The sequence below is a fragment of the Coptis chinensis genome, chromosome 1 (genome assembly GCF_015680905.1).
Source record: "Coptis chinensis isolate HL-2020 chromosome 1, ASM1568090v1, whole genome shotgun sequence".
Taxonomy (NCBI): domain Eukaryota; kingdom Viridiplantae; phylum Streptophyta; class Magnoliopsida; order Ranunculales; family Ranunculaceae; genus Coptis; species Coptis chinensis.
The window spans coordinates 37,728,078-37,799,596 of NC_141456.1; the positions used below are offsets into that span (position 1 = coordinate 37,728,078).

Genomic DNA, 71,519 nt, shown 5'->3' on the forward strand with positions numbered 1-71,519 from the left:
ATCCACTCCCTTTAAACTAAACTGTAAGATCTTCTCAGTGTAATTAAGTTCGGGAGGATATTAATATATCGAGATGGCCATATATATTAATCCTTTGAGCCATCACTGTTTCTGCCTCTTGTTACAAGAGGGTTTGTTAATGACTTCGGTGCAAAGACTAGCAGGCAGCAAAGAAGACAAGTAGCTGATGTCTCAAACAATCTTGCTAAGATCAAAGATGTGGTATGTTACCTCTTCACTTGTAATTCTAGCTCTTTAGCATTTGTCATAGTCTTGTATTGTCATCAGATACTCAGACAGTAGCTTGGTAGTATAAGTTTTGTTGGAGTGAACTACTGGTTTAGGTAGATCAATTTGGAGCACCTCAAGGTCATAACTATATAACTGCCTCTCCTTTTTAAGTCGTTATTTGTTTATTTAGTTTTCTCATTTATTTACTTTTTCTTTTACAGTACTTATAACTTCTAGTACTATATAACTACATAGTTTTTATTCCCTACATCTCATTATAATACCATGATGCTACAGGTGTTATGCTACCATGTGCTATTGGTAATTATAACACCATGATGCTACATGTAATTATAACACCATATGATGGTACAGGTCATATGTGCCCTAGGAGTAAGCTTTTTAAAGATATAATACTACTGGTAGAGGTCTTCCTAACTCCAACTAGCATGTGGAGATACAGAAAAGTTAAAAGTAAATTAGGTCTCCGTATTTGTAATTAAGATTTTGCAAGCAGGGCAAGATTTGGGATTAATTTAACACTGTCATACTTTTTTGCTTGTAATCACATACGTTGGTTCTGTTTATGCAAGCATATAATTACTTTGGACAATGTTAGCTAAGTCTTGCATTTAAAAATCTTGTATGGATCTAGTATGGATTTAAAAAATCTTGTTTCTATCTACTTTGGAATTCTTTTAGGAACTTTAAATATATGAAATGTTAGACAAATATGGAGTGATTTTGCCTCTCTAATACTGTACCTTTTCAACTATTGTAGCCTTCTGGTGCCACTCCAAAGGCTATTGTTGATTCAGAGAAGGTCATTTGGATTTCCATTTGTTGATATTCTAATATGATGAAATGACTTTTAAGACTTGACAATGGTGTATCTGTTATTTGTTTTCAGGTTCCTTGTGATACGTACAGCTAGTGAATATCCATCGAGGACAAGGGCTGATAGTTTCGGGGCATGTATCTTGGTCCTAAACTCTTATTTACATTTTGTTAGAAAAAAGACTAAAGTCACATCCGGAGAGCCGTGGATCTAAGTCTAGTGTCTTGTGCAGGCTTGGGTGTATTTGTAATTAGATAAAATTGGCATGGGCTTTTTTGTCATTGTAGGATTTCTATAAGGATTTATTTGAGGAGCTGAGTAAGTATGGGGAGATTGAGAGTTTGAACATCTATGATAACTTGGCTGACCACATGGTAAGTTATCATTGATAGTATAGTGCACCCCAAGTTTGTATGTTTTGTTAATAATGAAAATTTGCTCATTTTGTTGGTAGGTGGGCAATGCGTATGTTCAGTTTAAAGAAGAAGAACATGTTGTTGCAGCTGCTGTTCAATGTCTGACTAGAAGGTTTTATGCAGGTTAGTTATCATATCTCATTTACGGTTTAACAAACAAGGCTTGTAGTCACCGTGGTATACGTATATAGTTAGGTAACAAATTTAATAGTTTACGGATATCCTGTTTAGGTGTAGTGCATCTCATAACTACTTCGTCGTGGTTATAGTTGTGCTGGCTTACAAGTTTTAATGTTACATATATTTCTCCTGATTTTAAATATTGATCTAGTTATTTTGCATGATTTAAAATCGTGTACTAATATGTACTTGTATTAGTAGGTTAGTGGCCTTATGCTAGCTAGTCATACTAGTATAAGGCACCTGTTTAGCAAGTGTATTGTATTCATATTGATATATCTGACTACTTAGCTAGAAAGTTTTTGAGGTACTTGGGTAATACTTGAAATTAGCATCGACTCAATTCAGGTATGGATGTTTCTTTCATTTTGCCTATGTCTTATACATTTTAATTTTTGTTATCATTAGGATTAAAGATTCATGGATTGTCAAGGCGTAGATAGTTTAAGAAGATGAGGATGAGCTCCCTGACAAATCTTATTGGTTTTGAAGAAATGTTTATTTCCTTGTGGTGCATCAAATGTTTATGTATGACTTTTTTGTTGTGATTTGTAGTAATATAATGAATTACTTGATTGGATGTACTTGTGAGGTTTTTTGTCTAGTGACAACTTTTATGGAGTTCTCAAAAAAAAAAAAGGTGGGGCATTTTATGCAGGTGAAGGTGCTCAATGGGTGGTAGGAGAAAGTTTTTTTTTTTTAATACGCAACTGTTTCGTAACGGCAAAAAAGCGTTACTGATCTCTTCATTTACTTATACTTAAAAAGCTGAAAAAACGTTAGCAATGGATGAAAAAAACGTTAGTAAAGGATTCAATCAGTAACACATTCCACACAAAACAAACCGTTACTAACTTCTCACAACCGTTACTAATAGTTTACTTAAGTTATGCTGGAAAACCGTTAGAAACTAAAGGAAACCGTTACTGTTTTTGTAAATAATGACCGCAATTGAGGCTGAAAAACCGTTAGTAATAATTTCAGTCACATTGAAAAACCGTTACTAAAAATAATTTGTAACAGTAATAAAACGTAAGTAAATAACTTAACAAATTAATAACGCCTAAACAGTTACGGATAAAAAGCGTTACAAATATTTTTAGTAACGGTCCTACACTGTTAAGGATATCCTATTTTGGTATAGTGTTAAAAAGATTTCTCAGATACATCTTTCCCTCCTTATCCTACAATGTTTTGCAACTGGACAATCAATGGGGGATAGAAAGTAATTAATTCAATTGTCAGTTACAAGATGCTCTCTCGGTCAGTTCATGAGATCTAAGTTCGTTTGTGTTCAAGTGGGTATGTATAAGGTTTTAATTGGGTATTTGAGTATCATAGAGTGTAAACTAAGTGGTTTTGGTTTGATTCTATGAAAATAAAGAAATGTGTGATTAAGTTTATGATATATACCCACAATCTTAGATTGAGAAATGTGTTGGGTTTTAACTTTATTCATGGGATCAAAGTTGGGTAATGGGTACGCACATCCTACCTACATTAATATCGGTTCTTCCAAGATGCTCACAGTGAACCACGTCAGCAAAGTTTTTAGAATAGTTCTTACTTTAAAAGTAATTACTTGCATTCTTACCAAAATAACCCTGAATTTGGTGTCTTCTCTGATTTAATAAAAATCAAAATTGTCTTTTCATGTGTGTTGGAAAAAAATAAAATAAAACTACGTCCGTTATTTCAATTCCCATAGGCTATTTTAGTAATTATCAAATAAAAAAAAAAAAAACCCAACTCTTCGTTAACCATAACCTAACCGCCTTTTTTCTTCTTCACACAAACAAAACCCCACTCATCGTGAAACACCCCACTTCAAAAAAAAAAAAAAAAAAATCTCTCTCAGCTGACAGTTCTTATCTCTGCACCAGCTTTCTTCTTGGTGGTTATGATATTCTTTCAAGTGTTGACAACCAAATTTTTATGGTGGTGTTTGTGGTGCGTGTGGGAAAGCTGGGAGTAGTAAGAGGTGTTCTGGTTGCAAGGCTGTTATGTATTGGTAATTTTTCTTTTTCTTTTTTGTTAAATTTCATTTCTTGATGGTAGGAATTTAATGCACATTGTGTTGTTCATTGTAATATGTGTCCAACTTTACTGTTGGGGATTAGGAAGACTAATTTGATTGGGGGAAAATTAAGTTTGGTAGTCTGCTATAACCATTAATGGTTTAATAGTGTTACATAAATCTTTGTAATATGCTTCCGTTAACGTGGCGGCTATCGTTTTGTTTCTTCAGCTCTCATACTTGCCAATTGGAGCATTGGAGATCAAGTCACAGACAAAAATGTCAGGAGGTCAGAAAATTAGGAGGTCTGAGTGCAAAATCAGATGTCAGTAGCATTGGTGGAAAAGCTTCTTGCTGTGATGGTAAATCTACTAAAGAATTTCCACTGATAAAGAAGGTAAGTGTAACCAGCTGTTATTATATGAATTTGTAGTGGCAAGATATTCTCCTTCAACAAAGGAGAAACTCATTGCTTTGTGTAATTCACAGGTTCTATTTCCTTATGAAGAATTTGTGAAGCTCTTTAACTGGAACGACGTGAGATTCCCCCCTTGTGGCCTTTTAAATTGTGGGAACAGGTTAGTGCAAGGGTATGAGTGTATGACAACCTATACTCCTATGATTGGACGATGCTAACTTTTCTACTTTCATTGTGCAGCTGCTATGCCAATGTTGTTCTACAATGTCTACATTAAAAAAAAAAAACTCAGATTTCTTAAGGGAGATATATGGATATGTTATCTCTCTATCGCTCTAACTATTGGTTCTCAGTTCAATCTCGATTTCAATCATCCATACCCTCCAGGTACACTCTTATATGAATTTCATATTTTTAAATCTCTATTTGAATTGAATTCAATTTAAGAATTCATCAATTGCACATCATTTGTTTTCAGGGGGTAAGTAATGGACTTGGTTTGAGAAGGGGGAAATTCAGTTAATCTGAACTAACTATGAAAGCAATTAAGGACATGGATTTTGAGAGACTCGGGTAATTCTTGAAAACTTTTTTTTGCTGTTTTTTGTATCGGTGTGCTTACTTTATAATTAAAAAAATAAATTATATTTTTGAAGAGATTTATCTAGAATGAGCGTAGGATTTTGGGTTTGAGATTTTTTATGTTCGTTTATGTTTTGATCTATCTAATTCCAACTTCAAATATTATACTATAGTAGTTTTTTTCTCTATCACGCTATATATTAGATATAATTTATAGTTTGTTAAAGAATATAATTAAAAAAAATTCGCCAAGTCTGCCTAATTGCTCTTCTATGGAACTCAATAAGCTCAGGAAGTTTGAATATTGTTATGTATTTGGGGATATGTCTCATTGATACTGTACTTTAAGCATTGAGGAAAATAAGGATCCTATGTATCTAAACAAAAAACTGATTTCAGAAAATATTGCCTCGCAGTGAAGCGTTCGAAAGCTTATGAGCATACCTTGGTGAGGATTTTGACTCCCTCAATGCTTACTGGCAATTCATATATGTTAGTTCTCTCCCCCTACCTGTTATGAAAATTGGTCATAGATGTTTGTGGAATCCTTAGAGATATCAATAGAGAGATAGATAAGGGATCTCGAAGACTAGATGGGGCATTTTGATACTGCCAAACAAGAGGCATTGGAGAAATCAAGAATGGTTGGATCACTGACTACTGAGCTTGAGATTGTCAAAGTGGAGATGGTGCAAGCTTTGAATAATGAAATACTTGCAACTTCAAGTGTTCAGCAAGCTCCTGAATGACTTGGAATCATCTAGAAATGAAGAAGAGAAAAGTAAGAAGGCAATGGAGAGTTTCGCGTCAGCTTTACATGAAGTTTCCTCGGAAGCTATAGAAGTTAAGGAAGAACTTCTGTCCACTCACAACTTGAAGATCTTAAGCCTCACACTTATTCAATGCACAAATGTGCTTTTGCATTAAGTACATCAACCAAAATACTTTAGCCTAAAAATTAACAGGCCCAGACATAATAAGTTTAAAAATAGCTGGCCTGACCACAGGTCGGGCAGCATGGCTAGTAGTACAAAATATTGGGATATGACAATATATTGATATCTGATTTATGGATATGTATCGTGGATATATCATCCTATCCTATGTGGGGATATTTTATGTTGGGGCGTCTACAAATATCATGATATATCTACAAATATCCACAAATATCAACAAACTTTGTGTGGGTATTTTTTACTGTAATGTCGTGTTTTTATTAAATGTAAACGATATATCCACAAATATCATCAATACTTTCATTAAATGTGATGATAGTTTTAATATGGACAACTCTAGTGTTAAAAAATGCTAACTAATTTATTTGCACATATTTAGAATTGTTATATACCTCATGAAATCTGGTTTTAAGTTATGAATACAAGTTCAAATATAAGCTCGGGATTCATCGATGCTCTTAGAACTGGGAGAAAAAAGATTTAACGCATTTTTTTTGCAAAAATTTGAGTTTAGAACATTGGTGTTTCTCTCTGTAATGTAATTAGTCGTCCCAGTCCATACCTCAACTCGGCAAAGAGATAGGGTTACCGGACTTACCGGGTTGAAATGCACAAATTAATAGGTGTACAATAATAGATTGGTCTATGAATATTAATGTTGTTCATTCTCTAGTGGTTAGTGGGCCTGAGCTTTTCATTTTCAGAAGAAACCTAGGTTCAATCCCTCCAACAAAACTTAATTGTTATTAAAAATTCGATTTTGTTAAGTTTAATTTCCACACATTTTATGCATAATATAATTTGAGAGCCAACATTTATGTAACAAGTTGGTTGCACTAATGGTGGGCGTGTGAAGTGTGAACAAGGTTCGACTCCACAACTAAGCAAAATAATTTTATATTTAGAAAAATGTAAAATAGGTTCGGTCAATATTTCGTTGATATATTGTCAATATATTGCATAAACTCAACTGTTTGGTGATATATTGACATATATTTCATATATATCACGATATATCAACAAATATCACTGATATTTATAGTTGAATATATCGATGACTATATCAAGATATTTATATATCTGTACTTGATTTTTTTATATTTATCGTGAAATATCGTGATATTTTCTACTATGGGTATGCATAATTACAGTCTAAATTATGCATTAAAATTGTGGATATTTGTTGATATATTGTGACATGTCCACGATATTTGCAGTTCAAAATACCCACACATAGTCTGATGATATTTGGAAATATTTGTCGATAGATATCCATACATCAGGGTTCGATATATCACCCAATTCCGATATTTTATGCTATGCAACAGACAACAGAGTAATATTTCCATGTAGAAATGATCATATAAATCAGTTTACCAATTCCATGGCCCATGGGCTGATGGGCACCATATCATTTGGTTTGAATCGATCAGTACAAGTAGCTAGTCGAAAACGATAGTAAGACAACCTATTATTGATGATATGTATATCCATTGCTCAGCAGCACGGCAGATTATAAACTGCGGCAGTCTCTTCATCAATTCAAAGAACTAGCCATCCCATGCATAAGCATAACCTACCCCCTACCAACTAATTCACAAGCAAAGTGCATGTTTGTACGATTCCAGTAAGACACCAAACGCATGAGAAGTTAACAAAGAAATTAAGCCCAACTCCATGCATTTATCCACCAACCATCTCTATAATTTAGAAGCCGTGTAGAGCACTGGCATAAGACCGATTACAACCAAATGGGCGCTTCATACTTCATTTTCCTTGCACTCTTTTTACTGTTTGAATCACAACCTATAACTCCAGCCAACCAGAATGATCTACAGGCAGCACTGGATGACATGAGAACGAATTCTTATCATGGATTTGTCATCCTGCTGCAGATGCTTAACACCAATCCGACTTTACTGCAAGATGGAGATATGACCTTCTTGATGCCAAGTGATGCTGAACTATCAAATTATGTTATCAGTCCAGACTGCCTTCCCGAGTTCCTGCTTAGTCATTCTCTTCCAACAACTCTTCTACTTGATGACATTGTACATCTCCCTACTGGGACTGTCCTACCCTCTAGCTACCCAAACAGGACTATTAGCTTAACTGACCAAGGGAGAAGAGATTTCTTTGTAAATAATGCGAAAATTGTCAAACCAAATATTTGCTCAAGTTCTTCAATCAAATGCCATGGAGTCACTGGCATTATCCAGTTCGGAAATAACTCATTCTGCTCTCTTAAGGTGAAATCATTAGGTACTCGTGAAAAGTATCCATCATCACCATAGCCACTAACTCACGTTTTGTCAATGCCCAGCTGAAGAGGGTAATCTACTGTTTTCAGTTCTTTGATGGTCTTGTGGTATTGATAATAGTAAATTTTGAAAATGACCTAGTGGCTTAATCTTGCAATGCTCTTTCAGATATTTATCCTTAATACAGATGATTGACGATGTGACTGGAAACAAATGCTAGCAAACTTGATTTTCTGCGTTCAAACTTACCCATCCATATCTAAGATAAGTCCAGAAGATGGACTGAAAGGGCATATAGTCTGTTACCTATCTACAAAATCATCAATGAAGCAGCAAGAAACGAACTTTCGCAAGTACACCACTAACAGAGTAAGCTAAATAGATAAAAAGCTTGACGTATTAGATAGGATAATCACAATGATTAGAGATGGACCGAATTCCGATACTCCATGGCATATCTTTTGTACAGCTCCTAACAAATACTCCTTAATTTTTTCAATACATAAGTTTGATTCGAAAGAAACTATTACAGTTTACTGCTACCAATGATCATACTAAAGCCAACCTAAACATATCATCACCAATAAATCATGTAGACTATCAATGACACTTCTCCTGTTTGATAGACATCATATCTGTCAATAGGGAATGTCATTCTTCTTAAATCATTTCTGACCACCAGCTTCAACTGGCTCAACAACTTCTGCAACCTCAACTGCTTCTGTGCTCCGACTTCCTCCAATATGACTTACTGGTTCCTGAACTTCAACTGCAGGGGTTGCCCACTTGCCAGAAAGTGCCATGCCCATCATCTCATATATCTTCCCTCCAAGTTCTGCCGGATTCTCGGCCTGTGTGACAATAAGAGACAGTAAGAAAATAGACAACACCAAAATACAGGTACAATACCAAGTCAACTAAACATATACTGGTTTCTCTTTAAGGTATAGAGAAAGAGACAGGTGCACCCGAAATCTACAGCCTCTCATTCAAGGTCACAAGATACTGTTTTGTGGGTTTCAAGTTTGTTCTGATGCCATTTAAAATCCATTGCCAAAACCACATGTGCCAGATAGGCATTATTTAATAATTTCAACTTAAGAAAACACTCACAGTGAAGCCACTAGATATTAGGGCAGTGTTGAACAGAAGATCGATGGCTCTTAATGCCTCCTCATCGTTTGGGCTATTCCTATATGCAGCCTGAAAACCACATCAAAGTCACAAAATAAATAGAACGGTAGGACTAACAGACATCGAAAGAGGTGAAATTTGGATTATCACAAAGTTCCCCCTACATTCAAGTTTTTGATAATCTGGTGCTCTGGATTGATCTCAAACACCCGTCTACCTCGCATGAAGTCCATACTAGATGTGTCACCAAGTGATTGTGCCTTCATCAACCTGATAGAATTTACCAAAGCAAATCTTTTAAATGGCAAACAATTATAGATATACATTAAATTACAGATTGTCAAGCAAGAACACTTACCGTTCCATGTTGGCAGACCAACCAAACTTGCCAGACACAAGAACACAGGGGGAGGTGCTCAGACGGCTGGAAATTTGTACACTAGCAACTTTCTCACCCAATCGCTTCTTTATCCAATCGCAAGTCTGGCCAAACTCCTGTTTTATCTCCTTCTCTTTCTCCTCATTCTTACCACCTACCAGAACAGGTGGAACAAAAAGGATATAAGTCAAGTGTCAAGAGTGGAGAACGCATTTATCTCACGATCTACAAGGACAGAGATAAAAAAGCAGCCAACATAGTGCCAAGCAAGATGTTCAGATTATAACTGCCAATTAAGGCCCGCTTGAGGATTCAGGGTTCATTTAACTAGTCAGTTGAAACATCAAATTATCCAGCCAGGCAACTCTTAAGCAAGAGTCTTACTGAATTAGTTCAACAGATCCAGTCAGACTTCAATTACACAAAAGATGGCAGAGAAAGTGCCACCTATATATCCAAAGGTTTGTAATCTCCCGGGAAAAAGAAAAGAAAAATTAAAGGAAAGAAACATTCTTCTAAAACCAACCCAAATCCAAGTCTTCCTTGCTGATGTCAACAAAGTTCTTCTCTTGGTAAGTTTTCAGGTTTTGAATAGCAATTTCATCTATGGGATCCACCAAAAATAGAACCTACAAGCAACAGAGGAGAACGATCACCACAAAGTATCAATAAAATGTAAAAAATTTACAATGAAATCAATTATGTGAATAAGATATGTATATATACTTCGAGCTCTTTTTCACGTAGCTTCTCCAAGAAAGGTGTGTTCTTTGCGCTTGTCAAACTATCTGCTGCAATGTAATAAATATCCTTCTGCTCAGGCTTCATGTACTCCACATATTCATCTAAGCTGATCATCTCCCCTTCGCTTTGAGATGAAAAGAATCGAAGGAGTGGAGCAATGCGCTTGTGGTTTTCACGATCTTCAATACATCCCAATTTCAAATTTTTGCCAAAATTCTCAAAGAACCTCTCATAATCCTGTAGCAAAGGAGATGTACTACGTCAAAATAACTCAAATAGGAAACAAAATTAATGGGTTCGGTGGTTACAGATCAGAAGAGAAAGAGCCCCAAAAGAGAAAGTAACAGAATACACATTTCAGTGTTAAAAAAAAAAACGCGTCAAGGCTTATGCCTCGAGCCTTTTAAGATATCAGTCGCACTGATGCTTAAGCTTCAATGGGAGAGTAACCCAAGAGCCTAAAAAGTTTTTTCCCAAGTTTTTTTACTTCTCTCCTCACAACCACCCTCAATCTTGGTTCAAAGGACAAATAACCATATTCATATGAAAAAATAGTCAATTTCAAAAAATAAATAAATCATATTATTATTTATTTATTTTTGTCATTGCGGCATTCTTGAGGTTTCAAGCCTCACAGAGAAGCATGACTTAAGGCTAAAATGTTTCTAACACTGCATGTTTGAAATGAATTGAAATAATACTATATTAAGTACCTCTTTGTTTTCACTCTTTGATATGCCCAATATCATATCAAAGGCCTTCCTGACCAACCGCATCCTCATTATCCGTACCTACCATGAAAGAAAATTAGACTAGTTGAAATATTATAATGGATTATGTAAATAAGGAGAACTAAGTAAAATACTTACAATACGGCTTTCTTGAAGAATCTCACGTGAGACATTGAGTGGAAGATCATTAGAGTCAACCACACCTCTCACAAAACTCAAATACCTTGGGAACTAGTCCACAAAAAAAAAACCAAACCATTTGAAAAGAGTAAATTAGCATAATTTTCCATGATAAATAAAAAAATAAATAAATGAGGCATAAGATGCATCCCCTCCTACCAATTCTCCATCAAAGTCATCTGAAATGAACACCCTTTTGACATAGAGCCTGATGTTCTTTGTTTTTTGATTGAGAATATCCTCTTTCGCAGATGGGTTAATGGCTGCAACATAAAGGATGGACCTGAATTCTACCTCCCCCTGTCAAAAGTCAATATCAATAAGCTTAGTCATTTAGAAGTACCAACTACCCCTGTCCAGAAAACTATACATAAAATAAGCATGAAGGGGATCCATTTTCAAAGTACATAACTTCTCAATACCTCCGTAGTGAAGTGGGACGATGCCAAAGGCTCCAAATACTCATTGAAAGTCTGCTTGTAGAATTCGTTGTAATCCTCTGTTGTGACTTCCTTAGGGTTGCGAAGCTGCAAAAGCACAGAGTATGAGTCAATTCTGAAAAGCAAAAATGGCATTCTTATACACTAACCGACAAGAGCACATCAGGATAAAAGCTCACCCATAGAGGTTGTGTCTCGTTGGTGAGTTCCCAGTCCCAATACCGCTCAACAACCTTCTTTGTTTTCTTTTTCTTCTGTTTAAACAATGAAAACAGAACTATAGTCACCTCAAATAATAAGAGCTCATTAGAGGATATTGTAATTGATAAAATCGAAGACAGTGAAAAAATACATAAGGCCTACCTCCACATTTCCATCTTCACTGTCGTTTTTGGCTTCGGCAGGATCCTCATCAACCTCAACCTGTTTGAGTAATTCCAACAAGAATTAAAAGAAATAAAAATATACAGAAGCAAATTTGCATGGTTACGGTTACCCCAATTCCAAAAACATTAGCATAAAAATGGTGTATCAGGAAAGTAGCCCTACCTCTTTTGTAAATCCCTTCTCTTGCCAAGTGTATATTGGGAACGAGACAAACTGGGAATAGTTCTTCAGAAGCTTCTGAATCCTTTCTGGGTGTGCAAAATCTTTGCAATCACGCTGGAGGCAGCAATAAGAAAGAAACAAGTAGCTTAGAACGAGCTTGGGAACAGTTCAACCTAACAGTAATACGCAATTTTGCTTACTGACCTTCAGATGTAGAGTAAGACGTGTCCCTCTTGGAAGCATCTTTTCAGGGTCTGTCTCCTCTCTAAGCAAATAAGAGCTAGCGTTTGCCACTGCTTCCCAAACAAATTGTTTATCAGATTTTGGGCTCTTTGTTGTAACAACCACCTGTATTATTGGCAATATACTTGTAAGTTACTCAAATCCCCATTTCAAAAAACTGTAAGAAATCAGGCAATGAATAAGAAAGTACAAGGATGTATAATTCATGCCAGATTAAAACAGGTACCTTATCTGAAACTAGGAATGCTGAATAAAATCCCACACCAAATTGACCAATCAAATTGTTGTCTCCACCAGCATCCTTATCCTGTCAGTGAATTCATACTTGTAAGAACGTAGAACAAAACAGACTTTAAATGACTAAAATTAATAAACAATTCCACTTTAAGCAGCTGTAATTCTAGATTTCTGAGGAGTGAGGAGTATGATACCTTCAACGCCTTTGCGAATTTAGCAGTTCCACTTTGTGCAATGGTACCAAGACAGTCGACAAGTTCTTGTCTTGTCATACCAATTCCTGTGTCCCTGTACAAAAGCATAACTTTGTTAATCAGCTAGTGGCCTAGGGCAACTCATAGCATTATGCTTCAAACCAGCTGTAAAAGGATAAAAACAACACAATGAGGTTGAATAAACCTACGTTATGGTAATAGACCCATTGTCTTTGTCTGTCTGGACACGGATATCAAGATCAACTCCAGCATTCAGAAGCCCAGGCTCCGTAACACTCAGAAACCGCAGTTTGTCTAATGCATCACTTGCATTACTGTAGGCAGGGCACCCACAACCATAATTAGATCACAAACCTAATAACGTTCTACTATAAACTAATTTCTTTAATATTTCCGTACATCAACTAATAAACGACAAATGAAAATATGAATCTTCTATGCACTCTACTTTCAATTCATAATGACAGAAGTATTATCCCGGTATTAGTCTTAGAGATGTTTTTGAGACTTACAACCACAAGATGGGCTGGAATGACCCTAAGTCTAAATACCCAAAAAATTCAGAAATCAAGTCGAATAAAAAGAGGAAAATATTATCAGGGTTTTTCCTCCTTGAAAAGTAGTTTAGTACCATCTACTATAGCTTGAAGAATTCCCAAAGGACCTTCTTATTCAGGCCCAACACATTGTTGTACCCCCACATGACTTTGCCTACAGCCTAAAACACCCACTAGGTGAGGTTGTGAATTGATCCCCAAGACCTTGGGACCCAACCCCAGCAGGCCACTGGACAGTAGTGAGATACAAATTAACTAAAGATACTGAAAGAAATTTCATTATTTAGCTTTTATATTGTTTCATTACATATGTTCAGCTCACTAGGCGTCTTTGAGAAATTGCAAAAAAGACATGTGACACAATAAAGTTACACAAACAATTATTTAAAGTAACAAACAACAATAAATATTTAAAATTACACAAACAATTATTAAGTAACAAGAGAAATTGGTGCATTTAACCAGGATTCAACACAAACACAGGAAAAGACCATACCTAATCAGCTCTCGCAGAAACACCTCTTTGTTACTATACAAGCTGTGAACGATAAGGTCCATGAGTCGACTAACCTGGCATCACATTACCAAAAAAACACCGACATTGTTATTGATTGGTTAAGCCACAGCAAAGACAAAGATAAAACTAGGATCATCTGGGGAATATACCTCAGCCTGGTACTCATGCTTCTCAGCTGGTGGATCTGATGACTCAGATGCAGCTGCAGTTGATTCATAGCGGGTACCAAGAAACACACCATTCAAATTCAACTGGGTTGTTGATCCAGTGGTACTGTGTCTCCCTGTGGTCAATGCTGAATAACACCTGGTTGAAAACTGGGCCAGCTTCGAATCTTCTTGTCGATCCTGCAAAAAAAGAAATTGAAATCAGTTATTAATTATATCTATTTGTACTGGTAAAAGACAGCACCAAAATTATTCTTTTTCTATCATATAAAACTTAGCTAATTTCCCATAGTATCTACCACACAAACAGACCAAAATCCCTATCAATATAAAATGTACTTATATATAGACATAGTAACCCCAGGGCGGTTCCTTAACAGCTAAATCATGTTTTACGTAAAAAATGCATTAAACTCGTTACTTGTAACAAAGAATACATTTAAAAATTAAAACTTTAATGAAAGAGTATAGTCTCTTCAATAATTCCAACAAACTAACAAGTACTCCAACTTCAATATAAAAAAAATAAATCAACAAATATGTAAAAACAGAGAGTAAATATGACAAAAATTTGAACTTTTTTTACCGAATTAAGGAGAGGGACAGAAGATGAAATGGGAGCAGCCACGTTTCTACCATTGCGTGCGATAGCAGAGACGGAGTGCCTTGCTAACTTGTGCATCTTTTCTTGTTTTTTTTTCTGAAGATAGAAAGATGCTTGTGAGGATGAGAGTGGGAAATGGGGTTTAGGGTTTAAGGGGTTTATTAGAATGGAGAGTGGGAAGTTTCTGGACTCAGGATTTATATGAAGGTCATTTTAGTCATTTCTCAACAAGTGTGTGTGTGTGTGTGTGTGTGTGTGTGTTCCCGGGCCTTGCAAAAATTGTTTGTTTGCCTAGGCCCTAGGGGTAAAGATTTATTAGTCGGGAAAGGGGAAATGAAAAACATTGAAGCAGACTCATCATTAAAGCCAAGTGTAAAACCGATTCCCTAGACTAGAAGAAAAATGTTTCCAGGTGTCACCAGAGAAATTTCACAAGTCACAGTACCAAAGTGTCAAAAGTAAATTCGATTTTGTTAAGATCGGTTGTAGAGATCTCGAGTCCTTTTGTTAATCCAAATAGTTGACTTAGAGAATTTGGTAACGAATAAGCTCCTGCACCTTAAAAAACAACTATCCTTCTCATAGATTCTACAATTTACATTCAGAATAGCAAATAAAACCTCATGTGACAACAACAGTATGGGTAATTATCGAAAAACAAAGAGACACAACAACAGTGCCGAGAAAATGAACAAGGACTATACAGTTTTATCGCCTTTATGAAAGTGTGCATCTCCTTGACAAAGCAGGAGTGGAGGCCATCTTGGTATGTTGCCATCTGATGATCCCCCTTAAGTGTACATCTTCCTCTGCTGCAGTGACAATCTGTTGGATTAGCACATTATGCAAAAAGATAAACATCAGGCATTGCAAAATCTTCTCCACGAGATATTTCTTTATCATAGGGACATGCCCCTAGGACCTTTACATTCTTATCTTACAAACAATTTTGTATTAAATAATAATTTCTTGCAAAAAAACATCGGAGAACAATTGTGGGGGTGGAGAGCCCTATCTACGACCAAAAGTGTGTCAACTACACCAATTAAAGCATTTCGCAACCTAAGAGAATCAGCTTATTCATTGAGCATCACAGGATTCTGGAGAGACATCTTGATGATGGGGAAGTACAAAATCAGGTACCTCCTCTATATCCTCTGAAGGCTGATGGAAAACCAAGCAAGAAGATAACCAAGAAAGAGTGAGAAGAAAATGATCCGGCAGACAAAGAGAACAATGAAGATCAAAGGATGTGCTTGAATCCTTGCTACTTTGCAAAGTTTTCCTGGTTAGAGTTTGGGCTAGAACAGGCTGATTCAAGGACTTGGTAGGTGGTAGTTCCACCACCAGAATCCCTCCCAAAGAATATTCAGAATCCAGTCAAGATTTGCTACCATTTTCCAAATGCAAATCTTATTGGTATCTGCATCTTCTTTGCTAGGGATTTTGGTGGTGGAAGGGTGGAACCACCTACCAAGTCCTCCACCACCCTGTGCTAGTTCTAAATCTATCCAGGAAGATTTTCCAAATTAGCAAGATATCAAGAACAAGCTTGTTAATGATAATTACCTTCCATAGTTGCAATAAATGCCACCATAAGAAATTGATGATCATGACAACACAAAAAAGCTTGCCTGCCCAAGGACCACATGCAAGGTACCTGTAAAATATCTATGGTTTTAATCATCTTTGATTGCAGAGTTCTTATTGAAAACCATGATACCATAATATAAAGTAGACATAAGTATCGGCTTAACATTCCAATGGCCGATATGTACTTCATTCATATATATTTAAGGGTGTCAATGGGTACCCGTTTAACCAGAACCGGAATAGTAGAAAAAATCATAGTTCCGGTTCCTATTTTTAGGAACTGTTTAAAAATGGGTACTAAAAAAACCAAACCATATAGAACCAGAACCAAATAGTTATTAACCGGTGGGTACCCGGGACCGAAACCAGAACCGTAGAAATTATATAATTTTAACAAAATTATTAGAGCATTATGGTTTACAATATGCTATAAAAATGTAAATCAAAAGCCAAAACTGATTTACATTATGGTTTATCAAGTATTTCAAACTTTCAGTAACCATATAGTTCTAAGTCCTACCAAAATAGATGAGTCTTGCTCCAAATCAAAGTTGCTAGACATTTAATTCCATAAACTTGTGTGGTGCTCCTTCACCCACGTGACCAAGAAGGGGTGTTTCTATAGATATTTTCAACTACTCTTTGCCTCTTTAGTACTACCGAAAAAAGAAAAGAAAGAGATAGAACACTACTCAACTACTCACATAGTCTCACTCCATTACTACACGTACTCCTTCCGTCCTTTGTCCATCCTTGATCTGTAGCCATTTTATGTGAAGTAAGATTCTAACAATGTTATTAATTACAAAAAGCTCTTTCTTCCTTGATCATTTATTTCAAATTACAAAGAATCTTTCTTCTTCCTTGATCATTAAAGAAAGGACGACAGTTCGATAACGGTGAGTAATATTATTTTCTTTTTCTTAGTATTTTAACTCGTATACACTCCATACACTTGTTTTTTGTATTCCTTTCTATATCATTTTTCACTTTTAAATTTTGATGGAAGCAAAGATCCATCTTTTCAAAATAATTTATTTAAATCACTTCACTTAAGAGAAATCAATTGTTTTTTTTTTCTATATGTAGATATTTCTAGTGCTCAAAGTTTCAAAATGGCACAAGGAAATGATGAAGAGGTTGTTATTGCTATTTCTGAAGAAGATAAGGGCATCTCTAAGAAGCAACGAACTGGAACAAAAACTTCTAATGTTTGGGATCATTTTGACTAGATTGAAATAGGTGGGATAACTAAAGCTAAATGTAAATACTGTAATAGGAAACTTGCTGGTGGTAGTTCTAATGGGACTAGTACTCTGCATAAACATATTAACAAGGCATGTAAGGTTTTCAAGAAGAAGCAAAGGTTGATTAACCAAGCACATCTGAAGGTTGAAGAAAAGAATGGTCAAGGTTCTGTGGGTTTCCAGAATTTTAATTTTAATCCAGAAATTACGCGTGATGCAAATTACTGAGATGATAATTCTACATGAGTATCCTTTCTCAATGGTACAACATGTTGGGTTTAATAGGGTGTTACGTACGATGCAGCCAACATTTAAGACAGTATCGCGCAATATTGTGAGAGCTGATTGTTTGAAGATATATGAAAATGAAAAACTGGTTTTATATGGGAACATCGACAAACTCAAATGTCGTGTGAGCTTAACTACAGACCTATGGAGTTCTAACCTAAATGTTGGTTACATGGCAATCACGGTTCATTACATTGATGATATATGGAAGTTGCATATGAGAATCATATGTTTATGTACTGTCAAAGGTCGACACACGGGAGAGAACATTGCAAATCAGGTAATGGAGAAGTTGTATGCCCGGAATTTTGATAGGAAGCTGACAGCCATCACGTTAGATAATGCTTCTTCAAACGACGTTATGGTTCGTGAGCTTTCTAAAAAGCTCAAGTTAAAGGGATCTATTCTTCTTGATGGGAAGTTGTTTCAAGTTCGTTGTTGAACACACATTCTGAATTTGATTGTGCAAGATGGACTTAAAGCCATTGAATAAGAGATTGAGAAGATACGTGGTGCTGCAAATTTCTTCCAATGTTTGCCACTTTGACAATCGAGATTTGAAGCCGTTTGTATGCAAGTTAGAATCACCCCCAGAAAGTTGGTTAAAGATGTTGTCACAAGGTGGAACTCCACATGTGACATGATTAAGGTTACATTGGAGTTAAAAGACGCTATAAATCGTTTTGCTACAGTTGATCCTGACTTTACTTATGGTCCTACTGAGACCGAGTGGAGCAATGCAAGAATTGTAGGTAATTGTTTCAGCATTTTTAATAAAGCTACAAAAATCTTGTTTGGGACTAGGTATGTGATTGTCTCTCGGTACTTCGGTCTATCTTGTGGTATTTATGTTCATCTTCTGGAATGGTGTGCGAGTCCGAATTGTTTCATTGTATCTATGGCAACAAAAGTGATGGAGAAGTTTTTGAAGTATTGGAAAATCACTAACTTGATTTTGCCATTGCCTCAATATTAGACCCTCGGCAGAAAATGAAAACAATCAAGTTCTACTTTCCTAAAGTGTACAATGCAAAGTCAGAGACCGAGGTAACAAGGATTCAAACTGAATTGTCAAACCTTTATAACAGTTATGATGTGCCAAGTGAGGTTTGTCCATGGGATGTTGGTATTAATAGTAAACATTGGTGGAAATGTGTCAATGGACCGTTGTGAAGACACTAGTGCTGCTTCAAATCTTAGGAGTTTTGAATCATTTCTTGAAGAGACATCGGATAATGTACAATCTAAGAATGACTTGAGTCTTACTTGGAAGAAGCTACCCATCCTCTCAAAAGGGAAAAAGGTTGGATGATGAAACATTTGATTGGAAATATAATGCACCAAAATTCCCTATCTTGGCAAAAGTTGCTCGTGATATCTTGGCGATTCCTGCATCTAGTGTCGCTTCCGAGTCGGCCTTTAGCACTGGTGGTAGAGTAATAGGTAGATATCGATCTACGATGCTCCCAGAAACGGTTGAGGCGCTAGTGTCCGCACAAGATTGGATTAGAAAGAGAATAGAAGGTGAGTCAATAGACTTAGTTTTGATTGATTCTATTTTATATACTTCAATTGAAGCTCAATACTACCAATAATTTCAATATTTTTGTGTGTGTATTATGTTTAGATGAAGGAGTTGTTGCCAAAGGCAAAGTTGCACTTGAAACCGTGGCGAATGCAGTTGACGAGGTTAATGTGAATGAGGATTGGAGTCTAATTGAAGATTTTATTATGGAAGAAAGTGAAACAGTGGATAAGTGGAAGCATGAGATAATTTTTTTTTGAAAGGTGAAGATTTTATTTAACTATATGGGTCATGTTTGAATTGAAAGTGAAACAACGGGCTGTAAGTGATTAGTGTTTTTTTTTGGTAGTTCCTTATTTACTAAGCTATCAATTTATTTGTTGTGCAGCCTAAACGATTGTTATACTCTGATGAGGGCCAAATATGAATTGTCATTTATGGTGCTTTTTTACTATTATGTTGGGGATTAAGAGGGAACAAAGTAGCATATGTCATATGATGCAGGCATGGCAAAGACAATGAGAGTTATATATTCTTGAATTTTGTTCAAATTGGAAGTGAATCAGTACATGGATGACACTATACCTTGATCATGAAAAAAAAATACATGGATATACATATGTTTTGGTCTTTTGTTAAATATTTTATATTTCCCTGTATCAAAAACTATGACTTACGGTACTGGAAATGATAAGTAGCTTTATCTAAATGGTTTTATTTTTCGTCAGTCAGTTCTGCTGTTTTATTATCAACATAGTCTGATAAGCTATTGTTATAGATATTGACGGTCGAAGTTTATAAGAACTGAAAAGAAGAACCGGAACCAGTGGGTACCCGTGGTTATGGGTACGGTTCCACTAATTTAAGAACCGTGAAGAACCGGAACCGTAAAAATAAATGGTTCTTGGTTCTTATGCCACTAGGAACCGGACCGTTGACACCCCTATATATACTGACCAAAGACGTACAATTGGTGTGACTAACTTTGCAACGGCTGAACAGTCCAAATCATAACAATCATATAAACCCAAGTTCCTAACTATCCAAATAGTGTCTTGGCATTTCTATTGTCCATAGTCCAACCATCTATATAAGGTGAGAATGAATGTTAATTGTCACGAAAGGTAACCCTACCAAATCAACCACAGTTTTTAAGAGAAATGGTTAAATTATATACATATAGAGTATGAAACATCTGAAATGGTTAAATTGTAAACATAAAGCAATGATCTACTTAAAAGGGTAAAGGGAAACCCAAAAAAAAAGGAATACCGTGGCAGACGTTGTAGAAGATTCTCATTAGAGCATCTCAAGGCACGATCATATACAACCTCCGTCCTTCTGGCCACGTCATGCCAACTGTATAGACTTTTCATCTGGCAGTAAAAAAAGAAATATAGCAAATCTATACCAGAACACTTAATGATTGAAATATAAGTTGCCAATATTAAATGTGAACTCACACGAAGGTGCATCTCTTGTGGTTGAATATTTGGAAGTATGTGTATGGCCTTCCTGATTGCTTTTACCATATCACTGGGCACTGGTTCTGCAAGTACAATCATATCATCTGGTAGAACCTAACGGATTCCACCATTGGGGAAAAAAGGATTCAGAAAGCTGATATTCCCTTTAAGAATGATGCAGTCCATTCAACAGCATATAGTGATTAGTTTGCAGCAAAAAATGTCCAAACTGACCAAGCATATGACGCCTCATGATAACAAAATATAAGAATAACTCTATATGCATACCTCTGGGACACCTCCTACTCGTGTACTGACAGTAAGCAATCCGCAACTAGCAGCCTCCAGTATGGCGATACAAAAAGCTTCTGTCAGAGAACTGCAAATGATATAGGACCAATCAATATCTCAACAATTACATATAGGACAAATCAATATCTCAACAAGTAGGTACTAGTAAAAGTCTTTCGAGAGTGTAGACTAAAGTTAAAATACATATTGCAAGAAAATCTTCATTTGTACATGAATGTAAGCGTCAAGATTTAGATGTACGTATGTGAAGAAGAGAAGAACAGAGACAACTTCTGGGCACATACCCACAGAAGTGCCGACTTTGTTATCAGTCGGAGAAGAAAGGGAACTTCTGCACCCAAAAATCAAAGAGGAAATTCCAACATGAATCAAAAGAGTTAGTTGGTACCTGTTTAAGAATATATGCCCAGTTATTAGTACAGACCGTACTTGAGAATGTGGGACTACCCCCAACATTTCAACTCGGTCCTGGAGAGAGTGTTTTTCCCTCATCTCTTCCAGTCGCACTCTTTTTGGCCCATCTCCACCGACAATGAAACGAACCTGAACGGATAAGTTCACAGGTGTTAAAGTCAAAATTGTTGGAGATACAAAATAGGCCAGCACCCTTCCTCTTTGTTTAGTTCATATGTGCTCTAGCATAGATTCTCTCTTTCTAAAAAATGTATATAGGGACAATAAAATTCAAAGTGCACCTAACATAGCTAAAACAATACTAGAAGTAGGCCAAGTAACAAACATGACTAGGAAAGCTAGCTGGTTACTGCAGTAAATAGTTCAATTACCATTTGCATTTGGTTTTAAATGGACACTCAAAATTTGCAAGTGTAATGATTGTTATCTTAGTTAAAGGACTGGCATATTTTGGCTGTTCCTCAGTTCAAGTGATGCTGTACTAAGTGTGGTTGAGATGAGTTCCACGAAGAAGGTAAAGAAGTTTCACCTCACCATCCACTACTGAAGTGCTGACCTTTAAGACCAATATAGAAAACTGATTTTAATGGTACTTTGAGACAGGTGGAACATAATAATGCGTTGTGTTTCTTCCGCAAGCACTTATCTGGTATTGTGGCATGTAGTGAATAAGTTCTTTTAAACTTGTGCCCCAGTTAAATGATTGTGACTTGCCACTCTATTCAGCAAGCATTGCACAAGCCAAATCCTAAGCTGAATTTGGAAATTCAGGATATGATTTGGAGAGAAACAAGGAGCACTTGGGGAGTATTTCCTTCCCAAATACTTCTCAGGGTCAGCGAGGTTTGGAGATTTTCTTTCTCATAAACAATCCTACGAATTCTGCTTAACGCCAGCAAGACTGAAAATAAAAGGCATCCAAAACACGTGAATTACTTAACTTTGGGTACAAGCGGCATACTTCAGGAATGACCTCTACCAGCAAGTCGGCACCCTTCCGGTAGACCAATCTACTTATCACAACTATAATGATTTCATTACAGCTGAGTCTCTCTGGGGCAGGCTTAAACACAGCTGTATCCACAGCATTTGGTATTACAAAGACCTTTTCTGGGGGCAACCCTGATCGCAAGACAGTGTTTTCCTTGCTTGTATGAGAAACACATATGGTTTGATTAATATCTGCCAAAGTAAATTGCAGCACCTTATTCATGTGGACACTTCCGACATCAGCAAAACCATAGAGTGAATGATCAGTAAAGACAACTTTGTACCCCATAGTACGAGCATGCATTAGAGCTTCATGACAGAGAGTAGAGAAAGCTTGATGTCCATGCACCAAGGATATTTTTTCTCTAATAAGAATTGTTCTTATAATCGGAAGTGTCCCACAAAAGGTGGGCAATGTATTCTGCATAAGAAATGGTTTCCAAGGTATATAGTACACTTTCAAACCAGCTGTCATATATCGTACGCCAGAACGATTTCCATAAGCATGAGTCATCACCACTACCTGAGCATTTTAAACGAAACCAGATTAATAATATATATAAAAAAAAAAAAAATAAATACCCAAATATATGTCATTACTCAGAGAGGGATACTGTGTGTGTCTCATGGCACTTTCAAAGTTCATGCTCTCGCTTTTAACTCTACGCTTTGGTTACTTAGTTAAATGGATATAAGTCTAACCTTGTGACCAAGTTTGAGCAAGCATTGTGACAAATAATAGATATGATTCTCGACGCCACCAAAGTTGGGGTAGAAAAAATCAGATACCATCAATATTCTGTGCTTCTTTTTGCTCTCGTCCATTTCAACAATGTTTCTTTATACCAAATGTTTCTATAAATTACCTGATTATTACCTGAATTAGTTTTGAAAAGAGTGTATGAGGATTATGTGGTGGGTAGTCTCAAATTCAATTGGCCTGAAACTAAAAAGCTAGGAACCGGTAGAATTGGTTTACAGTTGATATAGTATGGATAGTGCGTGAAATGGAACCAAAAATAATACATGGAGAAGAAGGTGTTTGGTTCGACCTTAAAATACCCGGCCCAACTTGGCCCAATTATTTTGGGGTCTGTTGTTGGGCACAACCCACCAAATTCGTCTCCTACCCTTCGTCTACTTCAGTTTCTGCTGTTCTACGTCAAACCATGATCGTTTTCAGTTAACATTTTAACATCGACACTGACCAAATCATCCCTGCGTAATAACGAATATCAAAAACTTGGATCATATGCCTTAATTGGGACATACCAAACTCGCTTCGGTGAAGACAAAACTGGAGATGTTGTAACTGTAAAGGAATATAAGTTGAAACCTATTGATGATGCTGGACCTGTTATTGATGCTGGTGGGATTTTCTCTTATGCTAGGAAGACTGGGATGATTCCATCAGCTGCATCTTCTTAAGGTTTAATTTCAATGGTTGTTTAGTGCAATCAGAGTATGTCTAGTTGTTTTGGTGTTTCTTTGTTGCCGTTGGTTTTTTTAACTTTCCATAGACTCCAACTGTTCTCTGTAATACTGAGGTGCTGTTTAATTTGCATCATCAGCTAATCTTTTGTTTGAATTGTGATGTAGTTCCTGGGTTTGAACCTGCATATTATGTCTGAAAACCGGCTTCTATTTGTTTTTCATATATATGATTTGCTATCACCATCACCATATATAAGCATTCGCCAGTTCTATCATTCTATTAGAAACCCTTAAAATGTTGAGTTGCAATTTTAAGCTGGACATGGTTCTTCTGAAACAGGCCTTCATTTATTTAATTATCTGCATAGTTTGCTTGAAACAAAAGAGAAGGAAGGTGATTTGAAATGTTATTTGTGGAGGGGGTGGACAACAGGTTAACTTGATATGGGGGGGGGTTCCGGCCAACACAAAATGGAAAGTGTCCATAGCGAGTACCTTAATTAAGCATCAATTTTCCATACTAAGCGATGGAAAACCTTGATTTAGTATATTTTGCTACTTATATAGTAGTAAGTGTCAAAAGTGAAGTTAGAAAACCTGAAAACCTGAGTTTATAAGTAACAAGCACCATCCGATACGTTCATTCTATTCAAAGAATCCCCATTCCAGAACCGTACATGAGATTTTCACCTCATAGGGCTCCTCCTTTCTGTGCATAATGAATCTCCTTGTGGACCTGTGGCTGTACAAGTACAACTCGTTTCCAAACTGCCTCTGAGACTTCCTGTGTTTTGTCAGATTCACAACTATTTTACCCAATTTCTAAAACAAATTATGTCCACTGTTGTAATCAGATCTGATCCAAAGCAAGCAATTACATTAATCCACTTGTGATCACGCACAAGCACATTTATTTCGGTCCTATGTTTGTTTTATTGTAGGTTCAATTGTATCTCATAAAAGTTACAGAAACATAAGTGATAACCCTCACCATCACTCACATCTGTATGCTTATTTCAAAGAATGATAAACAAACTAACAGGCAAACAAAATAAGGTCAAAATAAAAGAATGTTCCAGAATGACAGTAACTTTTTGGGTAGATATTTGTAGTAAATGTTCTTCCTTCTTTTATTTAGCTGAGCTTGGGTTGCGAATTCTCTATTTTGTGTCTAAAAAGAATGTGGGAACATTCATTCATTGTAGTCGAGTCGAGGAGTCCATAATTCCACAGTTTGATCATAAATAGCCTCCAACACCTGGAATGTCAATATAGAATCGTTAGTGTTTCGAACTGGTTTTTTCCTACCTGTCAATTTCATGTCCTACAAAACTGAAAATGAGAGAATGTAAAGTTCTACCCCATAGTACGCTCAACCCATTTCTCATAGAAGATAATGTGCACAAGAAACAAGAATTCAATGGATGACAATGTTATCATTATGTTTGTATATGCAATGATACAAAACCAATCCTACTTGCTCTGGTGCAACAGTGGAAGATAATGCAATTTGTACAATGAGAGACCTGTCTATAGAGTACAACTACCATGAAATTCTACTAGATAACATTGATATTCAACCTATCTTTCGCTTGGAAGAATACTCCTTCATTGAAATGCTCCCAATAGCCTTCCATCATGTATTACCACAAGAACCTGTAGGAATATTTGGCTTCCACCCACTCTCACCCTAACAATACTTCCTCCACTGTCACCGTTCTTCATATATGCTCTCTCACCTCCTCATACCTCCGTAACCATTTTGATAAAGGTGCTTCACTCATGACAATTGAGTATTTACTCCCTAAACCCCTTCCACCTTAGTGAGACATAACCTATCCCGTCCCACCCAGTGTATTTGACATGCTTCTCCGCTACTTCTCCATATCAACCTTCCCAAACTCATTGAGAATAGGAAAAGGTGAAAGTAATTTCGCATTTGCTTCAGGGTTGAGTGCAGCAAGGAAAGCTTCCCCAAGTTGTTTAGGTTTCCATAAATGGATTTTTCTAGAGGCAAGAATACACTTTTGACTGTGGAATTAAACATAAAAACCGTCCAGGCCTTCATATATTCTCTAATCTTCACCTCAGCCGCTGGACAGTCATTCTGTCCAGGTTGTGTAAATCTAGTGTATAAGGATAACTTCTATTCTATCACTGGCATGATCTCCTAAATCCTCTTCATTACTCGCTCTGTTAATTTTGAAAGTATTAACACTGTTTTAAACACAGTTAACGCTGAAAAGATTAACTTTTTCTTCTTAGTTAAAGGTTATCCTAAGCTTAAATCTCTTAAAGCCTTTTCACACCCATTTTAAAGTGCAAAGGAGAAGAAACTGGCCATTACTTGAAAATTGCAAAAATATTGGATATGAGCACTGATGGCATGTGAGAATTAAAATTGGTCATCATAACGAGCATGCGATAATGAATGATCCATAAAGGGGGAACTATTTAACCTATGCAGAACCGAGTCTATGTGCATAATACATGCTTGCAATTCAGATAAGTACGCAAGAGAAGGTCTACCATAATAGTGCAGGGGCCTGGACAAGGTCTCGTCCATGCAGTCTTGAGAATGCTTCACACGCCCATGGAACATGACCATCAGCTAGCACTCTGCCAAAAGATAATAAATAGTCCATTTATCAACAAAAGAAGATTAAAGAGGGTAAGTATATATATATAGACTGTTTCAAAACCACAATGAAACATGACACACATCAGTCCCACCTTTTCCTTAGATTAGGGTGTACTCATCGAAAGAAATAATTTCTTTGCATACGATTTTCATGAAATAGGATATTGTTTTTGAGTTTTCACTTCTCCCATGCCCATCCCTATGTTAATAATCTCTTGAAAGCTCTTGAAAGTAGGAAATGTTTCTTTTGGAAAGTACTCAACTACAAAGTGAGATTTATTAGAATACTCACTCTCACGATGATGCATTAAACTATATCATATATTAGCTTTCGCTAGCAATAAATCTTAACTGTAAAGTATATTTCTAACAAAATAAATCCCTTCGCAGCTCTTAAAAGAAATACAAACAAGTACACTACTTAGAGCAACCATGCTTTTGCAAGGAGCTATAAGACATGCAAAAACAACCAAGTTTGAAGATGGAACAGAATCAGCCTAAAAGAGAATATTAAGACCAACATTATATTCGGCTATTTCTACTTTCGTTAACAAACAAAGAACCCCATAACACCCCTTGTTGCAGTTTATTGGATAAAGTTCAGTCAACTTTGCAACATGCTTGTTGGGTCGAAGAGAATCTACGAGATTAATTAATTGCTGCCAATTGGCCCAAACAAACAAGCAGAAATTCAATTAACTAATAACTGTGACTTACCAATTTCTTCATAAGCTCAAACTTATGTGAAGGGTCTATTAATATATTAGAGTAGGCTCGGGGACACTCATATATGTCAACAGTAATCAATATGAACACAAGACCTTTAGTACAGATTGTTTCTATATACATAATAATTCAAAATGTAGGTTATGCCATTCAATAACAATGATATCAACATCAAACAGGCCATATAAAAATACCTTTGTTTACGCACGAAAGAGTTCCAAAGGTTCATAATCTTCTTTTCATCTTTGGTTACATCAACAAAATCATCAAGCATCTGCAAACATAGCAAACTATGTTAAATAAATGCATTACAACTTCCAAACTTACATATATAAAGGGCTGATTCATTCGAGTATAGCAAACTATGTTATATAAAATGTAATTCATTCAAGTATGCAACATATGATTCAAGGGCTGATTCTTTGTGGATATGAATTATTGTAATATTAGTCCTATTGGGCCTATACTTGGGCCCAACCTATGTACACTGTAACTTTGTTATTATAAATAGAAGATGGGTCTCACTTTGAGACCTAACTTTTACTGTCTCTCTTTCTACATGGTATCAGAAAAAACAGGAAGAGAGAAGTAAGGAGATCAAACCCTAGTCACCACCCTTAGCCACCACCCTAGCCGCCACCCCTTCCTTCTTCCCGGCTCGGCAAATGACGATATTAAGCGACACATGACCTGATGAGCTATCCATCTGGCGCTTGACTTGTGCTGCCTCCTACTGTTTTCCGGTAGGTTTCCGGCGTTCACTCATTGTTTTTTCCGGTAGGTTTCCGGGCGTTATCACATTTTTCCGGCAGGTTTCCGCGATTATAACTTTTTTTTCACATCAAGGTACTATTCTTTGCACTATATCCCTTATCATGACGGATAACGACTCTAAAGGTAACGGATGATGTCTCCTTGTTGAATAATTTCTCTTCTTGAAGAAAATTACTACCGCTCTTCTTAATGGGCGAATTTCCACTTGGGCTCGCTACGTTTCGCTTATTTTTGGGGCCAAAGGGAAGATGGATTGGCTTGTTCCCAACAAGATGATTTGTCCAATTAATCTGCATTACCTACAATAGTTGGTCCATGACCAACCGTATGATTCTAAGTTGGTTGTTTAACTCTATGGAGCCCGGATGTCTATGAGATGTTTACCTTTTTATGAGACCGTTGATGGTTTGTGGCTTTCTCTCGAAATGTATGCTACTACGAACAATGAGGTTCGAATTTATGAGCTCTACCGAGTTGGTCAATTTGCCACAAGGGGGGCTCTTTTCTTAGCTTACTTTGGGTACTTGAAGAAGCACGGAGGAGGAGCTTTCTACTTACACTTCCCTATCCAAGATATCGTATGACACCTACTATTATGGCCGCTCTTGAGCGTGAGGGAGAAACAGAGTTCATCGGTTCCTTATTGGTCTTCACTCGATTTTGAAGCCATCCGCGCTCAAGTTCTCAATATCGCACCTCTTCCATCTCTTGGTGAGGCGTATGCCATTATTGAAACATGGCGTCGTGTTCGGATTACTTTTTCCGGTGGTTTCGATGCACCGCCTCTTCTGGTCGATGGCGTTTGTTGTTACTCGACCCCGGGGTCTTCGGTGGCTTTTCGTTCTCTTGTTCCATCCGGAACACTTTCGTGGGCGCTTTTATGTTCATTGCTGAGGGCGATGGCCACCTTATTGATAGTTGCTATCGGTTGCATCCGTGAGCTTCGTCCCCAAGAGGGGTCGAGGGGCTTAGGAGGCAAGAAGCCTCGTTGCAGCGGCTATTGGCGATATTTCGTAGTCATCATTCATTGGGGAGTTTCGAGGATTCGGGACTTTTACCCAAAGACGATTGATCGGCTTATGCATGCTATGTCTCTACGTGGGGGACATCTAGTATTCGCCATGACTCGCCGCCACGTACACCTATCTTTGCGTTCCATATTCGCTTCCCCTCCCCATCCGGTTGGGTCTTGATTAGGGGGCAAATGATCATACGACCGCGAAGTCTAGATTATCGCCTAATAATAGCACACCCTTTTCACATCATGTCCGCTTCCAAGGATGGCTCATACACCACTATTACCCGTAAGTCTTGTTCGATTATCCCCGCTATCTCTTTAGAGTCGGTCTTTACATGTTCCTCACTTAGCACTTAGCAATTTTATCCGTTAGTCGTCTTGCTAAAGATTATCACCGCTCATTGTTTTCTTACCCCATTCTTGTTATCTTCTAACCCCGAAAGATGAGGCAGATTTTTGGCGGGGGCTATGAGCATCTTGGACTATACTACTTTGGAGAGATCCCCCTGTCCCGATGCTCCACCAATGATCGAGTTTGCATGCTAGTGTGTTGCACGTGGTCGGGCCGTTATTTGTTTTCTCATTGAAGTCTTTGAAAAGTTGGCATGCTTCGGTTGGGCCATGTCAACTTCAAGTATCTATGTACTTTATTTCCCTGAATTAATAAAACATGCAAAAATACTCTTTTTTCATTGTGATACTTGTTCTTTGTCTAAACATGTGCGTAATTCTTATATTCCTCGCATTTCTAGATCTCCTTGTATGTTTGATGTGATTCATACGGATGTTTGGGGCCCTTTCTCGCGACTACCCTCTCGCCATAGGTACTACGGACCCTTTATAGATGACCACCATACTCGGTGTACTTGGATCTATTTACTTCGCAAGAAATCTGAAGTTCTCCTATTTTCACTCGGTTTCTCCAACTCATTAAAACTCGCTCAATATCGTGGTTCATGGACTTCGGTCCGATAATGCGAAGGAGTATGTTTCAACGAATTTGTCGCCCGCCTTAACCAAATGGGGTATCCCGCTTTGGTTGCTAAAGGATTTACACACGGGCGTGACTTTAGTTTGGTGCGACCTTTGCTCCGTGTAAGCTGTTAAAATCTGTTCTCGACTTCTTATTTCCCCTCGGGTCGCTCTTATGATTGGCCTCTTCATCGGTTGGATGTGAAGAATGCCTTCCTTCACCGGAGATCCGCCGGTGACGATTTACATGGATCCCCCACCGCTTTCGCTTCGGTTACCTGGTGAGGGAGTATGCTAGGAAAGTTTGTCGACTCGTAAGTCCCTTATATGGGCTTAAGCGGTCACCCAGCCCGGTTCATTCGATGGATGGTCAGGTTCCTATTATTACTTCTGATATGGATTTACCAGTGTCACTTCGGACCATACATTGTTTGTTAAGGGAACTCACGGGGGCCGCACTTATCGCTTGTATATGTGGGCGACATTATTATTACGAGAGACGATGCGATCGCATTGTACAAATTAAGGAATCCGCGGGAAGTCTTTTGAGGTTAAAAACTTGGTCCCAGACGTTACTTTCTTGGCATTGAGATTGCGTAGTAGTCCGCGGAATCTCTTTATCTCAACGAAAGTATGTTCTAGATCTTCCGTACCGATAGGATCTTTGGGTTGTCGACCGCTTTCTACTCCTATGGTGCCTAATGGCGGTTAGTTGCGACGATGGACCATTATTGTCGATCCATTGACTTATTTATCGCTTTGTTGACGCCTTATTTATCTAGTTAATACTAGACCGACATTGGGACATTGCCTTTGCTGTGGAGCAGAGTTAGTCGGGCTTCATGCATGCTCCACGTCAATCTCATATGGATGCATATGGAGCATATTCTCAAGTACCCTAAAGTCTTGCCCTCGGCTTAGGTCTCTTCTATGCAACCGGGTTCACGGGTCCCTTAAATGCTAAAACAATCGATTCGATTATGGAGGTTCTATCGACCGTCCGCTCCACACTACCGCTTTATGTGCTTTTCACCGGGAATCACCTTATCTCATGGAAAGCCGTAGCGTCCTGTTTGTCTCCGATCATCCGGCGAAGCCGGTATCGCGGCCCTAGCTTTGGGCACTTGTGAGATTATGTGGTCGCGATCTATTTTGGGGAGAGCTTGGTTTTGCAATGATCTGGATCATCCGTACTTCAATCGTGACAATCAAGTCGCCATCCATTTAGCTTCATTCATCCTACATGAGCCGGGACTAAGCACATGAGAGATTGATGTGCATTTTCTCAAGGGAGAAAGTTCGATCTTTGGGATTGTCTCCCGCCCTTTGTTAGGACTAAGGCCATTCATTGTCGATACTCTTACCAAACCAAATGGGACCTAAAGAGTTCCAAAGATCTTCGCTTTCCATCTTTGGTTAGTCGGGTCTATCGATATCTTCGCACTACATAGGGGAGTATTGTAATATTAGTCCTATTGGGCCTATACTTGGGCCCAACCTATGTATTAATCGTAGAACTTTGTTATTATAAATGTAAGATGGGTCTCACTTTGAGACCTAACTTTTACTGTCTCTCTTTCTACATGAATATATAATCCCCAGCATGAAATCTCATAAAAGATAAAAGATAAGCACATTTTAATAGGCGTAGCCATATCGAAAGAGTTGAAAATTTGTGGACAATTAGAAACATCCTAAAGCCTTGATCACAACTTAATCAATTATAGACATATTCAAATGAACTGATTTTTTGTTAGGATAATCTTCATGTTGAGGGTTTCCTCCACAGAAAATCATCCCTTAACTCATGGTGTATGTCCACTTTACTGGTGGAGTGGCTCTACCTCTCCCATTATATATATCTTAATAGTGTGTGGCACGCAAGTTGTGCGTGCGTTTAGAAGTAAATTTTTGTAATTGATTATTTTTGTTAAAAACTAAGTAACATGGATACTTTATATTCTTAAGAAAATGTGTGTTGGACACACAGACACATGGACACGTCGTGCATATGATTTCAAACTAGGGTTTCTTCCATACCCTAAAAGACCAAGAAAATAGTTTACTAACGTATTTGGAACTCTTTGATATGCCATTCTCATAGTTATTTATTTGTAAGAAGGCATTGTCTAAGGTCTTGAGCACAAGAATCAGTTGTTAACTAAAGAACAATAATTAGTTGTGTCCACGACTCCACGTGTCCTACTCCATATAGGTCGCTGTGTCGGGTACTCTGTATTTGTGTTGAACACCAACACGAATAATCGTGTCAATGTAACTCAAATTAAAAACTATGTCACATGGAGTCCAAAACAAAAAACATAATTTATGGTCCCAAAAGTCCAAAACACTTACTCATAGTAGGCCATGATATAGATTAAAGAAAGGATTTGCACACCCAGTTGACCAAAAAGGAAAGAACTGACTTTGCTTTGGATAAAGAAATGTAACTAACAATCCTCCCCATACACCAAATACACTTTAATGATTTAATAAGGGCAACTGTGGAAACTTAAAAACAAAATTGCAGTTTTGACCTCAGCAATTAAATTTTATTTTTCAGAAATGACACTCCTGGTTAAGCTTTATCTACAGATATGATGGGGTTTTATTTTTTAAGATGTGTGTTCTTAAGGGGTATATCTGGAATTAGAAAAATGGCAATGGAAAATAATCTTATGTGCTTTATTAAGGAGAGATATATGGTGAAGTACACTTCCCATATAGAAAGTGTACCTACAGGCTACAACAGGAATTACGTGCCGACTTTTTGTGGAGGTGATCTTCATCATGAATATGTCTAGCCAATAGCCAAAGCAAAAGAGAACAAACATTCTAGATCGTTAAAACAAATCCTAATAACATGAATGCAACTTTTTGCAATGTTAGACATTCTTCATTCCGTGAAGTGTGTCGGGATCTCTACAGAAAAAAACAGCTATTAGTTCATGGTGTATGCCCACTTTTTGAGTGGAGTGGCTCTTAGTGCCAATAGCACATTGTAAGGATGATCTCCCATCCAATTTTAAGCAAAGATGATTATCCCGTCTGGATTGAACCCATGTAAAGAACCATGAAAGTCATGCCAAACAGTTCTTGGAAATGACTAGCTACACTTGACATGACTTCTTAAAGAACAGGGGCACCTATCAGAAATGCATTTATTGTACTGCTGTTCTAGCCCTCTCGAAGGAGTTGGGCCAAAGAGCTTGTGGCTAACTCAGACATTCAGGAAACCCAATTTACTTTCTCTATTGATTTCGACTAGTACAGCAAGACCCCTCAGTGGGTGTCTGGTCACTAAACCTCCAGACACATAATTCATAGTTATTACTTAATACCCAAGATAATAACCCCATACCCATTGGTGTATGTCACATAGATTCATCAAAGTAAGGAAGAAAAACAAACGGATTCCTCTCCAACTATGTCATCATTTTCAGGTAAAAGAATGCCAATTATATCACATCAGGCCACAGGAAACTAACCTGCTCTAGCGAAATTATTATAAATAAATAAATAAAAAGAAGAAATAGCATGGAATCACCAAACATACCCTTCGGTCTTCAAAATCCACAATATCATCATCAACTTCATCTTCACTGTCACGATCTGACATTACTTGTTCCAATTCCATCGGCTTTAAGCACCAAAAAAAGTTAAAACTTAAAAAGATGAAGTTATATCAGATCATTGTATCTAAGTTAACGAAAAAAATTAATCAGAGAAACATCTTCTATCAAGAACAAGATGAAAAATAAGAGCTCTGCAAGAGCTCAAGCATCTCTGAAAGGAAAGCTATCACAAGACCACAAACAATCTTCAAATAGAGTTTCACACTTGATTCAAACACCAGACTAGACGCTTTAGTGTCATTCAGAGCACGTTGTCTTCAGTAAACACAAAATTCAAGCTAGAAAGGAAAGGACAATACAGCAAAACACATAATCCCTTTCCTCTATTCAGGCCACTGTTCCTTCATGACTTCCTTCCTCAACCCACATCAGAAAAGAATTAAATACGTATAATCACCATATTGGAGAAGTAGCATATTAGTAGAAATCTTTAATACATTGATCAGATAGGGGCTAACTCTCCTAATATAAGGAGAGTAGACATAATACTAGTGCTACCCACTCGATGTGGGACTAAAACCCATATTCTAATATGCTACTTCTCCAACAAAACTTTTACTATTATCACTATATTAAAGATTTCTACTTGGCATCGGAGCTTTCAGTTTCAAACCTAGGGCTTAACGTTTTCTGGTAACCAGTGACCAGCAGGTGACCGGATTCCCACGAAGAATTATTTTTTCTCCTCATCTAAATTGAGTTCTTCTTTCTTTAGTGGATTATAACAATGAAAGTGTGTTTCAGAAAAGGTATTTTCGTTTTGCAAGTCTTATTTTTTGTAGTTGAAGCTTTTTCCCGTCTAAATCCGACATTCTAGGAAAACTGCCATATCCTTTTACTCAGTAGTTGAAAATTTGTTCTGTTTTTTGCATTAGAAACTAGATTCGACAAGCTTTCCAATAAGCTATATCTCGAAATCTAATTCGAAGTAGTCTTTTCTAGGCAGTTGTTTGAAGTTGATTGTTATGCATATTTTATTGAAGGTTTTTTTTTTATTGAAACTTCCTAGAGCGTTCGGATTTGATTTGTTTGATGATTGATGGTTTGTGAATATTGGTATGGCTAATATGTCCAAGTTTGGTATAGAAGAGTTTGAAGGAAACATTAAACTTTTTCGGGTTAACTTTGATTCTTCTTTGGATGGTTCAATGTTTGTTATGCAATCTTCCCCTTTTCTTACAATTTGGTAAGAATCCCTAATGATTATTGGTTGGTTGATAAGCACTTTCGTTTCGTTTGTAAGGGTTTGACTCCCTTTTATGTCGTGGTGCCGAGTTCTCTGGTGTTTCACCGGTTTTTTATTTAGTCCTCTTGTTGAGGAGCTTATCGTATGTTGTTGTCAATGATGGTTCAACTTTTGAGGGTTTGATTCCCTTTTATCCCGCACAGGTGCCGAGTACTCTGGTGTTTCACAAACTTTTACTACCTCTTTTTGAGGTAATTCGTTGTTTTTTATGTTGTCATTATCATTTTGTGACAAGATGATTATAGGGAGTTAATTTTAGTTGGAAGTATTTGCTACTGCATTATTAATCAAGTGATATTGGAAGTTTTTTATTTTAGTTTAAGGCACTCATGGATGTGAGTTGTTATGAGCTATCGGAGACGTTGTCTCTAGTTGTTTGGTTGCATCTCCCCAAACTGTTAATGATTATCTTGGATAGATCCCCCTTATGCTTTGATTGGCGTTTACTATTGTTCTTGGATCCGCCTCAACCTCTAATCTTGTTGGTCAAGCTCTTCCATTGTTCGTTGCACCCGGTTCTTGAGCTACTCAATATGAGGAGCATTTGTGTTAGAGCTACCATGGCAGATGTGCCTGGAGCAAGTTGGAGCTACCGAGACCTACGAGTCTGGAGCATTTGTTTGTGTTTATTGATGTTGTTGTGGGTGCTGGAGCTTGGAGTTAATATTATCTTTGTATTTATGATTAAGTGTAAGGGGAGATGGTCTATATATATTATTGGTTTACCATTGTAGTTTCAAGCTTGAAATATACATTATTTGTATATTTCGGCTTGAGGGGGAGGTGTTGGAGAAGTAGCATATTAGAATATGGGTTTTAACCCCACATCGAGTAGGTAGCACTAGTAGTATGTCTACTCTCCTTACATTAGGAGAGTTAGCCCTTATGTAAGAAATAACTTTGCTATTATCAATACTAGCCATCTGGGCACGCTCGATGAGCGTGAATTGGACCGTGAGCTGTTCATAGGCACAAAGATTTTTTTTGTATAAAGGGGTCCCACTGTAAATTTATTTGTATTGGATATAAATGTAAATATGTTAAATATGTAGAGTAAAATAATGTAAATTTCGAATTTTGGACTATATATCAAAATTTTGTCTAGAATTTCAGTTTGGAACCATCGAATTTTCGGATGTGAGAGTGAAAGAGAAATTGAGAAGAAATAAATAAATAGATGAGATAATAGATTATTAATGAGATAGAAAAAAAGATGAGATGAGATATAAAGAGAGAGAGAGAGAGAAAAAAAAAAAGAGATGAGATATTGAGGAGAAAAAGTAAAGAGAAAAAGAAATGAGATAAAAAGAGAAATGAGATAGTTAACAAAGTGGCCTAATGATGATAAATTTTGGGGCACACGTGTAAAAATAAAAGTATATGTGAATGAGATACATACCCTTATATAAAATTCTATTTACTCAATTTATAGTATTTTTGTATTGTAATATCAATAGTTGGGTGGGGGTAAAACGGGAAAACAAAATGTCCGTAGAGTCGAAAAGTTCTATTGGTGGGACGTTTTTACCCTCCACTTATTTAAGCTATTACAAAATGTTCCTAAAATAACAATGTAATAATTAGACAGCCTTAGGGGCAAAATAGGAAATCTGTACTGTAGACTGGCCTTCTCTCTTTATAGTAGCTAGATATTAAAGATTTCTACTCACCGTTTTTCTCTCATATCAAATTTTTCTTTACAATTCCTCAGTATTGGTCACAAAAGCCAACAAGATAAGTGCATTAATACTTGAACCCAAGAAACATTTAGCCTACTTCCAGCCCACCCTGATGACCGTTTCATCAACTCTTAAACTTTGGAGCATCCAACTCAAAACCAATTGGCAATGAGTGGAGCAAGCCAGGAACTTATAACTTTACATCAGAAGGTACAAATGACAATAGCTACAACATGCACAATATATATCACACAATATACAAAAACTAAGCTGCTAAAAAAAGTAAGGAACAGCGTTCCGAAAAAGCAAAGAATCAGCAATCACCTGAGCCCTATGAGAGTGAAAGAACTGCCTCTTCTGCAGAAGTATGTGGCTGAAAAAGAAAATTGGGTCAGCTTTACAGGAAGCAGATATAGCACAGACATACAGCTGCCTAAGAAGACCACCACAATCATTGTAAATAGAAACAAAATGATGATGCTCTCACATAGTATTATCATTCATATAAATAAAATCCATATACATCTCCGAAGACAACTTTTCAGGTTTAATGGACAATGAAAGTGGCTCACTAGTTCAAACATCCATATTTTAAAATTTCAGATTTCCAGGTATAAGGCTCATAATGAAGGACCTTCCTTCTAATTTAAAATTTAAAAGTTCAACCAGAACAGCTCTGATAGAAATATTAAACAACGTGCACAAAACATATATTAAAAATAAAACAAAACTTAAGGATCACATATATCTGGCATCACAAGACCATTACATAACGAAATAATAAGGCCTTTGAAATGCATGTCGAGTAACACATTACAAAAGCGAGAAACTCATATTTTTTAGTAAAAGTATTTAAAGGTATTATAGATTGCAAGAGCTAAACTCTAGAGATGTCGTACAATTGAAGAACCTACATAATATGCTCTAAAATTCAAATCCAAAGTCAGACAAATAATGAAACAAGTACAGTACTGTCAGAATAGAAGCATAGAGTATTCAAGATAAAAAAGTGGCAGGTGCCGACTAGCAAAGTCGGTAAAACCTTTGGGTGATGATACCAGAGGTCTGGGGCTCGAACCCCGCCAGCATCAAAGAGTTACTGATCTCATTTAAAACAGGCTTGCCAATAAAAAAAAAAAATAAAAAAGTGCAACTTGAATGCATGTGGAAATATTCAAACAAATAAAATTCAGATTCGCAAACATACTTTCTAGGGTCAGATCGCTCAGCAGATAATTTTCTAGCTTTTGCAAACTGTAGGATAGCAGAGGGACCTAGATTGCTTCCAGATGATAGTGGTAAACATTCAGGGTCAACAGAAGACTGAGCTGTAGCAGCTGAGATACCCATCACGTTGGGACTGGATGCAACACATTCCAGACACTCCACAACAGAAGCATCTACAGCACCATTGCTTTCTACAGTGTGGCTACTATTCCACGTATCATTCTCGTTCAGAAAAGCCTTTGGAGTCTTATCCCTTAATTTACTGGAATGAGCATCTGAACCAAGTGATTAAACATTCAGTTTACTCTAAAAGGGACATACAAGAAATTCTGCACACTTGTGACTTGTGAGGAGGAAGGGAGATTAAAGAATGAAAATCCCAGAGACTACTCAGGACCAACCATTTTCATGTATGTGAAGACTGAGCTGATTTGACGGCTCGGCATCTATTGGGGATGTTGTAGGCATCACAAACGAACTTGCACCAGCCTGCTTTCCTAGAATACCTTGAAGCAATGCATTCCTTACAGTATCAGGTGAGCCTGATTTCTGGATACAAGTATGCACATAGTTGGCTCGAGACGGAATCCTTGACAGTGTACGGCTTAGTGGCTTTAAACTACAAACAATATTAAGTGTCTGTCAAGTTTCTGACATTTCCTCATCAATGCAAACACTGATATTAAAGTTATTATTCTTGCAAATGCCACCAGGATCTAGAATTACCATAAAAAGAATGTTTCTAGCTTCGGATCAACTCCATTTGTTACAATCTGAATAAATAGAAAAAAGTGGAATAGTAAATACAAAACGTAAAACGAAATACTAGAAATCTACAGGTAGCATAGGTTTCAGGGATACTGGTAATATGGGTTGTCCAACTCAGATTATCATTAAGGATGGTAGATCTGCAAAAGGTAATATCTCTATGTCCAAAGAGTGGAATAAGAGTTCTGACCTCAGATCTGGAAACCTCATCTCTCACAGAGACATTTACTGCCTGGTACTCCTCTGTCACCTACAAGATGATCATTCCAAACATAATTCTATAGTTTACATTACCTTAACGATCAATAAACCACTGGAGATTTACCCACCCAAAAATCAAAGTTGAATAGATCATGTGATGCGCACAAATGGTACCTAAGGCCCTACACATTACCACACAGTCAACACACAGCTGTATATATCAGTTGCATTACTGCAAGTTTTATTAAAGACGTATAGTGGGGTAATATAACCTTAAAGCTTGCACACTTTGCCAAGCAAAAAGGACAAGAGAAGTCTTCAGTGACTGCACATAAAAGATTATATTGATTCAGTAGCCTATTCTATCTGCTCCTAAACAACCAAAATACCAAAGGACACATAAAACAGTAATAACAAATTATAAAAGAATCCAGAACTCATGCAACAAGCAAAAGGAAAGGGGAGAAAAAAGAAAGAAATGCAGTCATTATAATTGCATTTGCATTTAAAACCTCCAAGGAAACCTCATGTATACCAGAAGGCTCCGGTGGAGGAAAGGGTCACTCTAGAGGATGGAAGGAGGAACACATAATGCAATGGTAAGTCCCCATAATAGACAATAAATAGTACTGAGTATCGCATTCAGCAACATTACAAGTTTACACTAAGAAACATATCTCATTGTAGTAAAACTCCTACATCAGAGAGGATATTTATCAATAATAATAAGTAATATGATAGAATATCAGTATTTCTTAACTAAAAATGGAGCAGACACCTTTTCCCCTTAAATAGTTTAAACCAATCTTTGTCCAACTCAATGTAACTCCCACTCAATATCCTCAACCCAACTTTTAAAGCTCCCTAACCATCTCCACCAAGTAAGAAACTATTTTTCTCCGTCCTTCCCAAATAAAAAATAACAACTAATGGACTCATTTTTGTAAAACCGTGAATCTTACTTAACATTGTGATTGTTGTGTCCATGCCTCAGGTGTATTTTCTCACATAAGTGTATTCATCTATGTCATTGAGCTGCAATAGAGCTCTTCTATCCCATCTGATTGGATTTGGGCAGCCTTAGATAGGATGGTGGTTTATCTTGACCCATTATCCAATCTCATAATATACATCTTCTTCTACATTACATGGACACCATATTTCAAAAATAATCTGTGTCGCATATGTGTCCACGAGTCCGTGTCGGACACATACTGTATGTGCCCGTGTTAGACACTTCGTGTCCGTGTCAAAGTAACTTTGATCTTTGTTAATAGAGAAAATATAAAACACTGAACGGAGCCAAATCAAGTGCCAAAACAAGACCATCAAAGAATGAAGCAAATGAATTATACATATCAAAGCTAAAAATGTTCTTAAGTGAAAAACTTCAATGGAAGCGAAAAATGAAGAATGGGTGTACCTTCAGTCTTTTGTAGTGTGTTGTTATAGTACTTATAGTTGAAAACAACATTGCCATTTCTCATCCTGGTTAGTACAAGTAGTAACTATTAAAAATGTGCATACTCACTAACAAGGTTATTTTGCTACAAGTAATAAGAGATATAGACAAGCTTAAAGTACATCACAAGTTCACAACCATAAAATGCGTCAGGCAAATATGTCTTTCTTCTTTTATCATAACGAGATTAATTTACACAACTACAGAGAAATTTACATGTTGGTAAGATGGGGAAAAATGAATTAGAAACATAGACTCAATGATTCATTTATCTTTAAGATAATTAAAACAAAGAAAAGAGCCAAAGAAAATTGCTCCAGAATGGTAGCCATGTAATATTGACACTTCATATATTCAAAATAATCCTTGTAGGATAAATGAAAACATGTTGATGCAATTGGTTAGATTTTTGTCACCCTAAACGGGGTGTTTATTAAAGATGGACATCCAACTTAAAATCAATTGGTTATAAGTGGAATTATATAATTTTATGCATGGCTTAACATATCCCATGTGGGACTAAACAACTCAACATAATGAAGATATCACAAATAAGAAAAAAAAAATGAGGAAATTTGGTCCTAGTTCTTTTTACCATAACCAAATCTTGATGTTGAAATATATAAATGTATTTCATGAGATTTTGGTAGAATGGATTTCGTTTTCAATTATGAGATTCTTGTATTTCCTTTTAAAAAATGCATTTACTAATAACCTACAAATTCAAATATGGTCCACCCAAATCCATTTAGAAAATCATACCCATTTACCAAAATCTCATGTAATTCAACCTCATTACTTCTCAAAATCAATAAATCAAAACCCTTTGCTTCTTGAAACCAACAAACCTAGTCAAATTGTAATTCAATCTCGGTTGGGAAAAACTGAGATTCTACTTTGTTTCCATTCTTTCAAAAGGTTCAGCTAATAGTATGTAAGTCCTTGAATACCAATAATAACCATGGGTGCACTACCAACATAAGAATGGAAACCAAGGAGTTGAAATGGGGTTGAGAGATTGATAGAATGGATTTCATTAGATCATGAGATTCTTGAATAATAGTTTGAATAGACAGGGTTTTGCAACACTCAAAATCTCACTCCCTACTTTGATTTCAGTGGATATGTATTTTTGGATTTGTAAAGATTGTATATTTGTATATATAGAATCAGTTGATTTTGTAATTGTATTTCGTAAATGAAATTTTGAGGTTAAACTTCATGAGAATTAGGTTATTGAATGGAGCATAGTTGGATGGAGGAAGAAGATAGTGGTATGGACCTAGAATAGGAAGATGAATGAGAGTGACGACAAAAACGAAGACGTGTTGGTTTGAATTTCATCCTATGTTTAGTCATAGCCATTTGGAAATTTTAGACTTTGATCCAGCTAATAATGGTGATATTAGACTTTGGTCCAACCTTTTAGAGGGGTATTGTGATCATATTAAGAAACCAAACAGATTGACCAAGGTCAATTGTGTAGACTCGCAGTCAAGTAACAAAAATAGGACTAGAGTTTAATTTTCAAACAAAGTAGGAAGAGAAATTAAAGAAAACCAAACACTATATTCACACTAACAATCAGGAATTTAATGAAAATTATAAACCCCAAGCGGAACAAAATTTGAATTATGCAGATAATTTCATTATTTAATCACTCAAACCCAATAATGACATTTTTACAACTATTTGACAAATCAAAATGAAGAACTTAAGAACCCCATAAGCCAAAATCATAAGAAGTAGAACCCCTATAAAAAATACACATCAGATATGCTTGAGAGTCAGAAATTTCATTGCTGAAATTTACGCCGGAGAAAGTGAACGACCAAAACTACCACAGCTTTTTAGTGGCATGGCCACATCTCACCCTTCCCGCCCTCTCCTATCAAACTCAAATGGCTTTTTAACTAGGTCACATGGACACGCCATATTTTGAAAAAAATCCGTGTCGGATACATATCCACGTGTCCGTGTCGGACACATATTGCATGTAATTTATCTTGAATTTTGATATTTTACCGTGTCCGACAATTCTTATCCGTGTCCAATATGGAGTGTCAATGTAACCTAGTGTTTTAACTTAATGCAATCGCACCACTTAAGTTCTCAAAATTCTGATAAAATATTTAGGGTTAACTAGTATTACCCCATACTAGATGAGCCAATTAGGATTTCCCCCAACTAGATGGGGAAATTAGGGTCTCCCCTCTTAGTACACACAAAAAAACACATGGTCAACCCAAGTTGACTTTTTTTTTGTGTACTCAGGGGGGAAACCCTAATTTCCCCATCTAGTTGGGGGAAATCCTAATTGGCTCATCTAGTAGGGGGGTAATACTAAAAATTCCAAATTTTTATTTTTATTTTTTTTATTTTTATTTATTTTTCGATTTATATTTCCTACTAAAAGGCTGAGACGGAGTAACTTGTTGATGTGGACCAATAAGATTGTGTTGTCCTGTGGACAGCTTTTAAGTGTCTGTCCACAAAATTCATTCTCATGGAAAAAACTTCAAATATTTAGAAATTCCAAATAACTATTTCTTAATTTGAAGTAAATTGCCAAAAATTATATAAATTCATGGTGAAGAAAACCTTAGCCTACAAAATGGCAGAGCCTTCCAAACAAAATGAAACTATCCTCACTCAGTATAGGAATTCAGGACAAGGGCTTCCAAGATATTAGGTTTTGCACATGTAGTGTAAGTTTGTAAACCACCTAATACAGAGGGTCACAGTGAGAACTTAGATCTACAAAAATATAGGAAAACAAAATTATTGTTGGGAAGCATCTAATCTCTGTTAGTATAGACACTTTAAATATGACTATGTCATTAAAGGCATGTGACATAACCTTTTTTAATTTAAATTTCCATTTTGGCTATTATGTCTTCATCACCATGAATTCATGATACTTCACCTCTCATGTTAAATTTGTTTTGAAGTAGAGCGGAAGTTCAAGTACATACGGGTACAAAGCTAATCACATTTCTCAAGTTAAACAGAAAATACAAAACAAAAAAAAAACAAAACAAAACAAAACAAAACAAAAACAAAATAAATAAATGTTTACCTCATTATGTGAGGTGATGAAGAATTATGAACACTGTTCTGTGTGAGGGGACAATAAGGAGATCTCTCTTTTGCCCCAACCTCTTGTGCAAATATGTTAACTCGCAGTTGCTATTGTGAACTCACAGCACCAGGAAAACAGTCATATTCAAAGAAATTTGCACATACAACAAAAGACTTCAAAAGCCAACTAAGACAACCATACAATAAAAAAAAAACAAAGGCCTGAAGATACCATGGCTACAGGATTATCTGGTGTCTTGATTGTTATGCATTGTTCCTTTTCCAAACTTTTTGACTGCAGGACAAGCAACATAATAACCAAAACCTCAATATCCAGAAACTCAATAACCTATGGAGCCTAAACAATAACCGTGAATAACAAAAAGAAACATAAATCTCCATAATGCCAAAAAAAAAATCAAAATCAAAAGCAAACAGTAATAATATATAATAAAAATTAAAAGAGCATTTACAAGTATGTGTTGTTAACTTGTTTTGGTCTTAAGGCATTAAAATGTGGACATGGACAATATTGCTTGCCGATAAAGGAAAAGCAGGCAACTAAACCAACTAAGCTGCCATAAAAATCATATTCAATAGTGTTTTAAGGAGGAAAAAAAACGGATGTACTAAGAACATGTGCAGAAACTATATGTTGCATGCCTTGCATCAATAACGACGTCAGATATTTAATTACAAAAAAATCACCAAAAATCATCCATAAATAAAAACTATGCTACGTACTAGACTTGTCTCCCTCCTCAATGCATCCTCTTTTTCAAGTATCTTCCCATATAACTCTGGAACCTTGTCTTTCCTCTGGATACGAAACAGGTGTTGAGATTGAAACCATGAAGCAACGTACTAGACTTGTCTCCCTCCTTACTGCAACCTCAGTTCAAGTATCTTACAATATTGGATGACCATTGTCCTTGCTTATGATGCTAATAAGTCTTTATCTCATTTCTAGAAACCCTCAGATCTTGCAGCTTAACCACATGCCAAAGCATCATTTTGAACACCAAATCAAAATATCCCTTAGCCCTATCATCATTCACTTCTGATAAACACTTAGTACTAACGAAAATACTCTTCAAACGAACGACTAAACGGTATTATGACACACATAACAAAAACTGGGGTTTTTGTGCCTTTTTTGAAACTAGACCACTCAAACATTTCCTCTGTTGGTTGTACTTTTGCTGTTTTTATCTTGTAGGCTTCATCCCTCAGTGTACTTTTCACCTATCATATAAGGGAAGTGTGGTGGCCACCACCTTCAAAATCTCACGGCTCCCACAGTGTCTTGTATCTTAGGACGTGGATAATCAAACAAGCAAAGGTGGTATGCTGGTTGGCTCTCAATGTGGTTGTTTAAATTACTCATTTGAAGTCAACAAAATCTGCTTGGGTCCAGATTGCTCCATGAGTTAATGGTTTAATAATCATATTGGAATATTCTTTGAAGGGGCCACCACGCAAGATAGCCAGAGCCCACAATTCAAGTTCATAAAAAAGAAAAGATTGCTAAACTCACATGGTATCAAGCATATCATAGCATCAAAACTTAATTCGTATACCGACTGTATTCCAAATATAAAGTATTACTTATATATATGTGAAGCCTGAAGGCATCAATATCCAAATTAGCTAGTCGAAGGTACCAACTTTGGTCTATCCGCTACACGGAACAAACAAATAAAGAAATGCAAAATATAAAAGGAACAGCCCAAGAAAGGAAACCCCAAACCCTTCCTCATCTCAAGATTGGATGGTTATTTCCATCGTCCACTTCATCTTCATTGTCGAGATCTTGAAATATCCTTGTTGTTCTCTGCATATATCTCATTGAAGATTTCGAAGAGGAAGACAACAAGGATTATGCAATTTTCAAAAATCCTTGTTGTTCTCTGCATACATCCCATTTCCTTTTCCTCCTCCTCAAGTCTCCTTATATTCATAGCCTCAACCAGAAGCCAATTAAACAGCCAATCTTCTCCCATACTATAGCAAATTTTCGTTGTCCTCTCCTTCGTCTACCAATTGCTTTCCATTCCTCCTCCTTCCATTCTATCATCTTTTGTTGCTCTCTCCTCTTTCCCTGCATGCAAATTGATACCCTCTTGGTCCTACTCCAGCCATCTAGCTTCGTTGTCACCGATATTCCGCATCGCCACATCTCTCTCGAAATCCTCAGGTCCTTCTCCCACCACTGATAGCAATTTCTTCTTTAATTTGTTTTGTTCCTTCACTAGTCTCGACCTCTGCTGATAAATGCTCAAAGGTTTTCCTTTTCCTGTGTCTATATTCACCAACCCCTTAGCTTCTGCCACTAATTCCTCCATTTTTCAATCATCAAGAAGCAATCTGCTTCCTTTGTACCCTTGGATTTCCTTTTTCTTACCCTTCCCTCCCACCTTTGGGCTTGGGCTTCCCTCTTCTTTCCACTCCTCTTATTGGACTCAATTCCATTACAACCTTTATCCTTACCCTTGTATTTTGGAATTAAGTTGTGAATCCTTTGAACCTCTTCCCATTGACCAACTTCCAGGTCCACGGTCTCCTCTTCGCCTATGGCCCTCTGCTCCCTCAAACTCATCTGAGGTCTTATCTCCTTTTGTTGGACTCAAATAACCTCTGCTCTAGGCAACTGAAGCCAAAATCATTATCCTTTTTCCATTCCTCTCAATCACATCCCACCTGATCACATAACCCATAACACTTTGGATCTGTCAAATCGTTCCAACAGCAGCCAACTTGATCATGTCATCTTTCTCCATCTCGCTCAGCATGTGCGCTTCCCCATCACCAGGCTTCTTGTAATATTTTCACCAAATTTCTTACCTCATGCCAATGTATTGCCTACTTTAAACTATCGATGAAATGGCATTATAAAGCTATATTACGACCATTATTACACTTTAATGTCTAGTTTAGGGGATCAAATCTTGAATAGGATGTATGAAATTATAAATGTCACTTTAACCATTGTCTGATTTTCAGGAGTTTGGAAGTTAAACTATAAACTCCTATAACTTTTTTTTAATAGCATTTCATGTTTCTTGATACAAAATACGTTTTTTTCCCATCAAACGAAAACCTATGATGTACATAATGCGTGGTCATGAGCTAAGGAAAAGCTTAGAAGTCTTGGACACAAACCCTTTCTCGAACCATGTAAGTAACAAAAACAAGCATACGCAAAATGTTATTTCACGCAGATCACATGCGCCAGAACTGTGGACTCTAAATATGTTTAGATACATGTATCGAGACAATCGAAATGATCAATCTGCATTTATGTCTTACTAACATCTAAGCCCTTTCCAAGAATATAAAATTTGAATGTAAACTGAAAGCAGTGGAATAATAGCCGAAAACTTAGAATAAGAAAACCAAGCAACACTAAAATTGCATTATTTGCATACCTCCAAAAAGCTAGGGCGCATATCAACAGTAGAAAACAACTCGGCTCCATGTCCGGTGCTCAAGCTTACATACTTGTCCCATGAGGAAAAAAGAGATTCCATTGGAATTTTACCCCATAGGCAGTATCCTCCAACTTTCACTGAGATGTAAAATTAAATCAGGGTTAAATAGTTCCATTACATGTTCTATCCTAATTCCCAAGTCTATTTTTGGCTTTTAGAGGAGCTAAGCCCAACAACAAGGACTTGATGCACTAGATTAGTAATATGGATTCATTCAACAAGAAAATAATTTGTGGAAGGGAAAAAATGCAGATATAAGCAACCGGAAAATTTTAATTCAAACGTGAAGTAGGCTCAATAATCTAAACCAGTTCTAAAAATCCCCCCAAAATATCCAGATTTTGTTCAAGAGATGGTTGCAAAACTCAGTTATTAGTTATTAAAGAATTATCTAGTTACGGTTTTCAAGTATTTTTGCAATAAGATCAATTCATTCACGGTTACTTTCTGGGTTTCAAGTACCTTGACATGTCCAAAATTTCACTGTGCCCGTGTCGGACACGTGTTTGACGTGGACATGGCCACAGGTCGGACGTGGCACGTGTGTGTCCCAGGTGCTACTGTAGTTTGGACACGGCCTGGACACAGTTTGGATGCGGTTCAGACACGGTTTGGACATGGCATGGACTCAGACATGACTTAAGTAGTTATGTGAGATGTCTGTGTGATTCTTTTGTTGTAACCATATTTATGAATCGTCACTTATATAGTTATATTATTACGATATGACTTAAAATCTAATGTTACATCAATATAAAATAAATTTTAAAATATTATTTAATATCCGCGTCCTTGTCGAGTCCGTGTCCTACTTTTTTAGTGTCCGCGTCAGTGTCAGTGTCTTCATAGCTTGACATTAAGATCGATTAGTATTGGCTAATTGCTTATTGTAAGTTGACAAAGCATAATTAAAACAATAAAGCAATTACTCGGAGAACGAAGATACTAGAAACTCACAACGTAAACTCAAGTCAACTGATCATTACATGTGAAGATATTTGAAATCCAAGGTCTTCAACAACCGTTGAACAATAACATGTTTGAGAGGAAATAGGAACAAGAAGAATCTTTTTTTGTCCATAAGAACCAAAAACTAAAATAACAACCTCCTCATAATTTTTAAAAGTGAAGCCTTTTAGAGGCCTTGTCCTTATATAAGACCTAAACATATAGAACACTAACTGCCACAGATATTCTAAATGACATTAAAAGAAAGGGGTTTTGCTATGGGTTTTCTCCCAATTTATTTTATTATCTCAAATTTATAACAATAGCCTAAAGGGCATCATACCTGGAGAAGATGAAGCATCCATCTGGCCACTGACCAGGTTTCCTCCTAAAAAAGAATTTCTCTTCACTCCTACAAGAAACAAAATAAATAAATAAAAGCTGCAATGAAAGATGAGATAGAACAAATTGAAGAACATTAAACTTCACAATACAGAGTTGGGTGTGAAGGGATCAAAAACTACCACGGCTAATCAATAAGACGGAAAGTTTGCCGCTTTTGAACTCATCATACAATGTCTTCATCTCAGGCAGAACGAAATTTGCTTTGATACAGTCCTTCCTCTCAAAATCACTAGAGCTGAATAGCATGCATTCCTCAGTGCGGCAGCAGTAAGCTGCAGAGCGCTGTTGAAGCACCAAATGGGAGGAGATGCAATAGAAGGTCAATAAAATAGAAGAACTTGATTAGCAGTATGGAAGAGGACTGCTTGCAATCTTCTAAATCGGAAGAGAATAAGACAATCACTAGAGGAGATAAACATCACACAAGCTTCGAGTTCAAGGTCAAATATATCAGGATGACTGATTGGATTTTTATCTTTTAGATGAATCTGCTTTATTTGGGTAGGGGATCTTTGTATTAATAGAACTCCCCCTCTTTACCTACTTCTCTCCATTTTGCAAAGCAAAAGGCACACATTATCTCTACCCTATCAAACATATATAATTTGTAAATGACAAGATACTCATTGGTGTCGTACCCTTCCAGCTCCAACCTCGGGACACGGTGTGACCAACAGAACATATAACGGCAACATTCTCTGGACTTGCGCCCCTCTAATCATTGACGAGGAGAGTGATATTGTCATTTTGATCCTAAACAAAAACAGCTGCCAATTTAGTTAACACTTTTAAATTTGAAAGCCTAAAACAAATAGTCAAGAGAATATGGAATGAAAATACATAAAAATTGAAAAATAGCATCCTTCAATATGACTTGGGTTCCCCCATCAAATATCAAGGAGGCCTTGGGCAAGAGTATTATCATGGGCCCACTCTCTAACAAAATCAAATGGCTAGCGGATCATCTATCAAATGCCATTGTATGGACACTATGGAAATAAAAGAACATGAGGAATTTTGAACAAAAGGAAAGGGCGATGCATAAGTTGGTAGGGGAAATCAAGGAACTCCTATCTAATTGGGGACATGCTACTCCATTGTTTATGGCTGTAAAATTTGTTGATTTCATGTGTAATTAGGATGGGCTAGTGAGATGAGCGAGTTTTGTAATTGCCTAATTGGGGTTTTGGGGAGGTTGAGTGTCAACAAGTAGCTCCTTGCTACTTGGACCCTTGAACATTGTAGCACTATTATCTTATCACTATGAATAAAAAGTGAATTTTACCGATAAAAAAAAATGTATATTAATTCCAAATAGTCTTACATAGTAGCATAAAAATAGAAATCACAGAAAAGCCCACATATATAACTTATATTAGCAATTGAGTTATTTACATAACTGTATCATGGTAGTAAACAAAAAAATAAATTACAAAAGAAGAAAAGAATTTAATTGCACAACTGCAATTCCACTGGGAAAAAAGAGCGTTAACAGAATGATCAGTCAACTGACAAGTATCAACCAATTGCTACTATGGTTGGTGATAGAAAGGGACAGGGTGGAATTTGTTTTTGTTCAAGCAAAATCTACCTTACATAGATCATATTGCAAAGAAAACAAGGTATGTTGCGTCTGATATTAATGTTTTGGGCAATATATAGGGTTTGTGAAGGCTCGAATTGTACTTAAAATGGTTCAACCATCTTTAATTCAGAAAGCACCGGATAATCATAAGAATTTCAGTTTGAAGAAGTGAATCCTCCAGACTAAAGTGTTAGCCAAACTACAAACCAGGTCTTTGATTGGATGAGAAGATGGATAGGCAAGTTTTACCAAGTGAATTTCACCATCAACAATTACAGTCCGTACCAGAAAATTGTTAAGTTCGACGGGATCAAGGTGATTGCAATTACCAAAACGCTCTGCATAAAGAAAGGCAAAATTGCAGGGAAAAACAATTTGGTGAGGTGTGGCAGGGGAAGATGCCTCTTAATCCAAAGAGGGAACACTAAGAGCATCTCTAAATGGGGGTGGAAAGCGTATAGTTTGAAACTTTTGCACCCGCATTTTCAAAAATACCCTGCCAATGCAAGTACTAGAAGTGTACAAATCGTATATGATACTTCTGAATTTGTAAATTGAATGGAAAAATTCTCTCCCAGTGTACATACTGACTCGGAAACACAGGCGAAACTTGGAATACCATCCAAGTTTATGTAATGCATGCATGTCATTCCAAATGGCGTGCCTCACAATATAACTCAAGCGTCATTGCAAGCGACGTCCGACTGTAAACCAACTATGCACGTCGCTAGGGAAATCAATCAGAAACAGCTATATTTTTTAATATTGGGTATATAAACCAAATTTTTGTGCATTATTCACCACCCAAATTACAAATTTACTCCCAAACTATTAGAAAATCTCCTTTACCCATTTGTTTTTCGATCGGTGAAGTATAGTCTTGCTTTGATGGCTAGCACAACTTTCTCCATAAGCATTGTCACACTTGCACCTTCAAAGTGCCTCTGATTCCTCTCCAACCAAATACCTCACAAAATTGCAAAAGGCATCATGTTCCAAAGCCGTCGTCCCTTTTGAAAATGAACTCTCAAGTCCTATGACACTAATACCATCGTCACCAAAACTGGACAAACCCAAGAAACCCCCGACTGTAGAAAAAAGCAACACCAAACTCACCAATCAAAAGGATAAAGCAAAAGAATATGATTCGCACTCCCCATCCCTCAAACACAAAATACAAAAATTAACAATGCCCTCCTTGACACGTCTTTTCTTAAGATTGTATATAGTCAAGATTTTACCTAGAGATGCACACCAAACAAAGAAGGGAGCCTTTAATGGAAGCCTTCGAACCCTAAATAATATGACTAGGAAAATTGTGAAGGACCTTAAGACCACGATGAGGAATTAGTGAACGGAATCTAAAGTATAAAGATCTAGTAGGAAATCTCCCTTTCTCATTTCTATTCAATGGATCCTCAATCGCAAAATGCAATTTCTCCAACACTCACTAGCGGGAATAAAATAAAAAAACAACTTCCGAATTTCACTATTGATAAAGTGAAACTTTGTAAAAGTTGGCCAAACAATGGAGAAAACAGCAGTGCTGGTGTATGTGAAACTTTAGACCATTATTGGCAACGGATCACAAATGAATTCAAACTTCTAGTGGGTCCAGTGTAGAACCTAGACGGAGGTGACGAGGTGTAAGTTTACACCCTCCACTGAAAATGCTCTAATGCCCAGAACGTGAACCACGGTGTCAGGCCCACCTGGATACCTTGGTTTCGGGACCCTCGAGTAAATTTTAGTGACCTTAGACAGTGACTCTTCTAATCATCCTCCTTTCCCGGGTGGCAGAACTCTTCACGATTGACAGTTATACATCGCTTGTCCGACTTCTAGAGAAGAGATGAATATAGACGAATATAGATGTCTCTGCTGACTGGCTGAAAAACAGTTGAAATATCTTCGGAAAAAAGTATGCGTGGCTTGTTGCTACCAAGCCTACAGGTTATCTCTATTTTTTTTAAATAAAATATTAACTTCATTGTAGGTTTACTGAAGAGAGGTCCATTCGTTCTTGGAGACAGATGAAAGAAGTCTTGTAGAATGAATTTATACCCAAGAACTATGGCAAAGAAGTGAAAGAACTGTTCATGCATCTCCATAATTGTTCTTTTTCTTTTTTCTTCTGTTTTTTTTTTTTTGGCTCGGTAAGCATCTCAATAATTTCAAACGACATTTACTCCGCCGTACAGGAGTACAATGATGAATTCAACTTAGTTGGCACTCAGAGTATAATCTCAGACCACATCACTCTTCCACACAGGAGTATGGAAATGCTTCCCTCCATTTCTTACCTGATTTTAAGACAAAAATACCTTTAAAGACATTAAGGGTACAAATAAAAAGAGCTCATCTATCACAACCAGTATCTACGGGGTATCTCTTGCCCAACAATACTACCCAGTTGGCAATCTTATGACTGCCCTTGTTAAAGATATATTCCATATGCTTTGTCGGTCTTACAAAACATCAACCCCGTAGGTATATACACTGACTAAGTATACTGTACAAAACATGTCATCCCTTCTTTCTTATCAACAGGGATCATTATAGAAACTTTTAATATAGACGGCATGTAATGAATTCACTTTAATAGTATCCGATCAGTAATGCATATAGATAGGCCAGACCAGTAGCCACATTACACTGTGACCACCATAAATATGGCACAAAATTTGCCTACGTACTTCACATACTAACCTACAATAATTCACAAGCATTGATGCAAGTCTCCTCGCTGGTCTACTTTCCAAAATAGAGAATTCTAAAAAAGGTAACAGTTGAGAACCTAATGAAAGAAAAAGTCCGGGTGAACCTATTCCCATTGTGCATGGTCCTGCATGTGTAAAAACTCAGAGGGTTATATATGTCTGCATTACTATTTCACTACTGATTTTGGGTAGCTTTCCGAGTTGGTTTGAATTACAAAAGGTGGTAATAGGTGATCTGATGTGTTGCATTTAGAATTGCATCACTCCATCTCTACTTCTTTGCACCAAAAAAAAAACTCAGTGATGATACCCAGTGTATGGCCTGACCGAAATGTTAGAAATTAATGCACAGTCTAATTCACCGTAATATAGAATTACAAAAGTCAAAGCAATGGTTTCGCATTAGACTCGTACTGCTGATCCGGATATGAGGGGGGCTTTTAAAGAATTAGGTTTTGATTTATAAAGTTACACTACAGTCGCCTTTATCTCAGTTCTGCCCTCCAAGTAAGCTTCTTTCCCATTTCTGCTAGCTAAGAGTATCATTTCAACTTAACAAAGAGAACGACAGAAAAGGGGGAATATAAGAGCGGGGTGGGTGTGTTGGAGGTGAATGTACAGTGTAACGGAGTATAAAGTAGTAACAGAAGGAGAAAACGAAAAAGAAAAAGAGATAAATAAAAATAATGATGAATAAAATCTGAATATAATAATAACACTGGAGTCGCTAAAGGCTAATTTGGAATGAAAGGTTATTACCTCCTTTTGCGTTTTTCCTGAATTTTGTAGCGCAGACATCTTTGAAGAAAGGATGGCTACACAAAGAAATATATCATAGTAAGAGTCGTAGTATGGAGTGCCTTGAATATAGGATCCCAACTTTAAGACAGAAATAAATAAAAGGAAAAGTATCGCGACGTGATACATTTGCCTAATAAAACAGAAGCTTACATTCTGTATGGCACGACGTTCAAGAATATTATAGAGTTCGACAGGCTTGCAGTAGATTGAGAGACTTTCCTCAGCCGCAACGGCATTTTCTGAAGAAGAATGGGCTTGAGAATCTTGGCGGCACATCCTATCTACTGTCCTAGATTGGCTGGAATTACAATTAAATTTCCTGTGCCATGTACATTGAATAAGTTGCTACACTTCCATTTATACTCCAACTACTAAAATTTAACTTAGAAAGCTTGTATAAAGAGAGAAATGAATTTTCAAACATGTAGCCTGAAGAAAACTGAAAAGATTAGCTTAGGAAGTAACAGATTCCTAAGTATGTAGACAGCAACTGGCCATTCGAGGACCAAGCGTGGATACTACGTAGTACATTAATCCACTAATGTCATCTTAAAATTTCTTCAAAAAATGCAGATTAGTTCATATTAACAGATGAGCAACCAGGCAATAGAAAGTAATCCAACCACAAGAGGTCTAATCGTGTTTTCATATAAGGATTGATTGAAGGACTAACAAACTAACGAAAGAGATGTATATTACTAACTGATTTTCTGATGGCTATGGACTCCCCACCACGTAAGATGAAAATGGTAGTGAGATAAATCGTAAACGCCATAAGTAACTTTTAGCTAGGTCACAAATATCAAACTGAGATTACTTTTTCTGAAGATGGACTCCATGCAGTGAGATCATCTCCACCAAAACACATGCCTTAACTCTTTCTTCATATAGTTCCCACAAAAGTATTTCAATTCGTGTGTCGCTTTGCAGGTCAAACTAACCAGATTTCCATATATAGATATCGATTTATACAAGTAAAATGTAAGCATTAAATAAGCTTAAACAATGTATTATTTGCACTTTAATAATGGTATTATTTGTTTGAGATATATAAAAATCTGTTGCTTGTCTATTTTTTCTAAAAGGGGATGACCTCTTGACCATTGAGATAGTCCCCATATCAGATCATAGAAATCTGAAATTTCTAAAACCATCAGTATTATTTTGATAAAGAAGATCTTTACGTTTATCGGTTTATGGACTTCAATGAGCTAAATAGCAATTGAATGTTCTTTAAACCATGTAAACAAGTGAAAGTGATTACTTGAAAAAAACACGATATTACAAAAAATAATTAATTAAAACAGATATAATGTAATTCCACGGGTGACAAAGGTAAGAGTGGCATTCTGAATACACACAATCTGAAGAAGACGAAAATTCATAACTCCAACACTGTTGCAAATGACATTTGTTGTAATTCCTGATTTTACACTCCAATATTATTCATTATCTGTTTTTACCCAAAATAAAGAATATCCCATTACATTATCGTTCTAACTTTAGCATATACAACACTAACTAATTATATATTCCCGACAATATGCGCCAACCGACATCTTAGGAGAAACATGATTATAGTTCAATCAATTCATCTAATTATGATATCATTTACGTAAATACAAATACTCCTCCGCAATTCATCCGCCATTCAATTTGACTGAATCTAATAAATTAAACGAACATTATCTTTACAATTGTAGATTCTTTCTTCCCTTATTATTCCCTTTTTTAACCTATTTATATACAACGCCAACGGCCAACGACCACATCTTACAAAAACATAATAACAATTCAATCATTTCATTTTATGTCATAAATCTAGTACAACATTCCTCCATTCTCCTCATTAATTCCGCCAATGTTTGTTCAATTATTCCTTTTCCTCTTTACTGTCATTTATATCAAACAACCAAATCAATCAACCAAAAAACATGTCTACAATATAAACATGAAAATAATTAAAATGAATTCATAATTACTATAACAATAGTTATAAACAACAATCAAGCGAATCAAAGCCACTAGCAAACTAGCAAGTAATGTGATGAAAAAAAAAAACACTCTAAACAAAAAAACTTGTCATTTTTTTTATGAATCAAAGCAGCTTAAAACTCAAACAATGTTATAATATAAAAAATCAAAGAAGACGACAAAAGAATAGAAGAAGAAAAAATCGTGCTCACAAAATCTTTTTCGGCTGAAGCTTTTGCGTGAGAAACGAAGCAGTGTCTGAGAAAAGTGTCTGTTTATATAGTTGCTGGAAGTGTTATGAGGACATTTCTGTCATTTTATCCCTGACAAGTGACAACAATTTCAGGGTTTTGGTGGAAACCGGGTACATTGTGATGTGGACCCGGACTTTTTTTTGTTTCATTATTCAAATTGTCGATATTTCGGTAAGTTAAAAGGTTCGATATTTCGGTAAGTGGGGTCGATAGATGAGAATAGAAGATTGTTCACAAATGGACTGTGAACGCAGGTGTCCTTAGATATATTTATATCACCTCTCTCTCTCTCTATATTAAAGCAAAGCAGAGGAAGAATTGCATAACGAAGATTATATTGAACCTTTTGAAATCGGTCGGGAAAGCTCTCCTGCGGCTGAAAGCAATGTCTCTTCCCCCTCTTTTCTCTTAACTTCAAAATTCAAATTTAAAGCTTTATCTGTTATCCTATATCAAAATTCTCTTGTTAATGTTCTATCTATCTTCTCTTATTAAGTTGATCTAGCTGAAAAGGAAAGCTGTCCAGGGGCTGCTCTTCTGCTAGTGCCCCTCTGTTTCTCACTCCCTCCCCCCCCTTTCTGCCTTGACTTGTATACATGAATCTCTTGAGTGGAGATCACTCTATTGGGGATAAGTCAAGAGACTCATCCAAATCAAGAATTGAACTACTACAAGCTGATATGTAAAATTTGTTCTGCTCTAAGGAAAAACATGTGATTGACATTGGTTGCAAGATGGGGACGATAGTTCGGATGGGAATACCACATTGCTGGGAAAGTTTTATGGGGGTAAACACATATCTCTACCAGACCTTGCGGATGAGCTGCACAAGAGTTGGCAAACGAGAGGCAGTACAAAGATAGAGTCTCTTTCCAAAGGATTCTATAAAATGGTTTTTGAGAATGCTGAGGAATATGAACATGTCAGGAAAAATGGACCTTGGTTGATACAAGGGTTTATTATATCTATACAAAAGTGGAAGAATATAGAAAGATTAGAGGAAGAGCAGAAATTCGATATGGTAGATTTCTGGGTTCAAATTTATGGACTTCCGAGTAACAGGATTAATGATGAGAATGTTCATAAGGTTGGACTAAGTTTGGGTAAAGTAAAGGATGTGGATCTCTTGTGCTCATCAGAATTCAAAAAACCAGTGGCAAGGGGTTAGAGTGAGAATGGATATCAAAGAGAGGTTGCTAAAGGGCATAGACCTTCGAACGGAATCGGGAGAAGTTTTTCCAGTATCTTTTAAATATGAGAAACTTGATATCTTATGCTATTTCTGTGGGTGTATTGGGTATGATATACACTACTGTCATTAATGAGAAAAATTCAGCTTGGACTTGAGGAAGTATGGAGGCTCCCCCAGGGACATCAAGAACAACTTTTCTTTTTTGTTGAGAGCAAATGTTTTCTTTAATGGCGCTGCTAGCTCAGGTCCTGTGTCAGTTACGATTTCCGGTACACCACAGAAACCAAGGTTTGATCAGATTCCAGCCAGGAATAGAAGCTCACCGGTGAAAAGAAACTAGTATGGGGCTGGGCTACTGACAACACCACCTAGGAGTGTACACGGGGTTGTGGCCTTTGACGTCAGGCCCATGGTCACAGAGGAGAGAGAGTCCTCGTTGACCGAGGTCAGAACGGATACTTCTGAACACACGACTGTTGGGTCAGTAACCGTTGGCACCTCTGGCTTGGGGGGCCCAAATTCCTCTGTGGTTGTTATAAGGCTTGGACTCCTGGCCTAAGCCCAAGAGGAACAAGGCTTCTCTTCGGACTCTTGCTTGGACCTGGATCACGTGAAAGGTCTTTAGTTGTCTGGGGCCCAGATAAGAATAACTTGTATATGGATCTGGATGTGGACTTGGGTAAGGCATCTGGTGAGGACGACGCTATCCAGACCTAAGACTCCTCTCAAGTCTTTGGAAGGATCGAGGCTATGAAAGAGGTAGGCTGTGCATTTGTTGAGCTAGGGGATTTAGCGTTGGAAGGTGGCACCTTGGGGATACAAAAAGATCTAGTTGGTGATTATGCCTCGCCGTATAATAGGTTCTTTCCCCTTTCCAAGGCAATTATTTCCCTTCTTGGAAAAAATGAGGCAAATGGGACTAAGCACGCCACTTTACCGTCTGGATCTGTTAATCCCACTTTTCGTTTCATTGGATTACCAACAAGTGGCAGGGGATTCAAAACGATGGCTTCTCGAGGTCCTAAAAGGAGTTCTATCTCCAGAAGCATTAGAAAAGCTCATGCTAGTGTGGGGAAGAAAAGAAAACTGGTAACAAGTGGTGGAAACAATATAGGAAATATGGATGATAATGGGTGGGGAAAGAGTAGTATAATGGGTGGGGACATTTGCTTATTCCGGAAGATGCCCCTATCATAACTGTCTCTAGTGACTCCTTATATTCGAGTGAACCATCAAACTCAAACTACTCTCTGGAGTCGAGTGTTCCATCAGAAGTCTCTGGCCCAGATATACCTGAAGAGGAGATACCTTCAGATGGCTTCTCAGATGAGGAAGATGAAGCTACATCTGATGGGTTTGATCAAGATTTGGTGGTGTGCAATATAGAACAGGAGGAGGTTTCGGTAGGAACTGCTCCGTTGGATTTGGTTCAAGGTAGTCAAGATGGTTTGGGCTATGACTCTGAGGAGAACATTACTCAGCCTCAGCCCCTAGCCATGGATGACTCAATTGTGAAGAGATGTTCTTATCCTAAAATCAAGCAACAAAATATTGGTGAATGCTCAACAGTTCCTAGGGGTACTAATAGTGACTACTGTGGTGATGAGAGTTCGAATGATGCAAGTGGAGAGTCAAATAGCAGTGGAGGTATGTGTGGTCCTCCTCCAGGGTTCGCGGTGTCTGTCTTCAAACAGCCGTCTCTTCAGAAATGATACACGCCTAGAATTGCCGAGGAATAGGTTCTTCTACAGTAATTCAAAATCTAAAGGATCTAGTAAGGCAACACCAACCTGATATCATTTGTCTATCAGAAACAAAAGTGGGGGAAAGTAGAATTAGTATGTTAAGTAAGGTGATCAAGTATGATAATTTTTTTTTTGTACCGGCTTCTAGACTCCGAGGTGGGCTGGCTCTTTTCTTGAAAATGGGAGTCAATCTGGAAGTGCTAGGAGCTACTGCAAACCAGATAACAGGTAAACTTTCTGATTATCATAGTCCTACTCCTTGGTTTTTCAGTTTTGTGTATGGTGAACCTAATGCTAATCTTAGACATAGGTTTGGGCTGAATTAAGAGAAAGTGCGCCTTTTATACCTGGTCTTTGGATTTTATTTGGAGATTTTAATGCAATAAGATCTCTGGATGAAAAAGTAGGGGGCATGTCTGTTTTTACAAATTGCATGATAGAGTTTAATAATTTGATAAATGATCTGGGTCTGATTGACCTGGGTTATAAAGTCCCTAAGTTTACCTGGAACAACAACAGAAAAGTAAAAGATAACATTATTGAAAGGCTTGATCGGTCCCTAGCCATTGTTGATTGGATGGATCTGTTTCCCAGTATGGTGATTAAAAATGTGGTTAATGCCACCTCTAACTATTTATCCTTATTGATTGATCTCAAGCCTATGGTGGAACATGCATATAGGCCTTTCAGATTCTATGAGATGTGGCTTAAGGATGATTCCTATAAGCCTATTATTGACAAGACCTGGAATGAGATTACTCATGATCTGTCTGACTGGAATGTTGTTCACAGGCTAAAAAATACTGAGAAAAGTCTTAAAACTTGGAGTAAGAAGGTTTTTGGCAATATTTTTAGTAATATTAAGAGAATCCAAAAAGACCTTGATAGAATTCTTCAGAAAGCTTTCACTCCTAATAACCATGAGAAAGCTAAGCAGCTTAAAGTCAGTTTGTTTGATTGGTATGATAAAGAGGCACTACAAGAAAATGGGCTTTTTACCACGGATGCCCGGTATTTTTAGCCACGGATTCGAGCTGTCGCATGTTTTCCCACGGTTTTCATCCGTAATTTTTTCTTAGTTGGGTTGTGGCGTGGTTCTGCAACTTTTACCTACGACTGTTCACAATTTAGGCCGTGGCTGCCAACCACGATTTTATCCGTTGGATTCTCGTGTGAAAGCTTTTCCACGGCTTAAAGTTATTTTTCGCCCCTGTAAACCGTAGGCAAAGATCGATTGGAATATAGTTCCAAGATAAAGTTCGACAACACAAACACACCACCAATGGCAGCCACCACCTCTCCCACCTACGGGCCATAGTATGTGACTTTGGTTCACGTTGTAACTGTTATCGTTGCTCTTCGTCCTCCGGCACTGGTACTTAACTACTTCATCCTCCTCCCTTTCTTCTTCTTAGTGCATTCTATAGTTTTGTTTAGGCTTGAAAACCTAGGGTTTCCTCTTTATGTTGTTTTCTTTGTTTAGATTTAAGAGCTAGGGTAATGTTTAATTACAATAGTTTCTTTAATTTTTAATTTTGGGCATTTTTCGGGTGCATAAAATATTGTTGGGGTTCCTTCATTTCAGATATGGCTTTCTTAAACTGGTATAATCATACCATGACTTAAATATAAAAACAAAAATTAATTTAATCAACTTTTTTCGGTACCACTTCACTAAATTATTTATTCGTCAGAAAAAAAAAAATGATTCTTCCTATTTTCTTCTTCTTTAATTATCACCAAATAAAAAAGGAAACTTTCGGATGTGGCTTTCTCTTTAACAATCTCAAGTGTTTTTTCTTTGTTTAAAGTATTGCTTTTTACAGTTCATTCCTTGTCATCATTTCCGAGTTGATTTCTTCTTCTTCTTCAAAGCAAAATATACACAAGTTTGATGTTGCCCATTCATCAAATTCAGGTAATTCAACACACTTCCTTCTTTCTTTCTTCTTCTTCTTTTTTTTTATTTTATTTTATTTTTTTTTTTTTATTTTTTATTGAAGGTTGATCTAGTTGTTTATTAAACTAGTGTTTCTTTTATCTTAAATTTAGGCGCATTTTGTTTGTTTGGGTCTTTGTTGGAATTGAGATCACACCTAGCTTAAATGATAATTTGGGTTTTGTTAGAAGCTTGGAGTGTGTGTAATAAGTTTAAGTGGTGCTGAAGACTTTTTTAAGTTTTAAGATGGCGTCTAGAGAAATGAGGCGTCATCCTAATCTCGTTCCTTTAGCTGCTTTGATTACTAAGGAGTTGAGAAGTGAGAAGATGGAGAAGCCCAATGTGAGATATGGTTGTGCAGCTCAATCTAAAAAGGGTGAAGATTATTTCCCTGTGAAGACTGATTGTCAACGAGTTCCGGGGAATTATTCATCATCATTTTGTGTATTTGGAATATGTACCATTTTACTTTTTGTCTTAATGTTTAGTTTGTTAGAATAATTTGTTTGTTTTTGGTTATTGAGTTCATGCATTACTTATTTTCAAATCTTTGATGGGCATAATGGAAACATTACAGTCGTATTTACAAGATCGTGTTGCTTCATTTTTTTATTTTCATCATTCTCGTTAGGTAAGAATTTGATAAAAATTTATCGTTTATACTTTGAAATTCAAAGTGTTTTAAATTCTTGTATGGCAAACCACTAATTGTTTTTGTATTTCACTTGTACTCACTTAATGTGTACACCTATTCTCTCGCAGAGAGGGGGTAGTGTTGGAGATGCGGGAGGTGCTGTTGATAGAGTTTTGATAAGAGTCCAAAACTGTAGTTTTAACCCTTTAACAATAATACTTTTAGACCAATTATGCGAGTAATAAATAAGAGTTAATGCTAATTACGTACTTTTATGTATTTCAGGCATTGAAGTCAATTATGTGCAGAAATGTGCCACTTTGGCAATATAAAGGAGCAAGGGTTGGTTGCTAAGAAGTTTTGTGTTTAAAGGCTAAGACGGGCAGAAACAGCACACAAAAGTCAGCAGAACTTCCGAAGATCGTATCTTTAGACTCAGGCCTTGGAATTGGACGTACCTTATGTCAAAATGACCGGCTCGGAAAGAACTTTCCAATGGTCCAAATCTTGACCCAATCAGAAGAGCAGAAGTAGACGAAAAGTCTATTAAAGTAAAAGCCAACTGAAAAGGGCCCTATGTACTGAAGAAATTGGGCTTTAGGCTCGATTTTCCGGCCCAAAACATGGACCCTCAGCCCATGCACAAAAATGTGGATCTGGTCTCCTCTATTTCCACACACAAGACTTAGCTCTTAAGGATCAGTTAGTTTAGGTTAGAAGGTAGCCATTAGAGTAGCCATTAAAAAGCTTAGTTCTAGATCTAGTTTTTGGATTTAATTAATTAGTTTCCATTCCATTAATTAGTTTCATTCCTTGTTTTAGATTAGTTATTTGAATCATTGAATATCATTCATTAGATAAATAAAATAGTTAGTTCTTGTTAAATTCGATCTTGTTATTTAATAATTGTTTAGATTAATTTCGATTATTGTTATTTAATGATTTCTTAGTTGTTAATTTAGATTTCAATAATTGTTTAGGTAAATTTAATAAAGTTAAAATCTTTATATTATGTCGTATTCAACTTCATATGGAAATGATAGTTTGATAAATCAAGGTTAAACCTCCATTAGAGGGGTTAGATGAAGCCTTGATGAAAACTTGATTTTGTTAGCTTAGAATCGTTGTAAGAGTCTATTCCACTCTAGAAGGTCGTTGATTCACCATGAGAATGGGTGAACGTCCTCACATGCTAGTTATGAATTGGTAGAGATGGCATGTATAATTAGGGATTAGAACGACTAATTCTTACCGTAAGAACGTAAGAATTGGATTACAATAATCTATGCTAGTTTCTTAAATTAGATTCAAGGTAGATTCAATTTCCCCCTAATTCTTATTCTAGATTTAAACCTTAGTATTCCGTAGCATTTCGTAGTATAATTCGTAATTCTCTCATTGACTTTGGTAGGATTGATAGTCATAGGAAACTTGAATGCTAAAGAACTAAGAGTGGAACGAATCTTCTATTCCAACTATACTTCAATAGTATCGAGAGTAGAAATCTTTGATAAATCTAGTACAAGTTCAGTTTTTAGTTTTACTTTCGTTTAGAGTTTCGGCGCTTTATTCATAAGTAAAACTATCATTTTACTATTATCAAATGGCGTCGCTGCCATCTTAGTTGCCTTTAGCATTATTTTCTTTAGAATTGTTAATTTTCCAAAGTCCCATAACCCACCCACCTTTGTTTCATTCTCACTGTGGTTGTCCATTTCAAAGATCGAAAATTTTCCTCGAAAATTACACGGAGCGACTGCATACAGGTAGGCATAATTGAGCACGACCGCGCCCGCGCTGAACTCCACTCTTTGGCTGAGCGCGACCTACGCCTTGCCAAGACAAAACACGAGCTCCCCCCGCGCTGAAGCGCCTAGACCTCGAGGTTTTCCTTGAGCACTACCTGCGCCCTACCAAGGCTAAATTCGAACGCGGCCTGCGCCCAAGAGCCTGGAACTCCAGCTCGAACCTGAGCGCTACCTGCACCCTACTTAGGCCTATTCTAAGCGCTACCTGTGCCCTCTGCTGAAACTACCCGATTTCCACAGGTTTGTTTCAAATTTCCATTTCTTCATAGTTTTCAGTGTTTTAACTTATTATACACACTGAGCACGCGTAAACAAGACGCTATTTATAAGCGAAGCAAGGAGACATTCAGGTAGTCTTTTCTTCCACACCTCGCATCTCCTGTTAGAGGTTCATACTAGCATATAAGGATTGTTTGGAGTGTTGTTGTGTTTCATTAGGATTGGCTTAGCTTTGCTTGAGATTAAGGTCAGGCCAAAGAAAAACGCCTAACGTAATCAACCGGCAACGTCAACAAACACGCCTTTCTAGTATACCACTCACTGCACCTCTAACTAATATACCACACACATCACCTGAAGTAATGGCTGAAGAAAGAGAGTTTCCTCTCTCTGACTTTTACAAAGCCTTAAACGATAGCCCTAAATCTTGCATCGTTCTATCAGACCCAGTGGGGGATTTTCGAATCCCCCCAAATATATTTAATTTGTTACCCGTTTTTTATGGGTTAGACCATGAAAAGCCTTATCAGCACATGCGTACGATTGACCAAGTCCTTACTACATTCCACCATACTATAGTTGGTGCTGAACAAATTAAACTGATGGTATTTCCCTTCACTTTAGCCGATAAGGCGGCGTCTTGGTTAATCCTACGCTAGTTCGTGCCTTTTTCAAGGGACTGTTACACCACCACAAGGAGGTGCTTGACATAATGAATGGGTGTAGTATCCTAACTAAGGGAGCCTCAGAGGCTTATAAATTTTTAGAAGATCAAACTAAGTGTAATAATAACTGGGGGGTAATGATGATATCTCCAGCAACACTAGTTCTTCTACAACAGTAAAGGCCGCCGGTATGTTTGAGATAAAACCCGATCCGGAACTTAAAAATTTAATCGAATCTCTAACTAAAAAGGTAGAGGCTATTTCTGTTCAAGAAACGCGTATCCCCGTCATGAATGTGAACTCCAATCCATGTAATTTCTGTTTGAGTCCAGAGCATCCCGACTCCTATTGTCCTTTCGCCTATGAACAACAACAGTCACAACAAGATAATGTTTGCTCGATTAATAGTTTTCCTATTCCTAACTCCCCTTGGAGACAACATCCTAATTTTAGTTGGAGAAATAATCAACAAGTAACACTTCCAGGGTTTAATAATCAAAATGTTAGGCCAGGAAACAATTATAACCAAGGCCCACCAAGACAAGGTCAAGGACAAGGTCAGGGTAATTATAATTATAGCAACCAAGCTCAACCACGACAAGGACAAGGTCAGGGTAATTATAATAATTATAACAATAATAATTATAATACTAATAGAGGTATCGTTACGGTAAATAATAACTACCAAAATCCACCCATTAATAATCAACGTGACATAGTTCTTGTCACACAACCAGTAGTAAATAATACTCCACAACGGGATCATTTTGATACCTTTATGCAATCTTAACATCAGATTTTACAAGCCATCCAACTTTCCTTACAACAATTAACTCAAGAGAAAGTACAACCCAAACGTGTTTTTCCAGGACAAACGATAGCTAATCCTAAAACAACAAATACAGCCTTTGAGGTAAATGGTAATACTAGTACAGAAAATGAAAACGTAGGTGAGCTAAATGCCATCTCCACTCTCCGTTCTGGGAGAGTGGTTGATAACAAAGTAACTATGCCTATAGTTACCCCACCAGTTGTCCCTACACTGGAGATTGTACTAGATACCGTAATAGAAACTGAATAGCCTACCCCTGTATAGGTACTAGTTAAACCACAACCTAAGAATCAGAAAGCAAAGGTTAGACATCCAGTTGATTCATATGCTAAATATAGAGAGAAACCATCGTTTCCTCATAAATTAGCTATGTTAAACAAGGATACAATTTTTGACGAGATTAGGGAAGTTTTTAAAAATCTAACGATAAACTTACCTTTTCTTGAAGCGATTAAAAAATTACCTCACCATGCTAAGTTTCTTAAAGAGTTGTGCACTACTAGGCGTAAGATAAAGATTCCTAAAGATGCCTTTTTAACGGAACAATTTTCAACTTTAACGGAACACAAATGAATCGTTAAGTACAAGGACCCTGGTCGTCCTACTGTACAATACACCTTAGGGGATACTCACACGACCACTGTTTTATTAGACCTCGGGGCGAGTGTTAATTTGCTCCCTTATTATTTATATAAACAAATAGGTCTACAAGAAATGCAACCTACAACAATGACGTTGCAACTAGCTGATAGGTCTATCAAGTATCCTAAGGGTGTAGTGGAAAACATGTTGGTTAAGGTTTAGGATTTCTACTATCCTGCGGATTTTGTTATCCTCGATACAGAAGTCGCCAACGATTCTGTTCTGATCATTTTAGGACGCTCTTTCTTGGCAACTGCCAACACGCTTATAAAATGCCGCGATGGTTCGATGTCCTTGTCTTTTGGCGGCCATCTTTCCATTGTGGTTAACGTTTTTAAGACGATCAAACAATTGCCTTATACGAATATCGATGGAGAGGTTAGCATGATCGAGAGCTTAGCTCATGATTATTTCAAAACCACGTTTCCGAATGACCAGATGCACAAATTCCTTTCCTTTGGAAGTTCCAACTTCAACAAATACTCCTTGGATGTAGAGGAAATTGAGAAAGATTTCCTTTAACTCTTTTGCAACTTTTCCCTGCCACCTCGCGAGTCCTACCTTGCCAACATCCATTTATCCCTTGATGCTATGACGGAAGATGAATTTTTTACCCTTTATCCCAGTGATTCTTTTGACCCACCTATTGAGGAATGTCTGGCATATCTCAAGGCTTCTAATTATCTAGACCTGAGAGCTCTAGCTGACACTCATTCATCTTCCCTCACCAATATTCCCCACCTTCCACCCTTTCAAAGGAACTTGGAGTTTGTGCTTGACCCTTTTGTTTCTTCTGTACTTCATGATTTTCTAAATCCTCTTAATACAGAAATAATTCCCAAGGGAAAGGCACTTGACACCTTCATTTTCAGAATTGAGACAGTTCCCACCTACACCATGAATGAGTTTTGTGCCAAACCTACATTCTCATTCCTTCCATTCCTTACGTCTAAAATTCATCCATATCCACCATATCTTTCATAGACATCCATTTTCTCACGATCATTCACTTGGACACCCTCTCGTTCAAAGGCGAAAAAGAAGGTGCATGCGCGGTTACATTCTAGATCCATCACATTTCGCTTTCATTTCAATAAGTTATATCATAGAGAATCTTGGTGCTTGATTCTGTTTGGGGGTGTATTCCATGTTATTTACCAATATCCAGTTATTTGTTAAAGTTTTGAGTATCTAACTATAAACGGCTCATTTTGTTGTTTGGTGTACTTCCTTTCATTTCCATATAATGGTAAGTGCACCATTCAGGTAATCGGGCCCTCCTTGTGGAGTGTGTGGTTGTAAGTACCGGATCCTAAGCCCACGTTAAACATAATTCACGTTTTCCACTCTTGCATGTTTTCTCGGATTTTGAGTCATGTTCTTCTATGGTGTGAATTATGCATTTATTGCTTTATAGTTTTTCTTATATTAAACCTTATTCATAAAAAATAAAAATTGTTAAAATCATAAAAATAGTAATTTATGAAGTCTCGGGAATCTGACTTTAAAAGACCCGCTTTTAAAACAAATTTTCTAAACTTCGTTGCCAAAAATTTGTTTGGGGGTGGGGTGTTCGTTTCTGTACTGGATTGTTCAACTTTCCATTTATGTTGCTTAGGCTGTTTAATTGTATTTCGATTCGGGTTGACTTTATCTATGAAATTAGAGTTCATTCGTTCACATAACTTACGTCACACACGCACTTCGACGCGTTTTCCATCTTCTTATATGTCATCCATGGTCGGAATAGAGTGTTTTATGGATCATTGGATTGGAAATTCTCTCCTGATCATTTCCATAGATCATTTGCAAAAATCGGACTGGTAACGAAGCAGCAAATTTAATTTGAAGTTGCGCGAAAAAAACCAAAAATTCGAAAAATCAAATTGGGCTTGGGCCCAATCTCGCGCACATGTGCAATGCACGTGTGTCGCCATCCTCAACACAACAGTCGTGTTCCTCTTCAAAACCGCTATTAACAAAGTTTTAAGCTTCAAAACCTAACCTAAAAAAAAAAAAAAAAAACCTAATTACACCCACGCCAATCAATTAAATCCGCCCCAAATCTCCTCCAAACTACACCCACCACCATCCCCACAAATTCCCACCACCAAAACATTACAAAAAACAAAAAAAATTAAGGAACTTGAACTGCCGCACCACCATTGCGCCACCACCACTGTTTGGTTAGTGAGGTTGTCTCAAACACCATCCCCACATTCAATTTAAAGCCCCAACTCGTCCCAAATCTTAAAATGGCTCAAAGACGTCAGATTTTGTCGGAGCACGCATTTACTGTCGACCACTTTGCGCCGTTTTATGGTGACGAGATGGTTAGGAGAGATTGGAGTGGTTTGTGGTACTCGACAGACGATTTTTACCATGAAGATTTGGTCCGACAGTTTTATAGGACGAGGGAGTTAGATGGAAATAGGATTTTTGTTAAGGTGGCTGGGAGAAGGAGGGAAGTATCTACTGGGTTGTTAGCTGAGATTTTAGGCATTTTGCCTAGATGCCATCTCGATGCCATACTATAGAATTCCCAATTTACTGGGGTCGAACCTTTGATGAACGTGACTGTTTCGGAAGGGAACTACAATGCGAGCTCGCATTGTGTTCGCCACCGATCGTCTCGAGAACCAACCACCGGGTTGTAACTTCGATGATTGGTAGGAATGTCATAGGGAAGGAGAAAGTCAGTAACATCGGTCTGAACTGCCTTCATATTCTATGGATATTCCAAGAGCAGAAGTATGAGTTCTGTATTTTGGAGTTTTTGAGTAACATGATTAGGGAGTTGGGAAGAGTATTGCACCTCTCCCTATTTTGGTAACCAATATCATGATGACCTTGAGAGCGACTCCGACTTCTGATAGGATTTGCCTGAAAGAGCACTGAAATCCTCATATTTATACGGAGTGTATCTAAAGAGTTTGGAGGTTGCCTGAAGAGAGGGTAGTCAAAGAGGATGACTGGGAGGATGAAGAGGACACAACATGTTTTGATGTCGATGCCTTGGAGAGGTGTAGGTCGGATGTAGAACGCATGGCTGTGATTCATCGTGGCATGCGTTCTCTCAATACTATTTGTGAAGACCTCCAAACTCGGCAGGCTACCATGCATCATAACTTTGAGACTCGCGCCTCAACACGAGGATGAGCGGTGGGAACAGACGAGGGTTGAGATGGAAGCTCAGCGCAAGTTCGAGATGATATGCATGCACGCTTTCCACCCTAAGGGGGTGCTTCTTCTGAGGAGCAGTCTGTGAGGCACGAGCGTCGTCACCGCAGGATGGATGGCTCTGGCCCATTAGGAGCTCAGGAGACATCACCTTCCCATGTCCCTTCCACTACCAGCAGCAAGTGGTTTAGGAATATTATGAGTTGACGTTGTTTTGTATTTGCTTTTTATTTTAGTTTAGATGTTAATTTATAAATTTTGTATTTAATTTTGAATTTGGTTGTTAAATGTTGTTTGAATTTCCATTTTAATATAATCCGGTTCTTTTTAAATTGTGCATTGTTTTTATCATTAATTCCACCTTCCCGAATTGTTTGAGGGTGGTATTATGTATTCTAGTATGATTTTTGATATGCTCCTTCGTTTTAGAATTTATGTTGGAGTGAAGGTTGAGAATATTGCCGATATGGGAATCACTATGAATAAATATTGTGATAGGATGAAATCTCGATGAATTAGGCAGTTTCTATCCTAAATTCAACCTAAAAGATATTAGGTTTGTTTTGGAATAGAGAATATGGGTTGTTTCCGTTTTCGGTTTTGGATTTTTTTTGTTTTCGGCAATTGTCTTAAAATTTTTGGTAACTTCCCAATTCGTTTTAGTAACTTAAAACCTATAAAAACTTCATTCATTCTACACTCAAAACCCACACTACACCTCACTTTCATCTCTCCCCTCTCACTCCCACGATTCCCATCTTCTTATCCATTTTAGCACTATCCAGCTGGAGCGGGCTTTCGCCCCCCATGGAGCGACTGCGTGCCTCGAAAGCACTCTCCTCGCATAATTTCATCAGAGCGCGACCCACACCCTACCAAGCCCTAAGCTGAGCGCGACTTGCGCCAACAACACTGGGATTCTAGTTTTCATCCTGAGCGTGACCCGCGCCCATCCCAGGCACAAAGTGAGCGCATCCTGCGCCCAAGTGCTTGGAACTCGAAAATCACCAAGGCGCACCCCGCGCCCATAACCCCGTGGGGAAGAAAAATTCCAATTTTTTTTGGGTTGTTCCAGGATCCTTCGCAGTTATTCCATCATGTTTATTGGGAATGATATTCCCTCGTATCATACCGGAACAGTCTTTTGAAGACTTATTCCAAAGTGACACCTATGGTGCGTGGTTTCGCGAAGTGATCATTCTAGCAGGATGGGAGCCACTATTGGTAAGTCCTGATGAACTTTATTCTCCCGCACTTACATCGTATTTTTATGAAAATTGTAAGTTCTTTGATAGACCGGCCAGATGGAGAACAAGTGTTCTCCATCACCATCGGGGATGAACCAATGGAAATTTCCAGGTTCTTGATAGCCTTTGTGCTTGGACTTACTATGCCGGCCGAAATACAAGACTCATGGGCCTATTTGGTAGATAATATGTACATGTATAACTATGATGATTTACATGAGCATTACGGGGCAGGAATTTTTAGGATAGAGGACCAAGGGGATTATAACGTCGCCCTTGGTAGCCTGTCTATGAACGTGGGCACTGTTATGTTTTGGATTATGTTAAACATTAGAAGGGAATGACGTTATTCTTCTGTGAATGACAAAACTTGTGATATTTTCCTTGCTTTAGCTGGGGGACGTACACTCTATGATATTCCCCAGACCTTAATGTCTAGTTTAGCCCGAACCCATGACAATGCTATGCTTTAATTTGCCATATAATGCTATGTTTCTTTCCTATTTTTTGTGCCCGTTTCACGAATTGGGTTGGGGTCGACATTGTGAGACCCACCAATTGTATTATTCGATCCTTCCGTGCAATGACTTGGCAAGGGTGGAGGATACAACCTCATCAGGTTGCGCCTTACACCCCATCCGACCAAGTGGCGCTTAACAGGTTAGCTATAGTAGACGAGAAGTGGCGTGAAGCCTGGCAAATTACCATGGCGTGATAGGATGCGAAGGAACCTCATTTCTTTATTAAGGATGAGGAGGAAAATGTTTAAACGGGAGTTAAGGTTAGTTTTTTTTCAGTTAGTGTCTGCTTATGTCCCAAGCAATTTATTTCTCATTATGGGTGAAACTCTTATAGAGTTGCGTCAGTTTTTCTTTTCTATATTAGCATGTTTAACTTTATTTTGTAGATGCTCTAAAATTTCACGCGTTTCAATGGTATTTCTTTACCATAGTTATTTAAATACTTTGAGGACAAAGCATGCTTTTTGTTTGGGGGGTGGGGCATAGAAACATGTGTAATTAGGGAATCTGTTAGGATATAGATATGTATAATATGCACTTGTTTTCTAGTTAAAAAAATTCAATTTTTTTAAATATATATATATATATATATATATATACTTAGGAATATTGCCATTGTTTTCTTTCTTTATGCTCTCAATAATCTAGAAGTCTCACGTAGCTTTTGTATTAGAATAGTTTTTAGAAACTTAGGCTAATATGTAGGTAATAATCCATGGATCTATCTATAAATATATTACATGAGTATCTATGATTGTTGGCAGTAAATTTTTGAAATCTAGGCTAGAATACTTATTTTACAAATCCTGTGAGAATATAGCTTAAAGTTTTATATGAGTGAACATTTGAGAAATGACACAAGAGAGAAGTAAAATCCGGATAGAGAAATCACACGTCCACTTGCTTGATCACTATACCATATCCTAAGCGAGAGCCATCTTTGGATCGATATAGCCAGAAATTCAAACCTATGAATTATTTTCCGCTAGTTGCCCCTCTGAGCCTTTCTTTAGCCTTTTATAAACCGCAAATCCTTTACCCTGTTACAAAAAAAAAAAAAAAAAAAACCTACCCATTCTTTGAATAAGTATGAGAATAGATATGAAGAATAGAAAAGATAAAGACCTTTTAAATCAAGAATTTGTTAGTCGCTTCAAATAAGAAAATAAAGTTTCCATCCAAATAAATAAATATATATAATAAAAGAAAACAAAGAGTTAGAACTCTAAAAATAGAATCGAAGGAGTCAAAAGCCAAAGAAAAAGAAAAACATGACTAAGGATGGAAACAAAGACCAGAAGAAAAAGTAAAAGAATAAGATTTTCTCGAGTTACATAATATGAAGACTCTATTATCTCAGACTTGTCCTTTTTGAATATCTATTTTCTTCCTTCTTAAACCATCTCCTAATCCCCGCAACAC

The 71,519-nt window shown here is 37.1% G+C and overlaps 5 protein-coding genes across 8 annotated transcripts; 2 read left to right on the forward strand and 3 right to left on the reverse strand.

Annotated features, from left to right (window-relative positions):
* Window positions 1–3,617: 3,617 nt before the first annotated feature.
* Window positions 3,618–4,482, forward strand: LOC147523843 (ubiquitin carboxyl-terminal hydrolase 18-like). Its single transcript, XM_086600173.1, has 4 exons — window positions 3,618–3,676; window positions 3,914–4,079; window positions 4,172–4,260; window positions 4,341–4,482. The coding sequence occupies exons 1-4, from the start codon at window positions 3,669–3,671 to the stop codon at window positions 4,375–4,377; spliced, it is 300 nt and encodes a 99-aa protein (XP_086456299.1). The 5' UTR covers window positions 3,618–3,668; the 3' UTR covers window positions 4,378–4,482.
* Window positions 4,483–7,389: 2,907 nt separating this feature from the next.
* On the forward strand, window positions 7,390–7,932 carry LOC147523844 (fasciclin-like arabinogalactan protein 21). Its single transcript, XM_086572630.1, has one exon. It carries the CDS (start codon window positions 7,390–7,392, stop codon window positions 7,930–7,932), a length of 543 nt encoding a protein of 180 aa, XP_086428756.1.
* A 342-nt stretch (window positions 7,933–8,274) lies between these two features.
* Window positions 8,275–14,809, reverse strand: HSP89.1 (HEAT SHOCK PROTEIN 89.1). Its single transcript, XM_086600129.1, has 20 exons — window positions 14,579–14,809; window positions 13,975–14,172; window positions 13,805–13,878; window positions 12,940–13,065; window positions 12,731–12,824; window positions 12,526–12,606; window positions 12,261–12,404; window positions 12,057–12,170; window positions 11,871–11,930; window positions 11,687–11,761; window positions 11,490–11,594; window positions 11,227–11,367; window positions 11,026–11,118; window positions 10,870–10,947; window positions 10,139–10,393; window positions 9,939–10,041; window positions 9,392–9,566; window positions 9,198–9,303; window positions 9,013–9,102; window positions 8,275–8,750 (listed from the first exon to the last, which is right to left on the reverse strand). The coding sequence occupies exons 1-20, from the start codon at window positions 14,672–14,674 to the stop codon at window positions 8,565–8,567; spliced, it is 2,394 nt and encodes a 797-aa protein (XP_086456255.1). The 5' UTR covers window positions 14,675–14,809; the 3' UTR covers window positions 8,275–8,564.
* A 340-nt stretch (window positions 14,810–15,149) lies between these two features.
* On the reverse strand, window positions 15,150–23,435 carry SETH2 (UDP-Glycosyltransferase superfamily protein). Of its 2 annotated transcripts, none has more exons than XM_086600159.1 (8): window positions 23,134–23,435; window positions 22,382–22,954; window positions 21,416–21,570; window positions 21,004–21,094; window positions 20,713–20,829; window positions 20,522–20,625; window positions 16,166–16,256; window positions 15,150–15,421 (listed from the first exon to the last, which is right to left on the reverse strand). In XM_086600159.1, exons 1-8 carry the CDS (start codon window positions 23,254–23,256, stop codon window positions 15,314–15,316), a joined length of 1,362 nt encoding a protein of 453 aa, XP_086456285.1. In that variant the 5' UTR covers window positions 23,257–23,435; the 3' UTR covers window positions 15,150–15,313. The 2 variants fall into 2 exon arrangements, with proteins under 2 accessions (XP_086456285.1, XP_086456290.1); XM_086600164.1 differs by having other exon boundaries at window positions 15,150–15,760.
* A 1,287-nt stretch (window positions 23,436–24,722) lies between these two features.
* Window positions 24,723–55,566, reverse strand: LOC147523847 (polycomb group protein EMBRYONIC FLOWER 2-like). Of its 3 annotated transcripts, none has more exons than XM_086600154.1 (21): window positions 55,432–55,566; window positions 53,396–53,564; window positions 53,204–53,259; window positions 48,778–48,892; window positions 48,259–48,421; window positions 48,078–48,146; window positions 46,724–46,863; window positions 43,528–43,590; window positions 43,294–43,403; window positions 40,176–40,240; window positions 39,025–39,077; window positions 38,881–38,934; window positions 38,742–38,801; window positions 38,510–38,556; window positions 38,185–38,402; window positions 37,764–38,058; window positions 36,881–36,929; window positions 33,553–33,636; window positions 27,427–27,506; window positions 26,395–26,484; window positions 24,723–25,123 (listed from the first exon to the last, which is right to left on the reverse strand). In XM_086600154.1, exons 2-21 carry the CDS (start codon window positions 53,519–53,521, stop codon window positions 25,000–25,002), a joined length of 2,061 nt encoding a protein of 686 aa, XP_086456280.1. In that variant the 5' UTR covers window positions 53,522–53,564; window positions 55,432–55,566; the 3' UTR covers window positions 24,723–24,999. The 3 variants fall into 3 exon arrangements, with proteins under 3 accessions (XP_086456280.1, XP_086456272.1, XP_086456265.1); XM_086600146.1 differs by lacking the exon at window positions 55,432–55,566 and adding an exon at window positions 54,063–54,167 and having other exon boundaries at window positions 48,262–48,421; XM_086600139.1 differs by lacking the exon at window positions 55,432–55,566 and adding an exon at window positions 54,063–54,112.
* Window positions 55,567–71,519: the final 15,953 nt, after the last annotated feature.

What these genes read in the sequence shown, in the direction of transcription:
- HSP89.1 (XM_086600129.1), bottom strand. Translation starts at nt 14,674, where the DNA reads ATGCACAAGTTAGCAAGGCACTCCGTCTCTGCTATCGCACGCAATGGT. An exon ending in AATGGGTCTATTACCATAAC is followed by an intron (nt 12,825 to 12,939) that starts GTAGGTTTATTC and finishes GCTTTTGTACAG; the next exon opens with GGACACAGGAATTGGTATGA. An exon ending in TTCTTCAAGAAAGCCGTATT is followed by an intron (nt 10,948 to 11,025) that starts GTAAGTATTTTA and finishes CTTTCATGGTAG; the next exon opens with GTACGGATAATGAGGATGCG.
- LOC147523844 (XM_086572630.1), top strand. Translation starts at nt 7,390, where the DNA reads ATGGGCGCTTCATACTTCATTTTCCTTGCACTCTTTTTACTGTTTGAA.
- LOC147523843 (XM_086600173.1), top strand. An exon ending in AATTTCCACTGATAAAGAAG is followed by an intron (nt 4,080 to 4,171) that starts GTAAGTGTAACC and finishes TGTAATTCACAG; the next exon opens with GTTCTATTTCCTTATGAAGA. An exon ending in CTTTTAAATTGTGGGAACAG is followed by an intron (nt 4,261 to 4,340) that starts GTTAGTGCAAGG and finishes TTCATTGTGCAG; the next exon opens with CTGCTATGCCAATGTTGTTC.
- LOC147523847 (XM_086600139.1), bottom strand. Translation starts at nt 54,097, where the DNA reads ATGATCTCACTGCATGGAGTCCATCTTCAGAAAAA. An exon ending in GGAGTCCATCTTCAGAAAAA is followed by an intron (nt 53,565 to 54,062) that starts GTAATCTCAGTT and finishes TACATGGCACAG; the next exon opens with GAAATTTAATTGTAATTCCA. An exon ending in TCTTTCGTGCGTAAACAAAG is followed by an intron (nt 26,485 to 27,426) that starts GTATTTTTATAT and finishes ATCTTTTGGCAG; the next exon opens with AGTGCTAGCTGATGGTCATG.
- SETH2 (XM_086600159.1), bottom strand. Translation starts at nt 23,256, where the DNA reads ATGGACGAGAGCAAAAAGAAGCACAGAATATTGATGGTATCTGATTTT. An exon ending in TATGCCGCTTGTACCCAAAG is followed by an intron (nt 21,571 to 22,381) that starts TTAAGTAATTCA and finishes TTATCCGTTCAG; the next exon opens with GTTCGTTTCATTGTCGGTGG. An exon ending in GGGCATATATTCTTAAACAG is followed by an intron (nt 21,095 to 21,415) that starts GTACCAACTAAC and finishes TATCATTTGCAG; the next exon opens with TTCTCTGACAGAAGCTTTTT.